We start from the raw sequence: 72,089 nt of genomic DNA on the forward strand, positions 1-72,089 counted from the left end.
TTAGGAGTTTGTGCTCGTGACGAATTGCCACTTCATCCGATCAGACAACAGTCGATGTTCGTCGTGAACACAGGTCCGACGTGGTCGCCAGGACAACATTGGCAAGCTTTCTATATCAAAGACAATCGCGGTGATTTTTCTATAGCTTTGGTCGTCCACCCGAAAGCAACATTGTTAACTTTCTGAATATCAATTTCTGAATATGGCATTAGATGAGTGTACCTGTACAAGCTAAGGAATCTGTCACATGTGATTTGCACAGTGTATATTTTTTAATATTGAGATGTTGTAGTCTTTCTATGCAACACATTATTAGCAAATGTTACTCTAATGATTTGTGGTTAAATGATGTTGTTGTCACCTATGCTGTAACAGATCATTTACTGAAAATAAAAAATATATTTTTAAAACAAATTTCACTTACCATTTTTCCCACACCAGTTTCTTATTCCCATGCAGTTTCCAGGGAGATAAAAAGACGAAATTGGCATTGGTTCTCTGACCTCTCCTGCAAATGGGGAGTGGACTAGAGACATTTTCCTCACTGGAAGTGACTGCTGTTGATGCAAGATGGGGGGGGGGGGGCTTGGTATTCTGTTTGCACACTGTAGGAGCCGGATGCTTTTTTCTGAATGTGATAGACAATTCTCCTGTTTCTCTCCTTGTGTGTGTGTGAGCTAATTGGTTTTTCAAACCTAAATAGTTCTGTAGAACACTTAATTATGCTTTGACTTTTCATCTGGATTGTCATTAGACCATTTTAAAATGGCTCTCATTTCATCATCTAAATTGTACAACTAACACTGCTCTGCTGGTTGTAGAAGTGCAAATGTTTTAGACATATGATTCATTTTCCAATAAGTGAACTCAATAAAAGAACAAGGATACTGCCTAATAATGGGAACAGTGCTCCACGTGCTGTAAAACCAGTTTTCTTCGAGTAGTGAATGGAACGGATTTGTTGCTTAGTGCTCTAATAATTTTTTTTTCTTTCGTAGGCATACGACTTCTGGTGACTGTTTAGTGGAATATTGCCAGATATGATATTTTTTGCAGATTTCATACAGTGTCATGATTTGGCGGAATTTGTAGTGTTTTAGAGCATCATTTGCTTGTTTGTTTGGGAGAGCAATGAGATAAGTATTTGATGAGATAAGCATATCGTTGAGTCGATCAACCATTCTGGTATAAAAACCACATTGGATTCTTCCTCTGGCAAAATTCTTGAGCGAAAATTTAAATAATCCGGTGTTTCCTGCCTAAAGTCTAAAATTAAATATGAGTGGGAATCCTGTGTTGCATCTTTATAAACTTTTACTAATACACCCGACTGTCCTGGAAACACTTGAGCAGCAAGATGAGAAATTTGTAATGAGTCTCGGGGATTTTTAAATGCAATAACATAGTGGCTATTGAGAGAAATTGTCCGAAAATGTTTCCTTGACAGAATAGATTTTGTGTCAGCAGAATGACGCTGAGGCTATGGTTATGTGAATCTTTTATGAAAACAACAGATATTTCCGTGCTGTGCTTAGCCTGGGGAACCAAATCATCGATTATGAGTAAATTTCTCACATTTGGATCAAATTTAGGTAACTTCAAACCATTCACGAATTCCATGCTGGTAATTTTTTTTTTAATTTATCCTGATTTTCACTCTAACAGTATACAATTTGCTCCGGTAGTGGGTTGATTAGATGTTTACAATGTTCTATGAGAGACAACATGAAAGTCGTTTTCCTGACTGAGTAGCTCCTGAAATAATACATGTAAATGGATGTATGAACATAAGTGAAAATGATAACATAATTAAACTGTGATTATTTTATATTATCAGAGATCATGTAAAAATAGATACATAATTCTTCTTTTTTAATACTAGTTAAATCTCATCATCAAGGTTTTTTGTATCACAGTTGTAATTATTCCAAAGTGTACTTTTTTAACTCTAAAAAAAAGAGCTATCGTCGAATAATAGTAACAATATCAGTCATATAAAAATTGCACAAGAGAAGAACGACACTGCATAATATTGTGTGGGAAACACCCATGGATTTTTTTGCCTTCCAGGTAGAATGTTGTTTAGTTTTCTTTGTTTCTCGTTGGTTCTCCCACTACCTCGATTACTTATATTTATAAGAACGACATCGATTGCCAGATCATCTGCCATCAGGAAGCCATGTTTCGATTGAGCGACAGCATAGACTGCATCAAATATCCTTCCAATATTTATTTCAGAGAGCAACATAAATGGTAGATTTATGGTGCTCTCTAAAGTGGAGGCACAGACACCCAACAGAACATGTGAAACATTTCCTAAAGTTGACAAACAATGAATTATCTCATTAAGCATCTCACGAAACATCTAGAAAAATGACATCGGTGGGAGGAAGTTAGAGGTCACGAAATCTAATTTGGTACTCCAATTGACGAGTTTAGTATTTTAAAGAGAATCGTGAGAGACCCACCGAAACTGTATAAAAATGCCTGTAGAGTGAGGCATCAGTAGAAGAGGGGTAGATATTTTCACATCCAGAATGTGGCTGCAAAATTTGTGGGGGTCCCTGCTCCCTCTAGCCACACCAGCGATGCTTACACGCTGACACACTACTGCCTTAGGGATGTACATTCTCTTCTTCCTGTGTTTCTGCGAAATCAACTTGAAGAATTAGGGGAGCATGATTGTATTTAACCCCGTCGGCATCGACATACCGAATTACAGATCATCGCTAATTAAAAAAATAATAATAATAAATTACATTCTAGATTTCGGAGATCTCGTTTGAAAATAAATGTTACTCATCACAAGGTGTTTTTTGCAATATTCTACACTACCTGATCCATTCTCTGACACAATTTTACTATTCTAACCCTTTCCCCCAGTTACCCTAACAAGCAAAAATAAAATGACTTATGGACATTTCAGTTAACAATACAAAACAGTTTGAAATATTTTTATGAACATATTTTTTTTGTTACAAAAAGCACCTTATTACGATATATATTATTAACTAACAGACATTAAAACTAGCTAATGTACCCTATGTTCAAGTTGCTAATATACTCTAATGATTAAGCTTATGAAAACTATTGTGCTTACAATATCATCGAGCAGTGGTTAGTTGAAATTACAAATGTCATATAAAGTAACTGCATTCAACAAATATTACCTGTTTTGGCTGTGTATGATAAAAAAAGCTAAACTGGAATTAATATTTTTCAACTGACCATTGCTATGGTTATTCTAAACATTAACTTACACTCTCTCCAGAATAGCTCATCTTGGAACTAACGAAATTCTGAATGCAAATAGAGATTCCAAGCATTGAAAATAAGAAAAATAAAAATGCTCCTAATCTCCATAACTGTATTTAAAGTAAGAATTACCAACAAATGGATAACAGAAAATTAAGTGACATCCAATAAGCACAGTGCTCACTGGTCACATGAGATCAAGATCCAAAGGTTGGTTCACTTACCCTACTTTCACTAATTCATCCATATACTCGAAAACCAGAACTGATAATAATCTAAATCAGAATGATTATGTCTTTAGTACCACAGCGACACCTAAACATCAAAAGAGGATATGAGTAATGTTTGCATCTTATGACTAATGTTAAAGCACCGTTGACTTTTACTCTATATAAAGATAACACAATAGATAAATTCTAATTCTTTGGAACTTGTAACAGAGGATTTAACATGAAAAGTATACCACTAGATATAATACCAGAGATACTACCATTATAGATGCACAATTTCTTTGATAAAGACTCAACTTTATTTCCTAAAGAAATTTGTATTTCAGATGCCATTATTGAAAAATATACCATGACAAAACCACTTGTATGTTTCATGAATTACCTGAAAAAAGTTCAAAAGCAGAATTCTTGGTTATTTAAATACAATCATCAACTGAAATGTGACATTGGTTCTCTTTCTCTGGACAAACTAAGAGATTGGATAACACAATCAATATGCAAATATCAAATATTGCTCGCGAAAGGTAGAGAAAAATTAAATATATTATCGAAATTATCAGACCTGTTATTCGCATAAACTATATCGGTTTTCCAAAATGTGAAAGATTTAGTATGTACTTACTCATGTTACTGGAAACATAACCAAAGATTTTGCACTTATATCAATGCTCAGAAATACAGGATGTCCCAAAATTCACGCAAGAAGTAATTTTGATAGAAAACACAGGTTTTTAATTAAAAATTGTAATTTCTTATTGATTCATAAAATATACAGTATAGGGTTAGGCATGGAACAGCACATTGGGTAGATGGCCTCCATGGCTTTGCTGGCACATACACACTCTTTTGTCGAAATTTTCCATCACCATTTTACATAAATGTGGCTGAATTTCGTTGATACAGCGCTCAATTTCCTCCTTCAAGGCGTGGGTGGTCGTGGGCTTGTTGGCATAAACCTTAGACTTCAAAAAACCTCAAAGAAAAAAGTCCAATGGCGTTAACTCACATGATCTGGACGGCCAATTCTGATCACCAAAACGGGAAATTACATGACCAGGAAATGACTCATGCAGTAATTGAATTGTTTCTCGGGCTGTATGGCATGTGGCACCGTCTTGTTAAAACCACATGTCGTCAACATCCATATCTTGCAATTTAGGCACTAAAAACTGGATTATCATGTCGCGATAGCGAGCACCATTAACTGTTATTGCCTTACCAGCTGCATTTACGAAGAAGAATGGACCCATGATGCCTCCAGCCCAAAATCTGCACCAAACAGTGACACGTTGTGGATGCATTTGTTTCTCAACAATCACTCGTGGATTTTCTGAACCCCAAATGCGACAATTTTGTAGATTAACGAAGCCATCAAGATGAAAATGAGCCTCATCGCTGAAGATGATTTTGTTCGAAAAATAAGCATCCACTTGTTGTTGTTCCATAATCCATTCAACGAACTCTCTTCGCTGTGTGTGGTCAGTAGGCTTCAGTTCTTGAGTCAATTGAACTTTGTAAGCATAAAGATGCAAATCTTTCGTGAGAATATGCTGTAGAGAGCTTCTCGAAATGCCCAATTCAAGACCACCGTGCCGAATTGATGTTCCTGGACTCTCAGCAACACTCTCACGAATTGCTTCGATGTTTTCTGTTGAATGACTTGTTGAAGGACGGCCAGAGTGTATAAGATCACTGAGTGATCCAGTTTCCCTGAATTTTATAATTAATCTTTTCACAGTTGATGAAGTTAAATCACTATTCCGACCATATTTTGTATACGAAAATTGCGAACTGTAGCTGCCAAACCTTCATTATTTTTAAAATATTGCTCAACAATGAAAATGCGTTGTTCTTTCGTGTAGCGCTCCATTTTTAATAACCCTGAACTGTCAGCTGTCATGCTGTCTATTTTTTTCTCCTTGGCAACACTTTACCGCACAAATGGCGCTAAATTTAAATCTTGCCTGAATTTTGGGACACCCTGTATATGTATTGGTTTAAAGAAATAATAAAAAAAATGTATGCATTAATTTTACTACAGTAAAATTATAGGGTGGGGGACAGAGATGAATAAACTTTGCATAGTGACGTCACCAACTATGATAACATTACTTCAACGTGACTTCCACAAGCTTGAGAAAACAAGCCCATGAGTCATCTGAGAAAATGATACATTTTGAAGGAAACAGGTAAGGTAAACAATCCTATAAGGAATAAGTTGTCTAGTGCATTTTTTCAGTTTACTACTATTGTTCTTGCAGGAGAGATTGTTCATAGTGACCCTATAACAACTACTATCAGCATCTAAGTCCTAGATACTTGAGTGATATTCTAACAAGTTATTTTACAAAGTACAGCAAAGTGATGCATATTATATGATTCATTTTCTACATTAGATTTCAATTTAAAAAAATGTAATTATAATTTTTAATGATTATATATTAGGCATTTACAACACATATTGTTCTAGTTTTTAACAATAACGTTCATACAGATTTTTTGTATAATGAATTAATAATAACCATAGTTGGTAATTTATAGTTGCAGTTGAATAAGGTTACATTTTTGTATGTATATATATATATATATTTATTTATTTATTTATTTCCTCTCCTTAAAATTTTTTTAAGGAGAGAAAATAATAATATATATTTATTATTATATATTTAATATATTTATTTCCTCTCCTTTAATTTCCTCTCCTTAAAAATCGATTTTCTCCAGTCCCACTCTCCTAACAGTGAAATCATCCTCCTAGGTGATTTAATGTCCATAACACCAACTGGCTTTACGTTTTCAGGTTGTACACATCCTACAGGCAGAGAAGCTGAAACATTTGCCATCACTAACGACCTTACACAACTTGTTCATAAGACGACCAGAATACCATATAATCCAAATTACTCCCCAAATACCCTAGATCTCTTCCTTACCAATGACCCTTCCAAATATACAGTGAATGTAGTGAGCCCACTGGGTAATTTTGACCACAACCTAGTGCTTATCTCCTTCCCTATTCAACAATGCGTACACAGTAGCACACACACAATAATAGTTTGGCATTATAACACTGCCAAATGGGACAGCCTCCGAGACTACTATACTTCATTTCCATGGTTGGACTATTGTTTCAACTCTTCCAATCCAAACATACGCACCGAACGCATCACCAAAGTAATCCTCACTGGCATGAAAATATATATTCCCCACACTTTCTGAACTGCCGTCCCCTGTCCAAGCCCAGGTTCTCCAAAAGATGTGCCAATGCTGTACAAATGAAAAATCAGGCATACCACAACTGCCTCATATCAAAAACTCCTTCAGTGCCTATACTGAAGCCCGAAACAGATTCAAGAAAATTATCAGTGTTTCCAAAACAGTCAACAGGCTAAAAGCAAGAAACTTGCAGCCAATCCTAGTGGAAGCCCAACTTTTTGTCTCTTGCCAAAGCAATTAGTCACAACTTTTGCCCTGCACTACTCCACCCCTATCATACCCAGATGGCTCAATTGCAACATCACCCACAGAAAAAGATAATCTCCTGGCTTCACACTTTGCCTCCAATGCAGGCATAACTGACAATGACAAACACCCCCCAGTCATTCCAAATGCCCAACATACAATGCTCTCTGTATCCTTTTGCCAGAAAGAGATCATAAACCTGTTGCATAATTAGACACAAAAAAGTCTCCTGGCCCTGATGGCATTCCTCCAATTGTTCTGAAGGTCTGTGCAGGAGAACTGACTCCTATCCTCTGCCATATATACATACTCTCTTACTCCACTGGTGTATATATCCCAAAGCCTGGAAATTGATCTACATTCAATCCATTCCCAAATAGGGTGACAAATCGTTGCCATCTAACCACTGCCCTATCTTACTTACCTCAGTCCTATCTAAAGTGATGGAGAAAAATCATCATTTCTCAACTCCTACTCTATCTTGAAGGTACCCAGTTATTAAGTGACCACCAGTACGGATTCCATCGATGCTGATCAACAAGTGACATGCTCTCATATATCACTCATCTCTGTACAAATGCCATGGAAAAATTTGGCGAATCCCAAGTAGTTGTACTTGATATCTCTAAAGCCTTTGACCAGGTCTAGCACAAAGGCTTACTAAGCAAACTTCCATCATCTGGACTGTCTCAAAATTTTTGAAGAAGATTTGCCAGCTTTCTGTCTGGATGCACACTATGTGTGATGGTAGATGGTTCCCTATCTTCTCACTATCCAACTAATGCTGGGATCCCACAAGGTTCAGTTCTCTCACCGACCCTCTTTCTTCTGTATATCAATGACCTACTTCAGTTGACCTCCAATCCAATACACAGTTTTCCATATGACAGCACATTGCACTCCTCCTTTTCGTTTGATAAACCTTACTCTACACAACTCACTTCAACTGACAGAATATCAACCAAAACTTCCCTTAACTCAGATCTCCAAGCCATCTTCGAAAAGGGCTTAGATAACCTTGTGTGAAACTTCAATGCTAGTAAAATGTCTTATTTCCCATAAAAAAGAATCATTTTCCCCAGTAATATTTTGATAACACTCAAATTCCCAGACAAGATGAACTTTCTCTTCTTGTAATTACCTTAACATCAGGCTCTCCTGGCATAAACACATCACAACCATTGCATCCTCAGCTTTCAAAAAACTAGGATTTCTCTTTCGCTCAAGACGTTACTTCACCTCAAAACAGCTGTTAATTATACAAATCACAAATCCGTCCTGCTATCGAATACTGTTCTCACATTTGGAGTGGGCTACTAAAAGCTCCCTGAAAATGCTTGACGCTACAGAGTAGAGCAATTAGACTGATAAATGATCCATCTCTTACCAATTCACTCCCCCCACTTTCACATAGACATTTAGTCTCTGCAATTTGTATATTCTACAAATATTTCCATGGAAAATGTTCATCTGAAACAGCATCAATAATTCCTCCACTCTGTACTAAGTCCATTGGAACACATACAGCTGCCACCCAACATCCTTTCATAGTACGGAAACCCACAGAACAAGTTTCCAGGACCTTCAGGACAATTGGAGGAATGCCATCAAGACTATGAGACTTTTCTGTGTCTAATTATGCAAAAGGTTTATGATCCCTGCTACCGAAGTACTGGGGAACAGTCTTCCCCCCTCCTGATGTATTTCCCATGGAATACAGGCTTTTAAATCAAATGTCAACAATTTTCTCCTTGCCCTTTGCACTACCCATATAAAAAATAAAATAAAAAATTAATGTGAGCTTGCATGACCAAGCTTTTCATTTAGCTTATCTGAGGATGACACTGGTTAGTTATTGTTTATTGGTTTGCTTGCTATGTTGGAAGTAGGCTGATAGATCCGATATTCAACACAGTCTAAGGATAAGAAATTCATTCACACACACACACACACACACACACATGATAATTTAGAATTTCATGACATGTCACTGAACTAGAAAGCCGGAACTAATATATTGTTTTTCATTAAGTTTGCAAGGTGTGTAGGGTGCGTATTTCTCGTTCATATTATGTCCTTAGGGCTTTTTCAACCTATTGTAGTTTGTAAGGTTCCTGTAGTTTATCTGGGATGTAGAAGCATCGAGTCGCCTTTTCGTAGTGACTATTATAATTGTCTGTGATATAGTTAGTTGTCTGAGGTCTTTTATATGGTATGTATTTCTGGCTGCCCTGTAATTGGCATCAAAATAATATTTTAACATAGCTGCATAGTAGCTACGCTAAAATATTTTGCTGTGAATATTTTGTGTTTTGACACTGCAGTGTATATAAAGCTGTTATTGTCCCATTGTTCCCAAAAGATCACCTTTATCGTTTTGTGCTGTAGTGATTTTTATCTATTTAGTTTGTAATGTGCACAGAACACACGCATACGTTGTTATAGCGTATCTTAGTATATGTACTTTGTATATTAATGTTTTAGCTTTAGCCGTGTGGGAACTATGTCTTTTAACCTGTAGAGTTTAATAGTTAATTGTTCGGAGTTTGTTTTGTAGATGGATTCTAGTTCATATCTGCAGCGAAGTAAAAATTTCTAGGTGTCGTATTATACCTTAGATTTCAACTTAAGTTTCAACTGAGTGATGTTTCAACCTGAATGATAGTAGTGGTTTTACTATTCTGTGTATTTTTAATGTTGGATAATGGATGTTGATGGTTATATATATATATTTATTATCAGCAATAAACTGGTTGACTCAGTTTATTGCTGAATATAATTAATTTTGTCTTTATCAGAGTTTAGGTGGATGGAATTTTTGGTGAGTCAGTCAGTGAGCAGATTTATGTCGTGTTGCATATTTGCTTGGGCTATGTCTGCATTATTATGGATGGATATTATAGCTGTATCGTCTGCGTATTTGAATATCTTGCCTTTGAGAGATAGCTAGTTAATATCGTGTATATAAATGTTGAATTGAGTTGGGGAAAGAACAGCTCCCTGTAGCACTCCACAGGTTACTGGTAGCTCTCTACTGCGGTTTGACCCGATGCGTGTGATATACTTTCTATTTTGAAGGTAGTTTGTAAACCACCTGTGCAGAGGCCCATCTATTCCAACATGTCTTAGCTTTTCTAATAAGGTTTGATGTGTGCGTCAAATGCTTTAGTCAAATTGATAAAGACTACCATGACAATTTCATAACATATGACAACAAACTAACAAAAAAGAGGGTAAATAAAATAAAATTTAATTTATTAAGTAAATAATACAATAATGATAAATTTGAGGTGGACTTAGAAAACAAAAGGACGTGATATACAGAAAGAAAGTGAAGATACGGCAATAAAATTCCCTAATGTAAAACAATATAATAATCATTAAGCATGGTGATTATATTAGTACAAGAACAATGCTATACAGTTGACATCGGTTAAAAAAATAAGACGCGAGTGTTAGTAATGAGTTTGTAATGATGTAATGATGAATTTGTAATATTCAATTAAAATTTGTAATCAGCAGATTACATACGGAAATTGTATCTCCCATAGTCTCTTACGAGTTGATGAAATTCAAATTAGCATCTAAGGACATCTACAAGCATCCAAAGCATCATTAGTAGGATTTGAACTTATTGATTGGAGAACGACTTCACTTGAAAAACTAGACCGGCGATCATTACATGCTAAAAGCAGTTGAGCTTTTCTACGAGTTATCCTTGATATATCTATACATGAACACTCTTCTCTCTCTCTCTCTCTCTCTCTCTCTCTCGTTCTCTCACCCACCCTCCCACCCAACACACACACACACACACACACACACACACACACACACACACACACACACACAAATTCGCTTGTTTTTCTTATCAATATTGCACTATTGTTCTGTAAAGATTTCCCCGAATGTATCACTGGCTGTTTGAATGTGTAACAGCAAAACGAATTCCGAAATCCTATTCTGTTGTTAAAGGGAATTATTAACTCCGTCCCCCCCTTCCAAAAAAAAAAAAACACGGTCTCAGTGACAAAGGAACAGGCGTTGCCAAAAGTAAGTAGGATATATTATTTCATGTACCATCTTCTCTAGCCTGTATTTTATACCTAAAGACTCGCTTTACGATCAGTGAAAAGACACTATCAATCCAATTTCAGGAAGTCTTCAAAAAATGACTATTATATACATAAGCACAAATAAATCTCTTTCTAGTAGCAGTTTTACTGCCTAGCAGCCTTTGTTCTCGAGAATTTTACAAAACTAAAGCTGTGCATTGTTGTACATATAAAAAGAACTCTTGAATAATAAAACAGTTTTATTTAACTGCACTTCTCGTAATAACATAAAACTGCTGTTATTACCGTGAATGGTTTGGCAAATAATACCGTATATCCCTTAATACTTAACGTTTACTATTCCGTTTAGGTTGTTACTTTCACTCTCCCAGTGATTTAACAAACAGCAGTCTGAAGTCGAAAGTATTTTTCCAGAAACGGAAAAATTCCTGACCAATAATAATCTGCATAATCTGGTTTTAATAAATGTTCTCAAATAAAAGTGATTTTTGCCTATGCTTATTACATTGAAGAAGAAGGTAGATATTCTCTTCACGCATAGTAAAATAATTCTATGAAGCTTTCATCTCATCTTATTTCGTTATTTCACTGTTGCCAGGAGGGTGATATTTAGAAACGACACTTTGGGTAAAGTAGGAAACTATTTTTCTAGAATAGCCAATAAAAATTTTAAAAAGTTTTTAATTTTTGTTTCATTTTATGCGAGAAGGTAGCAGGATTTTTTTCTCCCGGAAACTCGTGTTTTTCATTCCGCATACAGACAAATCGGCCCTTCAGAACACACGCAATTTACAGACAAAACAAAATAATAGTTGTGGTGGTGGTAGTTGTTGTGGGCAATAGATTGCGTTGATGTAGGTGATTGGTAGTAGAGGTTCGTTGTAATAGTGGAGATGGAGTTGTACAGTAGGTGTTCCTCCAGCGATGAGTCTTCAAACTCCTTGGAGGTGTCTCGAATAATAATAATAATAATAATAATAATAATAATAATAATCTGGTTAATTTGGACAAACTGAATACGATTACAAGCTTATAATGCCCTAGCATCCTTCATATCCTTCATTTTTTCAGGAATCAAATGTCCGCAATTAGCATACTAGTTGTGCTTTACATACAGCTATAATAGGAGACGTGCGAATTTAATTACAGTTTTAAAGGTTTTACGCTTATAAATATTTTTATATATCCAGTAAAAATCGGTAATAATACAGTAATTTATGCATCATTACCGTTTCCAAAAAATAGCAAAAAGTTCTATGTCTTATTAAGGTGGACGCCATGACTGTTTGCTTTCCTCACACTATGGTGTCCGTTGACTTCTTTCCAAGAAGTGTATATATAATTATTTTGCTGTGCTTTTATCTGCATGCTAAAAGCATTGTTTTATTTCATAGAAGGAGAGAGAGTGCACGTTTAGTCACTCTAAATATTTATTTTAAATTGAAATCGAATTTCGCATTATATTTCAGTTAAATATAACCGAAATTACCAAATTTTCCTCAAACTCCATTCACCTAACAGTGTTAATATTATACGTGAATCTACAGTGGAGAGATAGTTATGCTTTATGTGTTAAACGTATTTTAAATTATATCACAAAACGTTTAAACAGTTAAATCAAAATCTTTGACATTGATAATAATGCATGATGTAAAAGGCGCTGATAGACAGACCGAGTAATGTATATCTTTTCTCAACTATATTATAAATTCAACGTTGCAAACGAAAGTGGTACTACAGATCTGTATATTATTCATGAACTATATACATTATGCTTTCTAGGAAGCGCATTGGCAAAGCCTCCCATTTCATGAGTCTAATATGTATATAGCGATATTTTTTGGATAAAAAGGACACCAACTCTAATATTTTAATTTTTTTTCTTTCCTTTGAAGGACATAACTGTTGTTCAGTATATCCACGAAAATATCTGTTATTATTATTCTTCTTTCGACTCTGAGCGAAAGAAAAATAACTTCCTTTACGGCAGACTAGTCATCCATTACAAAGAGACAAGACACGATCGATAGGAGGTGGGGGGGATGAAACGTTGTTCAATTCAATAGACCAAAATATTTATATAAATTGAGTATGATCAAGCAGTGCACTGTATTGAAAGGAACGCCAGATTTTTCTCCAATATTTGAGCAACAAACACTTGTAACATAAGAGGAAAGTACTTTGAAAGAGAATGATTAAGAGACACAGGATTTGGTCCCTTCTCTTTGTGCTGTTAGCACATTCGTGTGATAGCCAAAAAGGTAAGTAATGATATATAACAAATGATGGTTAACTGTTGTTTTGAGAATACAGCTACCAGATTAAGGAAAACTCCACAGCAAAAATATTATCTGCGGAATATCATACGAGGGTGTGCTGAAAAGTTGCGATAATCACCATGAAGTAATTGACGTTTCTGATATGTCTTCTTATATACCCTAAAAAAGGGAACACATTATTACAATTTGATGAAACATAAGGATTAAGGGGTTCTGAAATATGTTCTTTCTTGTGATTGTATCAGTTTCTTTAATATAATTTTTGTTCTATGTATTTATCACATCTTTTCAGCTCCTTTCCCCCACTGTATATCGATCGTAGCATGTTAACTGGTCAGCAATTTGCAAATGGCCTTTTCTTAAAACCAAAGTGATAATTATCATAACATAATCTATCATTGTCATGGTTTGGCTTCATGACAGTTTGTTAACATCATCATCATCAAATTCCTGGTATATACCCTCAAAGGGTGTACAGGATATGCTAGTACTACATGAAAACTTTACTTCATTACTAACTTCCTATCTACAATTTTCCTCCAAATCAGTCTGTTACCCATCAAGACTCCAATATTATATTTGTCTTCTAAGGCACTTTTTACTGTATCAATCCACCTATATCTTGGTCTTCCTCTGGATCTTTTTCCTGCCAACCTGGCAAAGCACAATTGTTTTGCTAATCTTTCCTCTTCCATTCTGTTTAAGTGACCATACCACCTGAAATAGCACTGCTAACACATTCCTGGATCCTAACAATGTCGAATTCTTTCTTAATATCCTCGTTTTTAATATGATATTCCATTGATGCCATCTGTTCACGCCTCTAATCTTTCTCAGGACTCTCATATTTGCTATCTCTAGTCTTTGGTGAAGTGTTTTACTTCTGACCCAGCTCTCAGATACATAAGTTAAAACTGGTTTGAACACTGTCTTGTATACAGCTAATTTAGTGTTCCGACTAACTTCTCTTTTATTCCATATAAATTTATTCAGTTGACTTCCTGCTATACCAACTTTGTTGATTCTGTGTCTATTTCCATATTTAATTTACCATCTTCACTAAAAATCGTGCCAAAGTAGCTGAAATGTTTTACTTGTTCCATAAGTTCTCCATTCACAATGCAGTTGATATTTTTAATGTTTCAGCCTATTTTCATTGTCTTTGTCTTTTTAATGATGATCTTCATACCATATCTATTACAAAACCAAAATATCAAATGATGGTACAACAGTTTGTTAACATAGTTCTAAATTTTAAAAAAAACTAGAATTAATTCTCTCTCTCTCTCTCTCTCTCTCTCTCTCTCTCTCTCTCTTTTCTGAAGTTTTTGTAATGAGAGCTTCAAAATAGCAATCGCTATAATGTTGCGATTTTTTCTTCCGATGGAAAAGAAAAATCTGGTTCTTTATAAGTGATCCTTATAAGGACATTTTAAGAGTCTCATAAAAATCCTGGAGAATACTCGAGATTTTGATCGTGTTCACAAGCCAAAGCAGCCGTGGAAAGGATGAAATTAAAGGCCCAATACGCTGGCTTCACAGCTTTAGTTCTTTTGCTCATAATTCTAATTTAGAAATATTATAAAGTAAAACGTTATTATTAAATAGTCTATAAAATAAACGAGAATATTCTGTTTAAAAATATAAATCAATTCAAGTTGACCTGACTTGCTCGTAATTATTGAATAAAGAGAAAATAATCGTTAGTGTTTTACACTTATGTGCAAAACACCAATACAAGCACATTCGTTTTCCATTTGTTCAGTATTTAAAAGTTGAAAATCAAATCATAACAAGCGACACCAAACTGGATAGAATTGTTCGGACTCTCCAGGGACAGACAGAAGTGGAAAGAGTTCATTCGGCCTCATCATCATCCACGTAGATGATGGAAGAGAGAAGAAGACTATTTAAAAATATCAGTAGTATTTCCAGTATTCCAGTAATTTTAATAGTGAAATCATCAGAAATACAATCCGTTGATTATATTTCATTATCATATCTTTGGACATATGTGTGGATTTTTAGATTTTTCCTGCATAATGATAACTAAAAAGTTATTATCCTTAAACTCTTAATTATAACTAGACATATTTTATATATATCTCATGATATACTTGAATGTATTCATATATTTTAAAAGTAAATAATAAAACTGAATAAAATTATATTTTAGATGTTAAAATACCATACATTCCTCGTGCTGCTCTGATTGTTGATATTGTGAAGTTCGCAAGAATGGCACAAGCATTCATTGTGATCTTTCCAGATGTTTGTAAGTACAAATAATACTGTATATTATTCATAAACTTTGAAATGTTATTTTACCGAATCTTAGCTTGAAAATTAGTGGAGTAGAATAGTCAGTGGCCACATTCCTGTTATCTGGAAAAACCTAGGCCCGGTTAGAGTACGGAGTAACTCCTTTTTAGGCTTCCTCGAGCAAACAGCTACATATGGAGTTTTCTGAGAAACATCCCACCTATTTCTTTGACAAATCGAATGTCGATTGAGAAAACCAAGAGTGCCTTTCTTTGCAAATAGTTCATATAACAAATTTGCTGTAATGATAATATCCGTAGATCTATACATTCCCTTTCTCAATCCATATCTCAATACTTAATGCAGAAACATCGAGAAATACATTACTACTAATGGACTGGTCACAAAAATAATATCGTCCACACTTCGTAACACCAGATGTGTCAGGCTAGGACTCTATACTATTCATGAGAGATTTGTAAATGGCCTTTTCTTGAAACCAAAGTGATACTTATCATAACGGTATCACAGATGCTTTATCAAAGTGACAGAGGACTCAAATAACACGGCACTACCAGCTTTGAAGTGCACCACAGTCAATTTTATTATTAATAATACCTTTCATTGTAACCAAAGGAACAATCCCACCAAATGGTAAACATATCAACACCTCCTCTAATGATATGACTGGTGGCAGAACAATTGCTTTCATGGTATTAACTCGTGTCCAAATGTGTCCAAATTTTCGATTGTATAGGAACAAGTTATACACCAGATTCAGTCCTGCTTTCTACTGGCACAATTTTCAATTTGGCTGTTACAAACACTGTTGAAGGTGGAATTTCCCATTTCATTCCCGTTGATATTTAATGTATTAGCATTAAATATCAACGGATGAACCTCCCTCCCCATGTAAATGATGAGTGTACCTATCGAATCAGATTGTAGAGGTGCCGGCCTCACATTCTTTAAATTTCTTAAATTCCAGATTGTTTTAATAAGGACAACAATATCCTTTTGCTGCACTTGCTACGATTCTCAATGCTGATAATAATATTATTATCTTTACTCATGTTCTACTTTCTATATCAGCATATTTGCAATCTCCTATTTCTTCACACACGTCCTCATAAATGAGAAGAATTGAACGAATACTCGTATCTTCGCTACCTGAGAGCTAATCATACCATGCTGAGATTTTTTTTTCATCTCGTTAACTCAGAGTCACACGTAGGACAAGGAACTCATCCAATATCGTTTGAACAAATTTTGATTATTGATCATAGTGGATGAGAGAAGTACTCACGATAAAGATAATTCAAGTACTACATGATATAGAAATATTGTCGAATATTACAATAGTTTGTTCGAAGGAGATCTGACATAAGTATATAAAGCTGTCTATTTATATTTTCAGAATTATTTGATGTACTTAATTAGTAAACATCATACTAATGAAATACGGTCCTAGCAAGAATAACTTTTAGCAATACAAAAATGTTGCGGTAAGTCTTTCAAGAGAAGACGGAAGATTGTGAACTGAATACCTCCTCAGGTAATCTGCGCAATCATACTTATCTATATCTAAATGAGATGCACAGAAAAATTCAGAAAAAATAAATATTTATTAACTTAAAGAAAGAAAATTTAAAGATTTCTTTCGTGATAGGGGTGAGAGTGATAAGAAAAATTCCTGAATTGCGGAGTGAAAATGAAAGTTGGAAGTTAAAAAATAAAAAAGAAGAATGAAAAATTTCCATATCTGGCCTTTAGAGCAGGTTTTTCTGAATTATGTAAAAAATACAAGAAACATATAAATAATTTAAAAAATCCTTAGCTAGACAACCGTGATAACTTACGATGGGTGTACAGCCTTTCTGGGTGAGAGTCATATAATAATAGTAAAAAAAAAAAAAAAGATAGCACTACACGTGAGTGTCGTTTTTTCCCCTTAAAACACTCCCAAAAATAATAATCTTTGATTATTATTCTTTATTTTTGTTTTATTTTACAGATGAAAGTGAAGAAGAATCCCTCATGTCAGACTTGCATACATTTAATCTACCATCAGTTCTTTTTCGTCTTAATAGCCCCGAAGTTTGCGCTGCATTAGAAACGACATTAAGGACGTTTTCACAAAGTAACACACCAACACCTGTTTTCTTTCTCGGAAACGGATCAGTAGTAACCATACTAATCAAGGTAAATGTTTTCATTATTATTTATATATAAACTTCAAATGTATTATCAGGTTAATTTGAATGGATTAATATGAATTCAGAACAAGAGGAAATGTTACCATCGCAGTAAAGTCTATTTATAATTTTATAATTTTTTTCTTGTTGTCTCTGATTTCTATACGCTTCCTTTGTATAAACTGAAGAAGACGAGGCAACTTATAGACATAACAACATAGGCCTGATAATCTTGTTGCTTCTTGAATAACGACCACACACGATCATGATATCCACGAATAAGATGCTCAGTCCTATGCACACAGTGTGTTGTCTGTGTTAAGGTATTGATTTAAGAAAGCAAAAGAAAAAAAGAAAAAAAAAACTCGACCGATGTTAACTGAAATTATTATTACTAAAATCCATTCTAACCGATCTAATTGAAATGAAAATTAAAATGACTCTGTCAGTTTTGATAGAGAGAGAGATCCTAAATACCAGATTTTATGACATTTTGTCCAGTCATAACAGAGTTTTATCATTTCGAAAGTTTTTTTTTTTTCGAGTGCAGCAAACAGTACATTTCAACTTTTAAATAAGCTGCTGATGTGTTATCTGACAGATTTTCCGCTAGTGGAAAACCATGTGATGCTGCACAATTCTTCACCAATTAAAAACTGGGATACACAACCAGCTAATTCTATATAACTAAATGTAGCTGACTAACATTCATTACTAATATTTTAACTAAACTAAACCGATTGAATGTATTTCTATACTTTAATAAAATATCACATGATAGTTATATGATATAATCTGGTTACTAACATTATGTAAGGTTCTGTTGAATAATATTACAGATTCAAAAAACCTTAGAAAATCCTTGTCAATTCAGATGGATTTTATTCGATCGTCCAGAGGAAGCAGATTTGATCACAAAGCAGACGACATTAGCTACATTGAGTTGGCATCTCTTAACAGTGGAAACCAAGGTACCTATAAAAAAATAAAAAATAAAAACTTCTTTATGCACATACTTGACTATAATAAATAAAATAAAGTAAAATAAATAAACTTTTCCAAGCCCTGAAATTTGTATCAGAGATCATTGTGATCAATGTCTTATTTAGCAGTTTTATTTAGACAATGTCTTATTTAGCACTAATACTATTCAGATTTTAAAGAAATCTGAATAGTATTAGAATTTCAAGAAAAACAACATTGTTCCTCACCCTCCTTACTCGGCCGATCTCTCTATCTCTCTCCATGTGACTTTTTTTATTCCCACGGATAAAGAAAACCATGAAAGGGCAGCGATTCGTGGATGTGGACGAAGTGAAAGAAAAATTCTTTACAAGCCATAAACAATATTTCAGTTGAACAGTTCCAGTTCAGTTAGTGTTTCCAGCAGTGGAAAAAAACGTTGGGACAAGTGCATTGCCTCACGCGGAGAGAGTACTTTGAAGAAGACTAGAATATACTCTTTAAACTTTAATAATTTTGTTAAAAAAACAAATACTTGCGGTTATTTTTTTACCTTCGTATATTTCTCGTAAGTACATTACACAAGAAAAAATCCTTAAGCAGTATTAGTATTTTAAAGCTTTGAAACGTCTCCCTGCAGAACTTCATAAAATAATTATGATCTTCAACAAAATATTGCGTTGTCTGATAAAAAGTTGCTGTTCATTCAATGTCAAACCTGTGCTTCAAGTTTTGGTCAAATAAATTTAACTAGAGCCTGTGTAGCTCAGTGGAAGTGGCGTTTGCATATCACGGCGCTTAGCCGCACGAAGGAAGACGGTTTCGAGTCTAGTCGGCGACTAGAGGAAAATTTTTCTAAGCCTTTTTTCGACCGGTTCCCGAGTTAGTCGATCTCTGGCACGGGCAAGCAGGTTTTTCCTCCCGTAAACTCAAGAAAATCGACCGTAGAACCCACATTATTTCAGACATTAAATATATTGTGTTAGGGTTAGGGACCACATGATGGCGGAACATTTGAGCCGTCTCTCTTCACTGTGTACCGCTTAATTAGTGATAGCCTTGGACCATCTATCTCTGATTGGTACCAGTGGAGATTGAACTGCATACTCAGTCTCCAAAAGTTAGACAGTGCTAAATGGCCTCGCCTACTCCCGGTATACGGGAATAAAAAAGGCGTTAGCTGATTTTTTTTTTTTTTTAAATTCAACTATGACCCATTGTTCACTGTGATTATTTTTTTATTCAGCTTCTGAAAGCCACCAGAAGTCACAAACTTTATGGTTTTGCCACTCACTTTTAACTATAAAAACTGCATTTGAAAGAAGAGTCTAATGGTAGGGAAGCAAAAAAAAATCTTCTAATGATCGTGGAACAAGCTTTTTTTGAATGAAGGCATGACTGAGCCAGCTTTGAAGGAGATTAGTTTAGACTAACCCCAAAGGTTCACTCTCAAAGCCGGCTCATTCATGCCTTCATTCAGAAAAAGCTTATTTGACTACCATTCGAAGATTTTTTTTTATTTGGTTTTCTTGTCCGCTGATTGTTTATAAGAAAATTAGAAATTATTTGTAAACAAAACTTGCACAACCGAAGAAAAAACCATATTTTTTGTCATATAATAATAACATATTTTTTCTATAAAAAAATCATATTTTTTCTATAAAAAAATCATATTTTTTCATATCTACGTAATTAAAACATATTTATAATTTAATTTATATATGCATTTCTGATGTAGCTTTCAGTAACAGAAAAATTAGTTTTAAGCTGTTTAGTTATTTGCAATATCATATTATTAATTATATAATTAAATATTATAGTTATATTATAATTATTACGTAATTAAGATGTAGACAAAGCAGAAGTTATAGCATACAATTTGGAGGAGCAATGCAGGCCTTCGTATGAAAATCTAGACTTTGACCACATATATAAGATTTACAGCAAGGTCAAACACTCACTCAAACTTCCTATCACCAACACTGGCCATATTGCGCCTACATCACCTGCTGAGATATATGACATTATTAAAAAATTAAAGAACAAAAAAGCTCCTGGACCGGACAGCATCTCGAATAGGGTGATCAAGCTGTTGCCTCGAAAAGCTGTAGTGCACCTGACCATTATAATATATGCAATCTTAAGACTTCACTATTTTCCTTCCACCTGGAAACTGGCTGATGTAATCCCTATATATAAACCAGGCAAGGACCCACACCTACCGCAAAATTATCGTCCAATCAGTCTCATCTCCAATCTGGGTAAGGTTGCGGAGAAGGTCATCCTCTCACGACTCCAAACCTCAGTAAATGATCTAAGCATCCTCCCCAAAGAACAGTTTGGTTTTCGGCAACACCGTAGTACTACTCAGCAAATCCACAGAATTGTCGAATACATCACCACCAGCTACCACTGGCGCCAGTGTACAGGAGCTGTTTTCCTAGACCTATCCAAAGCATTTCACAAAATCTGGCATTTTGGACTCCTGCACAAACTTATCTCAGCCGGTACTTCACTAAAAATGGTTCATCTAATCCACTCATATCTTCAGAATAGATCAATGCAAGTTAAAATCAACGGTTTTACACCGTCCCAGCGCCATATCTTTGCTGGAGTGCCGCAGGGTTCTCTACTGGCTCCATTGCTGTTTTCTATATACATGTCGGACATCCCGCACAATCCGTTGACTTCCATTTTGGCCGTGTATTCGGACGATACGGCAATACTAACCAGATCTCTCAGACCCCATTTCATTACCAGAAAGCTTCAAGAAAACTTTCTAAAGCTGAAGGGTTTGTTCTCCAAATGGAGATTGGAAGTCAACCCCCAGAAAAGCTCAGCCGTTCTTTTCTCAAAAAGACCAATGTCTCCTTCAGGAGATGTTTTACTATTCAATACTAAAATTCCCTGACAGACAGAAACAAATTACCTGGGTCTAATTCTCGACAAAAAACTATCTTTCAACCAACACATCAAGTCTACGTGCGCAAAGGCATCGTACAAAGTATCGTACTGCTGGAAAACACCAGATTGTGTCTACGGAATTTGCTATGGCAAAACCTCTGAATGAAACCATTTTAGATGAGGTTTATAATGAATACCGCAAATTAGGAAAACTTCTGAGTGATAGTTGGCCGGTAAAAGTTAAACTTTTTGACTCATTGCCACCCTCTGCAGTCACAGAAGATAACTCGGACGATGCAAATGAGGAGCTCATTACTCAGTTGCAGTCTCCCCCAGACTTTGAAGAAGTTCGTGTACGCAAAAAGCGCAAAACCACTGACACAGAACCTCCCATAGATTTTGGTATGGAAGAGGATACTCCCAGTTCCAATTCCTCGACCGCCATGAATAAGAGGGTTCCACCGATAGTCCTCCGGGTAAAGAAAAGATGGACACAATTAAGGTCCACCATGATAAACTCACAGAATTGAGGCTGACCTCCACCACCAGGACCTACCACCTATTAAGATCAGCAGAATGACTAGAGCGGACAAATCCCCTATGCCTCTGCTCTTGGTGGAGATTCATAAAGCCTATAAGAACATCTATGCTTTAACATCTGTTTGTGGACTCCGGATCACCCCAGAGTCACTCCATAAAAAGGCATCTACTGGCCAATGCCATAGATACTAGAAGTTTGACCATGCTCAATGACTCTGCAAGGCAGAGTATAAATGCCTGAAATGTGCTAAGAACCACCCCACTAACACCTGCACCAAGCCAAAAACCACCTCGGCTAAATGTGCCAACGGTGGTGGCCTTCATCCAGCAAACTACAAGGGATGTACTCAGCACCCAAAAAACAGAGGGATGGAGACAGCTAAACCGCCCTCTTCATCTAGTAAAAGATCACCTGAGTCCCATGCTCCACAGCCTGAGACTCGGCAGCAACAGTTGGTGACCTTCAAAGACAGTGGAAGCCAAAGGCTAACAAGAAGTTATGCTGATGTGGCCCGTACTAATAAACCAATATCTGAACAAAATCAGCCAATAGCACCTACTAATCTGACAGCAGTTATTACGGCCTCTTTAGCTAACATTCTACAAGATTTCAGCTTGTCTAACCCTTCAGCAACCACCACTAAAAGATTCCTACAGGAAACACAGGCCATCCTCACAGCAATCATAAATGAATAAAAACAAACTCATTCCTGCCTCTCTTCAGATCATTGCATGGAATGCGAACGGCTTAAGGAACAAAATTCTGGAACTACATGATTTCACTTACAGATACCAACCTGATATTATACTAATCAGTGAAACACACCTTAGACCCTCTGATAGTCCCAAACTACTGGGTTATCTCATGTACAGAAATGACAAATCCAACTACAGAGGTGATGGCACTGCCATCTTCATTAAAAATTACATTAATACCATTCTGTGAACAACCCACCAACCACTTACCTTGAAATTACAGGCGTGGAAGTTTTCACCAGCTCTGCCGGCAGATTGAAAATCTATTCAGCTTACAATCCACCCTTAAAAACTCTGCTGCACACTGATCTAAATGCCATTTTAGGAGTTAGAGTACCCATCATTATTGCTGGGGATTTAAACTCCAAGCACCCTGCCTGGAATAGTAGAACCACCAACAAGAATGGCTGCGTCCTTTCCAACTACATAGGATCAAACTATGCTGTCGTGGCTGGACCTACCGAACCAACTCATCTCAGTACGTTTGTCACTGCTGACATCCTGCAAGACATTAAACTTCAGTACAGCCTTAAATCACTAAACGAGTTGTCAACGGATCATAACCCAATTTATCTACAACTGGGAGAACAAGAATATCTGTCTCCTCCCTCTCACTCATGCATATCGTGGGACAGATTGTCTAAAGCACTTAGGGATCAAATTAGACCTGTCCCTCACATATGCACAAAAGATGATGTGGAATCTGCAGTGACTTGCCTCACCCAACAGATTAAGTCCGCTATAACGGTTGCAACCTTCCACAAACCTCTTCCCAAGCCTGGTCGTTTTCCCGAGGATATTATGGACTTGATCAGAGAGAAAAACAGAGCTAGGAAGAGATTTCGTAACACTCGCGCTCCTCAGAACAAAACAGTTCTTAATAGATTGAACGGGGCAGAGAGAGATGCACTTAAAACTCATAGAAACCAAGTTTGGGATGAAAAGTTAGTTTCCATCTCACCTATTGATCACTCTATTTGGGGGTTATTGAAAAACATCAGAAATAAAAACAGATCCCTCCTCCATAATCTCTAACCAGGGCCTAGTTCACATAGATGTAGATAAGACAGAAGCCATAGTAAAGAATCTAGAGGTGCAGTTCAAACCTTCATATAACAACTTAGATTTCAATCACTTATACAAAATCCACAGACAGGTTGGACACGTATTAAAACTCCCAGATACCAGTGCTGACCATACTGCACCTACATCACCTGTTGAATTATATGATATTATTAAAAAACTAAAGAACAATAAAGCTCCTGGACCGGACGGCATCTCGAATAGGGTGATCAAGCTGTTGCCTCGAAAAGCTGTAGTGCACCTGACCATTATAATAAATGCAATCTTAAGACTTCACTATTTTCCTTCCACCTGGAAACTGGCTAATGTAATCCCTATATATAAACCAGGCAAGGACCCACACCTACCGCAAAATTATCGTCCAATCAGTCTCATCTCCAATCTGGGTAAGGTTGCGGAGAAGGTCATCCTCTCACGACTCCAAACGTCAGTAAATGACCTAAACATCCTCCCTAAAGAACGGTTTGGTTTTCGGCAACACCATAGTACTACCCAGCAAATCCACAGAATTGTCGAATACATCACCACCAGCTATAACTGGCGCCAGTGTACAGGAGCTGTTTTCCTAGACCTATCCAAAGCATTTGACAAAATCTGGCATTTCTGACTCCTACACAAACTTATCTCAGCCGGTATCTCACTAAAAATGGTTCATCTAATCCATTCATATCTTCAGAATAGATCAATACAAGTCAAAATCAACGGTTCTACCCCATCCCAGCGCCATATCTTTGCTGGAGTGCCGCAGGGATCCCTACTAGCTCCATTGCTGTTTTCTATATACATGTCGGACATTCCGCACAGTTCGATGTCTTCCATTATGGTCCTGTAAGCGGACGATACAGCAATGGCAACCAGATCTCTCCGACGCCATTTCATTAAGAAAATCTTCTAAAGCTGGAGGGTTGGTTCTCCAAATGGAGATTGGAAGTCAACCCCCAAAAAAGCTCAGCGATTCTTTTCTCGAAAAGGCCAATATCTCCTGCAGAAGATGTGTTACTATTCAATACTGAAATTCTCTGGCAGACAGAAACAAATTACCTGGGTCTAATTCTCGACAAAAAACTATCTTTCAACCAACACATCAAGTTTACGTGCGCAAAGGCATCTAAAGCCATCGCACAGATCTATCCGCTAATTAATAGAAAGAGCAAGCTCAGCAACAGAATCAAATTGCAGCTATACCAGATGACGATTCGTCCTATAATTACCTATGCCTCTCCAGTCTAGAGCCACACCTCTAATACTAACATTATCAAAATACAACGAGTACAGAACAAGTGCTTGAGAATGATTCTGAACGCTCCATGGTATATTAGAAACAACCAACTTCATAGAGATACAAATATTCACTATATTTTCTCTGTCCTACAATCCTCAGCATCTAAGTTCTTCTAAAGACGTCAATACACCCCAACGATTTGGTTCTGCAAGCTGCAGCATACGAGGCAACAGACATATTCAAACATAAAAGACCAAAAGCTATATTAACCTCTTATAAAATAACTAAGTTTATAAAATTACTTAGTAACCCTAACATACGTTGCACAAGGTAAAAAAAAAAATTATTTACATCTATATCTTCTCCAGAGATTTTTATTAAAAATAATAACACCTTGTTGCAACTTGTATAGGTAAAGTTGATAAGGCTCTGTATTACTAAAACCTTGGTATTTAGGTCTAGCTACTCACTGAGGAGACCTCAAAAAAGGTTGAAACCGGTCTAGGTAATAATCCCACCCATAATGTATTGCAGTATACATCTCTTAGTGAGATGTGCTTTACATGATGGAAAATACTAAGAATAGTGATCAGAGTTGTCCCACCTTTACTATGAGTTGCACCACCTTTAAACTTGAACCACGTTCAGGCGCAAACTTAACTGTTTGCTTACTTGGGATTAGGAGTAAAATAACTAAGTTTATAAAATTACTTACTAGCCCTAATATACATTACCCAAGTAAAAAAAAATAATTTATTTATATATATATATATATATATATATATATATATATATATATATATATATATATATATATATATATACATTACCCAAGGTAAAAAAACTAATTATATATATATATATGTGTGTGTGTGTGTGTGTGTGTGTGTGTGTGTGTGTGTGCTATCGCATTACGTTTAATATTTTAGATCAAAAAGCACACAAAAGCGCAGTATCATATAATACGGAGGGCTGTTCCCGTGAATGTAACCAATCTCCAGCCATGGACATTTGCAAAATGGTCTTCAGAGAGAAGGCTTTACTACAGACGAACATACAATCCTCGAAAGAAAGACTTAAATGGGATTCGTCTGAAGGTGTCCGTAACAAATGTACGTAATGATATATATTGTTCTTATGGACTTGAGAATATAAATTACTTAAAAATAATAATAATAACTGCTTCCCCAAGATCGTTAAATTTAGTTATGTTCTGTGTATTTATACAAAAGGTCCTCTAATATTAAACAAAGTTTAGAGGGGAGTTTTTCTATCTTTTGATACCTTAAAATATTTCCTAAATATAATGTAGATTTCCAAATATTAAATAATTTCTTAAATATGAGCTATAAGACATTGATTAGTTTGCTTAAAATCACTTACAGGAACAACCGTTCTTTGACGGAAAAGATGGAATTGAATACCATTTACTGGAGACACTTGCTCAGTATTCTGGCTTCAGGTGAGATGTATTACTCGCACATATTTAGAGATCTAATACATAATACGTAACCTCAAGAAAGAGAGAGAGAGAGAGAGAGAGAGAGTGTGTGTGTGTGTGTGTGTGTGTGTGTGTGTGTGTGTGTGTGTGTGTGTGTGTGTGTGTGTGTGTGTGTGTGTGTGTGTGTGTGTGTGTGTGTGTGTGTGTGTGTGTGTGTGTGTGTGTGTGTGTGCGTGCGTGCGTGCGTGCGCAGTAAAGACAAGAGCTGAAAGTGGTAACATACAACAAGACCAGAAAAAATTAGAAACATTTCCACACACACACACACACACACACACACACACACACACACACACACACACACACACAGCCGTCTGGGCAAAAGTGTATAAATCTGATTTATCTCATCAGAACGTTTATTCCAAGTTTCGGCATTCCAAGCATATCGTTTTTGAAAAATGTCACAGTCATGTTTTTGTAATCTTCATCATATTCATAAATGAGTTATTTATTAATATGATGTAGCTTGCTTCTCTTCCCCAATATTTCATGTTTCTCTGAGCATGGCCTATTTATTTAAGCCAAATAACTAATGTTTGGCTTAATGAAGTCAGTAATATACAGTATTTGTTTCCTTGCAGTTGCATTAGTTTCCTGGAGGAGGCTTCAGGTGAGATGTATTACGCGCACATATTTAGAGATCTAATACATATAATATGTAACCTCAAAAGAGAGAGAGAGAGAGAGAGAGAGAGAGAGCACTATTCTCTCTCTCTCTCTCTCTCTCTCTCTCTCTCTCTCTCTCTCTCTCTCTTTCCCTATGTGACCGGCTGAGTCACCTTCGTCGCTCTGTGGGAATGTTATAAACGTTCTTCGCGGTCTAGTCGGGATTCTAACTTCAGTTCTTCCAGCCAAAGTACACTGTCATTCTTCCAACTATGCTACAGTGAGACCTAGATGAAAATTATTAGTACTGTTGAATAGCAAAACAAATGATTATCAAAGTATCGAAAGTTGTATGGATATTTTTTCCATGTTGTATATTATTTTCTATAGTTATGCTAACAGTAAGCAAACGTTATATTTATAGAATTTTGTAATGATAGCCATTGACTATTGGCACCAGGAAAAAAAACCATACGGAAGTCATTTATATCATACATTTTGCTATCTGAAAGTTAGGTATTTTTGCTGTTGGTTTTCGTAAAGATTCTTCTAAATGATGTTTAGAAGCATTTCCACAGGAAATATTACGTTTAACGCCTCGAATTTTAAAAAATACCTAACTTTCAGATAGCAAAAAGTATGATATAAATGACTTCCGGAAGGTTTTTTTATACCTTCCGAAAGTCATTTATACGTGCGTGCTGAGATACGTGCATTAATTTGCATGTATCTCAACCTAAATGTGAATCAAACATAATAAAAAAAAATGGAGAATTACATATAACAAATGCTAAATATCACCCAACAGGGTAGATATACGAGAAAGTCAAAAAGAAAAACACTTCTCTTCCAGATGGCAAAATGTGTGTGTAAATGACTTCGGGAAATTTCAGCTAAAAATGTTTTATTTTTTTTTTTTTAAGGTACATTCTTATTAACCGTACAGACAGAAACTGGGGAAACCGACAATCGGATGGTTCGTGGACTGGGTACATTGGATTAGTAGAACAGATGGTAAGTATCAATAGCGGTAAACCAACAAGTTGAATGTGATGGCGATTTCGTATTGGTAATTTTAATTAATTTATATATTTAAGACAGCTTCGTCTTAAAAAAGATCACCATTGTATTTTAAAAGTTATCTTCCTACCTTGATGTTATATTGTAACTGGCAATTAATAAGAGTTAAGGACAAATCCAGTAATTAGTGAAACCAGTTTTGCTTCAGCATTGATAATTCTTAAGGATGGAAATTTTTGAGGTTGGAAAAAGTCAAAAAATCTTTTAACCCACATCCCACGAAACTATATTGAAATAGATATATTTCCCTCCCCTCGTAATGTCCATTTCACAATATCCACAGAACGAAGCTTTTATAACAAACTTTGTTAACTGCCAAAATTTGAACGGTGTTCGTATTCATAACAGTTATGCACAAAGTTTGATATTTATTTCCCATCCCTTAAAAAGTTAAATAATACCATTCTATTACGATACCGTAATATGGGGTTACTTTGCTCCAATTGGCAAAAAGTTTTCAATTGACTCTGGAAACATATTTATTATTTGAAATGATGTAGCAATTTTTTTAAGTATTGTATTAGTATTGGCAACACTGCTGTACTATATTCTCCCTGCTCATGTTAGCTTCGACAGGAGCTCTAATTCTCACACATAGCAGAATTGTGTGTTTGGTTAAGTAGAAAATTTTGCTTGCCTCAGCAATTTATTCTTTTCCTTAATTCCTCTAGTTTTATAATATCTAAGTTATTTTATTAACATTTCTTGACTTTATAGGACATTAATTTACTTTATAGCCAAATTTTAATTTTCTAGGGATACTTTGCTCTACCTATTTTTGAGTTTAAAAGTGGAAAATTACTGTAAAAAACAGCTTGCTTCCAGATCTGATGATGATGAGGAAATAGCAACTTCTTCAACAAAGTTAAAAGAGGTAGAAAAAATAATTTTGTTCCGTCAGTTGGGCAGTATGTTATATTCATGTATGAAGGCGAATATTTTCCGGGGCAAATTTCAGAAATAAATAACGAAGAGGCAAAAATAAGAGCAATGCAGAAATCTGCCAAGTCCTGGAAATGGCCTACACCAAAAGATGAAATATTTTATCCTTTAGAGGGCATAAAACCCCCCAAAATGATAAATCGTAGAGGCATGTTTTCTGTCCCAGAACTGGAAAACATTTGGAATCCCTGAGACCTAAAGTTCTTAATTACAATGATTTTTTTCTTTTTTTGCCACAGTTTATGTACCTGATTTTTAGAACTTACTATATATTAATTTTGCATTAATTTGTACAAGTGGATTCTAAATTTTTCAATTTTTTATATTTTCATTTCCAATTTGTCTTAAAAAAAGCAATTTCAACAATTTTGTATTCTATTTTATGTTATAATAAATAAAGGTTGTGTATTCTTATTTTGTGAATAGTCTTACTTTGCTCCATTTCCATTATTCCATCTAAATAAGTAGTTTTTACTAGTTAGTACAAAGTATCCCCATTCTAGGGTAAACATTGCTCCAACTTTTTGAAAAAATAAAAGAAGGAATAAAACTGTTTTCACAAAACTTTTACATAAGGGCATTCAGTATACTCTGTACATTAAAAAAAAAATATTTCGGAAAATAAAAACCTCTAAAAACAATTTTTGTTTTTCAAATTACTGAAAAAGGTAAGAAAAGTGGAGCAAAGTAACCCCATCTTACGGTAATTCTATTCTTCAGTTTTCTAAGCCGTTTATACTGTATAAATATCACCTGCACATCATTGTCTATGTTTATTAAATTAGCTGATCTATAATGATTTGCAAAATAACTTTTTCTCTAATAACAAACATAACTTAGTGATTGAAACTTGCAAATAAAGGATACCAATGTACGGCAACGTTGGCCTGTGTATGATCTTCAGAAGAGCAAACGGATTTTGAAGATACGTATGGTTAACCGCTGACTCCTATCGATCCATCAATCCATCCATTTCTCGTCAGTCCGAATATGATTGAGTCCCCTAATTCGAGGTTTTAGGTAATTAACAACATTTAATGCTGTTAATGAAAAACATACCATTTATATTTCACTAATCCACCAAAAATTATTCCCTTAAAAATAGCACCAAGTTTAAAATAATTAAGCGACAAGCAAAGTTAAGAGCTTCAAAATGTTCAGCGAAGTACTTTTGAGTATTAATTTACCAGTTATCGCTGCCATTTGAAAATCCACATAAGATATTTGAAACTCTTCATACAAGTTGCAATTGTTTATTACATCTTTATTGTTAATTTACATGTGAGTTTTTTTCATTTTATTTTTACAAGCAGTGTTTTTGTTAAAACATTCCTAATGAATTATTTGGAGGTTAACATAGTTATTATCTGAGAGCAACAAGTTCAAGCACTAAATTAAACCATTATAAAAGGAGAATATCTTCCATTGCACTGGAGATAAAATGATGCTGGCTAACAAAAGGATTGACCAGCTAAGAAGTGGTTTATTATTTTTTATGTGAATCCCATCCACGAAACGTTGTACCCATAGTGTTACTACCTTGGGGATTTTTTTTATATCTGATCTACACACGAAAGGCCACAATACCTATAGCACATCAGTGCCGTGAGTGGGTAAATATTAGATATTATGGTATGCTAATACTAGATAAAATGGAACAGTCTACTCATGGAACGTTTTAAAACTGTTTCAGGCATCCATTGGCAGGGTGGGGTGTCACACCAACTTATGAAATTATCTACTACTTAAAGACATTCACAAACCCCTATGTCCACGGTGGATTCACACCCATTGAAGAATACATATGCACACAGCCAACCTGCCGTATAGTATATGTTAAGGAAAGGAAATTCCAGAGAAATAAGTTAGGAGGTAGAGAAGAATAGACAAGACTATGAGAGAGAGAGAGAGAGAGAGAGAGAGAGAGAGAGAGAGAGAGAGAGAGTGTGTGTCAAGAAGTGGTAAGGAAAACTATCTCCTTTCTCACTTCAGTGTCAATCAACCCGACATTCATTACGACCCTAGTTTCAGATTTGTAATCGACAATACAACTACAAAATCAGTCGTGTTTCTATGCTGATTTATATAATTCTTTCGCATAACTATATAAACTACTCTGTTTCCAAATGTTATTTTCGTGCCATTTCTTTTTCTGATTCCTCTTTCAATTTCTTTCAAAGTAAACATGATAATTTTAATCTTAATTATTATTAATCTTAAAATTATTAATATTAATAATTAACAATTTTTTCATTGTATCTTTATCTCTTTGTGTTACCATACTGGTTTCAAAAGAAGGTGGATTTTGCTGTGGCTACGCTATCAATCACGGATGACAGAATAAAAGCAATTGATTTCACTGTGCCCTATCTGTTCGACAGGCTTGCATTTGTTATTAAAGCTCCGGATTTTAGAGATCCCATCTTTGCCCTTCTGCGACCCTTTTGCAAAGATGTAAGTAACAAAAATTTAATATTTGAACTTAAATTAGTTTTTAGGTTATTAATGTCATTAACGATGTGCACTTATCATGACTTCTAGACATTAGACGCAATTTTATTATTAATCATGAAAGTCTTTAACCTTATAGCTCATTTTTAGTGAGTATAACTGATTAGGTACTCAAAAGCCTTGCTAAGGATTTCTGGTAATGGTTAAATGTGTTCTTATCTAACCTAACATGCTAGTATTTAGATAATCTGTAAATCTTGTTCCAAAGATTTCGGATTAATCTAAATGCTTCCTACAACAAATCATCTATAAATGATTCAACTCATCGACCACTTAAATATTAAATAGAATGTTAATACTATTCCCAGTTCCTTAATTACTAGTTCTGATCGTTCTTTGCCAATGACAATAAATTAAATTCTGTCTCTTTCTTACAAAAAGAACGAAAGAAAAATATATGTTCACATATTCTTATTTTGATAATGCACTTCATACAAGAACAAGTCCATCATCTGAAGACAAATTTAACGATATTAAAGTGATATGAAAGTCTTAAATGATAAAAACCGGATAATGTTGGAATATATTGAATGTGAAAGCTCTTCGGCAAGACATGGAAGTAAGAAAAGACCATCAGATTACTTGGAATGCAATCGTGAGAAAGTGGGAGGTGAAGACGAGCAAACAGTAGGAAACAGAGATGAATAGGGTACGCTCGATTAATATTCCAGAAAGAATAAACACACAGAAAAGTTAGTGAATTTTCGTTTCGTCGAAAGAGTTGATATTAGAGTCGATTGATTGATTAATCTTGAATACTGTTTAGGTTTATTTCCACACATTAACTTTAGTTAAATGATGAAACAATAAATACAGTATTTATCCGTTGAGAACGTTTTACGTAATGATGCATCTTATAAAAAGAGAGAGCGAAAGAGAGAGAGAGAGAGAGAGAGAGAGGATTATTATAATCCCTTAAACACACTTGTTTCTCGTGATTTGCTACTGGATATGTCGGTAACTCCACATAGAGAATTGAGATGAGTCATCCAACTGCAATGGTTTAATTTTAATTTGTTTCATTTTATTTGATTTTTTCAAACATAATTGCTTATTTCAATCAAATTCAATTAAATTTCAATAACCAAAAGCATAGAAGTTGTTGCGCTGGAACAACCACTGTAATGATGGCGCTACAATACGGCTTTGCCTGGTCAGTAATTCCAAACTCACTCGAACTGAATTCATTTGAGAACATGTATAATAAAATGGAATGAATATTTTGCAACATCTACTCCAAAGGTTACCATTCACCTTCATACCTCGTGGACCTTTACCTGATTAGTTTATGATGTTCTGAGAACCATGGGAATTTTGTTGTGTAAATTTGCAATCATATATCGACAATTTTTCTTGCGAAATATCAAAGAATAAATATAATAAGAATCTTACTCATTTATTGCGATTTACATGGCCTGGGTTTCAATTAAATTCCACTTACCTTTTTCAAGTGAATCATTAAAAGTGAATCATTTCAAGATCGCATTAAAGAATCACTAGGCAAGCACATAATATAACTACAATTCTACAGATACATATCAAGATGAGTAGATTCAAATCAGCATGATGAGTCTGGTGTTGCTGTTGCAGTGATTTCCATATGCAATATGTCAATTTGAAAGGGGACTTGTATGTATGACCGCATACGTACATGGGAAAATAAAGCGTGAAGTGATGCTAATTCTAATTACAAAGCACTAATATTTTTTATTCCAAACATTTCCTTTCAGTGTTACCATAGCATCTATGTAAATGGTTCAGTGCTTTTCCATGGTACTCTATGCAGGATGGACGTTGAATTTCCTGGATTTCCTGACTGTGGCGATAAGCCAAATGTCAATTACTGTAATCAGGAGAACAAAGTACATTGGTGTAATATTCTGTTCTATCGATTGAAGAGTACTTAGAATACTCTGCCCCAGTCAAAAAATATTATGCACTGGTGCGCAGAGCATTGAACGACTATATGGAGCAATTAAGCATGCTACGACCTTTTCCCAATCGAATGGGCAAGCATAGTTGTGGTAGATGCGTTTGAAATGCCTGATATCAGCTCGCACCTGTTGTGTGTCTCTTGGAAGGATGGACGCCAATTCATATTGAATAAACAATGCCTCCTACTACATTGAGGCAGTTTTACAAAACAGACTCGTGCGTTTTTGGCATGACAATGAACCACATCATACAATAAATACTGTTTCGACGAGGTGTGAAGCAACGTCACTCGCCTTCACAAAAACCCGATTTTAATTCAGTAAGCAGAAGTTCTGAAATGAACTGGAACTTCGAGTGTGATGGGTTAAACTATTGCATTCAACAGGAATGCATGGAATGGCAAACATACTGAAGGACGAATGATCCAAAATGACTGTTGCAGTTGTTTTGAAGTACGGTAGAAGCAACTAATATTGTGAAGCCAGTGTGTAATATTCTGTTCTCTCGAAAATACTCTCTAATCTCTCTCTCTCTCTCTCTCTCTCTCTCTCTCTCTCTCTCTCTCTCTCTCTCTCTCTCTCTCTCTCTCTCTCTCTCTCTCTCTCTCTCTCTCTCTCTCTCTCTCTCACACACACACACACACACACACACACGCACACAAACACGCCACTTTATTAGAAACACCACTCCCATTTTCCTAAATGGAGAGGTGTTTTTAATAAACTGACCACTCGATATATATAACACATAACCTAATCTGGGGATGTAAAAAACCTTTCCACCCCTGTATGAGATCGATTAACTCACTTTAAGTCGAAAAGCATGAAATGAATTACTGATTACAGATTCGAGAGTATTCCCTGAAGGGTAGAAGAGTGTAACCAGAAGATCCGAAGAACAATCCGAATGCTATTGAGGTGCGTGCAATTTAACTTTCATGGAAATATGATTCTGTCTCAGTAGCCATTTCAACATACTATACATTCTGCACGTACACACACACACACACAACTTCTAGTTTATTTATATAAGACATGACCTATTGAAGATTAAATATGTTTATTAGCCTAGTTAATTTCGGTCTAAATTAGCACTTGACACGAAAACATCTAAGTGCCCTTGGTTTCGTTACAAAACTAGACCAACTCACGTGGGTCAATACCGCGATTATGCTGGGTTGTAACGCTGCCAGACATTCCAAACTGATTTACGTCAAGCTTACAGAGTAGAAGCATGACCATATGGAACAGTTAGTCGATCAGCGAAATTCTTTTTGAAGCAGTTTTGTCAATGTGCGTGATGCTCGTCACGGAACGGAAATTGCAACTTCTCGTCTGACTGCTGAAAACTGGCAAATAGTGAATGAGGCGCGAACTGCGTCGAAGAACGTAAACAGAGAGAGAGAGAGAGTGAGTTGCCAATATTCCGTTTATTGTGTTGAATGGGAATATGCGCAGCCGCGAGTAATGAAGGGACTACAATAGCCACTAATGTCAAACTGCCAACTAACCAGGAAGGCTATATTACGCTTAGTTTTAAATAGAAAAATGTGTCATTTACTGTTATTATTAACTTGTACTGCCCATGGTATTGTAATGTGCTATTTCCTTGTATTACCGTGCTTTATTTTGTCTCATCTTGTATTATGTTGCATTTTGACTGTCAGCCTGGTTGGCAGAAAGGTTAACGTCTCCGCTCTCCAACCAATAACCAATGGGCTCGAATCGCCTATGGGCATTAATGTCTAAAAAGGTATTTAAGTGGGAAAGGGATTTTATCGCTCTCTACCGCACTAGATATATAAAATGAATAAAAAAAAAATTCAAAAAATCCTTAGCCTACTCACGGTAATCATTTACTTTAGATTTACAACCTTTCGTGGGCGGTAGACACACACACACAAAATTATTTTAATTGTACTCTTTGTTAACATCTATTGATAGGTATTTGTCAAAAGAAAAAAAAAACATTAGAGTATCTACCTTCTACTCTCACGAGCTGTCTTGGATCTTTTTACTAAAACGAACTTTTCCGTAAAACCAGTTTTCAGCATAAAACAGGACCTTCTTGTGAACTATCTGTCCTTGATAGTTGATCTTTGAGCAGATCTATCCTTGCGATAATCAAAAGGGACCACAAAAAGAAATAAAAAGCATTAAGAGGAAATTACTGGCTTGTCCGCTGATCCCAGTCATCAATTAATAATATTAACATTGTAGTTACATTTCACTTTGCCTAAAATTCGCATGATTTTATTTATTTATTTATTTATCTATTTTAATTCCTTTACGCTAGGTGTGGATAGGACTTGGCATCAGCAGTGCCATCTCAGCAGCCTTCCTATACTTCATTTCGCGCTGCATGACAGCTAGTAAAGAACCCTACCAAGGTGAGTCATCTCCATAGTGTGCGTCATTAAGGTGATGTAATATAATATAGTGAATAATTTTTGTCACGTCACTTTCTCTTCTCTGATTTGATTAAAATGAAAGAAAACAAAAATATTCGGACAGTGATATGTTAAACGAAATGAGTTCACTGTTGAAAACTGTGGGGGATGAAGTATTGAAAAAGAAGAATGCTCGAAACGACATTCCCTCACAACTGCAAACTACGAATCTATAAAGTTTTGTTTATTTTTATGCCCTGAAGTACCTTATTTCGACATTATTATTATTATTATTATTATTATTATTATTATTATTATTATTATTATTATTATTATTATTATTATTATTATTATTATTATTTAGGATTAAAAATCCAGTAGTAAAGGATCTGAAAGGAGACCACGACAATACCCCAATATACTTGTCTGAATACCTTACGCCACACTATCAGAAAATATTCTACCAAGCAAGGAAAGTAAAAACAGAAAACAATTACCAGTTTATATGGATAAGAGACAGCAAAATATTCCTTAGAAAGACACAAGACGCAAAACCAATCGAAATAAAATCCGTAGATGACCTCAACAGGCTGTCACATTGAAAGGAATATTGACAACTCGTAAAGAAGGACCAGCACCCCAACCAACATTAATGCACACCATCAAGTAGACGTAATCACCCCGGAACATGATAATTGCCACATTTTGAAATCAATAACAGAATGGAAACAACTGACAATCCCCAAAAAAGGACTATCTGTTCTCCACATCAAAAATACTGGCTGACCCTGCAAGCTTATCTGAAGGAAGATATAGGCGAAATAGACATTTTAATACTGACTGAAGTATCTACGACAAACGAAGAGGCATCCTCCTACCAAATGCCACACTTCCAACAACACAAACACTGCAGACAAACAAAACGAGGCGGTGGTATAATAATATTTACCAAACATAAACTAGAAGTAACAGAAATAAACTATAAATTAGAATACGCAGAAAACATATGCATCGAAATTAAAAACATCAAACAAGAAAACTCCCTGATATTAAACGCAATATACAGACCACCCAACTTAAGCACCACAAAATTCCTAGAAGAACTAAACAGATGGCTTTCAGCCACGAAAGTAGGCACCTCAAAATACTTGATAATAATAGGAGACATTAATATAAACATTAGGAACATAAATAACAACACAGAACAATACCTAGACCTATTATTGGCATATAACATAACCCCATCCATACAGTCGTATACACGAGAAGAGATAGTCGGAAACACAACAACCTCAACTTGCACTGATCATATAAATATAAGGGCCCCTCCAAACAGCCACACAGCAGCCGTCATAACATGCAAACTAGCAGACCATTATTTCACAGCATGCAGTTACAGACTGAACCAGAACCCATAAAAATCACTGAGACTACAAAACAGTATCATAGCATTGTAAACGAAGCAATAGTGAACGATGAAATCAGAAAAACAGACTAGATGCAGATAGCATCTTTAGACTCTGCTGAAGCTGTATATAATAATCTTAAACTTGCATTTAACAAAATATATAACAAAGCATTAACAAAAATAAAAATACGTCCCCAAACGAAACAAAATCCATGGATAACAGACAACATACTAACAGACATACAAAGAAAAGATGCCCTATGGAAACAACTTAAGAAGTCGCCGAACAATATCGCTTTAAAAGCTGAATACAAAAGAAAACGGAATCTCCTAACAACCCAGATTAGAACGGCAAAAAGAAACTATTACAGCAACAAATTAACAACAGCTCAGAATGACATAAAGGAAACCTGGCACCTGATTAATGAAATTCTGGACAATATACACAGAACCACTGCCTCAGAAACAATAAAACACAGCTTTTCCTGCGATCCCAATTCCCTCAAACAGTTGGCAAACAACTTTAATCAGCACTTCGTGAACTCTGTCCAACAGCTACAAGAAACAACCTTTCCTCACACAAACGAACATTCTCCACTAGGTCCACGAGCAACCCAGTCGATGTGGTTGTCCCCACAGTAACAAAAGAAGAACTATCACTGGCAATTCAACAAATTAATCCTAACAAAGGACCGGGGATAGACGGAATCAGACCAAAAGACATCAAGAAACACTCAACCGACCTACTTCCAGTTATACAAAAACTGTTAAATAAAATCTTCGAAACGGGACACATATCTGAAACACTCAAGACTGCATTAATCACACCCATACACAAACAGGGAAAAAGAAACATAATAAGTAATGACAGACCTATCGCCACGCTGCCTGTAATCAACCAAATCATGGAGCGCATTGTACATCAGAAACTCTCCACATACGTTGAAAAATTTCAAATCATACCCAAAATACAATATGGCTTTCAAAAAAATAAAGGAACAGCAACACTCCTGGAAGATTTCACAGATCTAATAAACGCTTCATTGGATAAAAACAGAATAACATTAGTGGTATTCATTGACCTAACAAAAGCATTTGACACACTAACACATAAAACCTTGTTAACGAAACTTACCCATATCGGAATTGGAGGTCGTCTACTCCAGTGGTTTAAAGCCTACACGAAAAACAGAAAGCACATCACACGTATAGGATCAGCATACAGCAAAGAGGTACATGTAACCTGTGGAGTACCGCAAGGAGCTGTCCTATCTCCCATTCTATTTAACATATACACACACGACATAAGCCAACTCCCCCTAAAAAGTAAAATCTTCCAGTATGCAGACGACACGGCCATAGTATCCATTCACAACAATGCAAATATCGCTTACAAAAATATGCAACACGACATCAATCAAATCACTAACTGGTTAACCAAAAACGGCATATATATAAACCCTGGAAAAACAAAGCTAATGATATTCAAAAACCACCAAACCCTGCCCATAGAAACTAAATATCTCACTATCAAACATTCATCCTCCTATACACAAAGTGCAGAACCTAAAATCACAATCATCACACAGGTGAAAACAACACGCTATCTTGGACTTCACTTCGATGCTGATCAAAGTTGGAATAGCCATACAAACTACCTACATACCAAGCTTAGGATAATAGCAAGCAAACTATACAGATTAAAAGACATTGCCCAAACCCACATAAAAATACTAATCTATAAAGCATTATGTGAAAACATTTTAAGATATGCAATCACATCATACGCATTCTGTGCAGACTACAGACTTAACAGGCTACAAAGGTTGCAAGATAAAATGATAAAACTGATATTCTGGGAACAACCCACTCTTATGCAGGAAGCACGGACAAAACACAAAATATTTAAGGTGAAACACTTATGCCACTACACAGTCATGTTAAAACACTACTACAGCCCAACATATAGAGTAACCAGAACAACATATCAAATAACAAGACCAAAGTCAACAAACTACATAACATATAAGTACAACAATCACTACGGCAAAGCCACCCGAAACTTCTACGTACCTGACATGATAAACAAACTGCCGTTCGACAACAGAAACCTAGGAACATACAGAGAGCTGAAACAGGCACTATATAAATATTAGAATGAAAATTAGAGCAATTCCTGTTTCTCTCTCCCCCCACCACACATGCACACACACACACAAACCTATGACAACCCCCCTCTCAAAAACTATCACTACAAGAACACAAAGAAACAAACACTCCATGTCTAAATCCAACCCTATTTGCACAAAAAAAAAAAAAAAAGTTAAACTGTAATAGCAGTCGAAGTCTTCCAAGCACGTACCAACAAACAGTAAAATCAACACCTGGCTTGTGACCAGTATAGGAACACAACCATGAAACCACCATCCCCCTGTCATCTATTATCTTCCTCAGATAAGCTTCGAGGAAGAAAACTACTAACTTGCAAGTATCTGTTATACACACTTGTAATGCATTATAAATATTATATATATATAATTACTACAGCAACTATGTATGAAATTCATCTGAGACATAAAAAAAATAATAATAATAATAAATAAATAAATAAAATAAATAAATTATTATTATTATTATTATTATTATTATTATTATTATTATTATTATGTATATTCTAAATTCAAAAATTCTGTATAATCCTTATGTAAATATTGTAAATATTATTATAGTATGTAATTTATACTGAGACATAATAAAATGTTTTAAAAAAAATTAAAAAAAAAATATATATATATATATATATTATTATTATTATTATTATATGATAATATCATTAATATAATATTACTATGTAACAAGAAAAAATAATGTAATAAAACATTATTATTATTAAAAAAATTATGTAAATAATGAGTTATACATTATACGTTTGTGAGAATTAGGAAATATAATATTTTAATTGCATATGTGTAAATGCTGTGTATAATCACATTCTCAAACTTGGAAAAAAAAAAGTAAACTACAACATGTAATATTATTTAACTTGTGTAACTCTGTAACTATATAATTGTAAATTATTACTGTGATTATTTTAAAAAATAGCAAATACTATGTTATCATCAATATTATCGAAATCTCATTATATGTAGCACTCAGTGATGAATCTTGTAAAATAATATACTGAATTTTACTCAAGATGATAATTATACATATGTAAATATTTGAGAGATAAATAAAAAAAATTTAATTAAAAAATAATAATAATAATAATAATAATTATTATTATTATTATTATTATTATTATTATTATTATTATTATTATAACAAATATTTAATAAATATTTCGGAGAGCTTATTCTAGATGACGTAAGTCCTTAATAAATAAGTGAAATAAATTATTTCACATCTCATCTGTTTAGGAAACTAGAAAAAAAATCTACATATTATACAATGACTTTAAATAAGCAGCGCAAAACATACCCCTCGGAAAGACCGTCTCTATATTAGCGTTCGATATCCTCGGCATCTAAATAAAAATCACATGATTTTGATATTTAATTATCTTATTAGCAGATGTTTCTGCTATTGTGCTGATGCTGATATTGCTGTCTTCCCTCTCATCTGTTGTGCATTCACTCTTCACCTCTTCTGACAATGCATTTCACTCTCACCACTCGATGAAAAAAATAATCTACTTATCACCCTCTTACTCACTATAAATGAGGATAAAGTTAACATCGTGTTCACAAACGTTTACTATAATGCTCTTACCAAATATCATATTCTTAATTCTTGTATTTCTTTCATCATATATACCCAATATGGTCAATAAGTCCACTTTTTTTTCTTTTAAAAATGTTTAAGAATACGTACATATTTTTAAACATTTTTAAACATTTAAAAATATGTACGTTTTCTTAAACATTTTAAGATACCATCAATTAACTGCCAAATAGCTGTATTTGAGCAACCAGTTATTTCTAGTCAAATGAAAAATATGAATCCCATTAACACTTTTATGAACTTTTCCTTACTGTTTCTAAGATTCCTCACTTCTGTATAAGCAGAGGGAATTATTCAATTTTAAATATATTTCTGCTTATAACCATGTTTCTATTTTAGAAATGTCCTACCGCTTGTATTTCATGCATAGGTTCCAAGGCCGGTGAAACACTCGCAGCACCTCTCTGCAATGCCTAAGTCGGCATCAATGGCGTCCTTTCATTGGAAAGACCTCAGTATGAATTTTGTTCATAAGGAATTTTATAAGGAAGTTAGTTGGATTCAAATGGAGATGGCAGGATTTTGATTTCGGGAATTTTGGTTTTCACTTCTGAAGACACCAAACCAGCTAGAGAACACATGCAGTTAACAGATATAATACATAATAGACCGACCTCACAGGCAATCGCTATGACCATAATTACACCCAATTCAATAACCTTTATCTCTGCAAGTATCCCTTTCAGAGACTATGCCTTTTCCTTCTATCATAATCGTGTAACGTAGAGTGTAATGTGCCCTCGTTGCACGTTACACTCTACGTAAATATTTGTAAACTTTTTTTTTTTAGTTATCGAATGTTGCAATGGATTCAGGGTGTTAATCCTAATGATTAATTCTCCCTTTCACTAAAAAAAAAGAAATTCCTTAAATATAATATAATCTGTCGTTCATTAGATTAAAAGGTGTTCATCGGTTAGTGTTCCTATTAGGAACAGAACATTAATTCAGCAGTCTTAGATTGAAAGAATCCAAACATTCCAGTGAATCGTAATCTGATCCCAGTAGATGTATTAACGCCCTTTTCGTCATAGAATATTACCAGCTTTTCTTATTAGTAATCTCCGATTACGTCTGACTTGTCACTGAACCCAATACGGATGTCTAAAGGCAACAACTGACTCTAGCTATGCAAACTGTTTTATCGTTTGGCTCCCTCCCTTTTTTTTTCAGTACAGCCACTCTACTACTTAACATTTCATCTTCATCGACTGGGATATTAACTTCTTCAGATTTGCATTTCAAAGTTATATTCTCCTTGCATTTTTCCTCCGTAAAAACAACCTACCTAGCTTCCTTCCTTGACAGTGATTACTTTCCTTATCTATAGTTCAATAGCGTATCCTCACAATTTATTTAGTTTAATTTCGTTTATTCATCTCTATATTCATTTTTACTATTGGTATCTTGTATTGAAAATAAATACATAAATAGACGAGCCTATTAATTTCGTTATAATATTATGCTATGCATTTGACTAAGTTTTCATTTGAACTGGAATTTTCTCTAATTTCCTCCATTTTCTATTCTAATTTAGCATCATGTGCATTTATATATAACGGTATTTTTTTAATTCATCCACATTTATATAAATTACTTAGGCAGTCTCTTATTTTTCTAAGGGTCAGTAGTTTACTGTAAAATGTAGGCTACTATTCTAAAGATTGTCAATATATCTTTGTTACGCAGAAAACGAAAACATGCTCAAAACACGAAACAGTGTCAGGCTCTTCGTTGGATTCTGGTTCCTTTTTATTCAGATTGTACTGTGGTGCTATGGAACAACGTTAATCTCGTTCATGATATTTCCTGGATATAAAAGTACCATTGATACGTTGTCCAAACTAGAAAATGCCTTAAAGAATAAGCAATATACATGTGGAACAGTAGAGGGATCCATTTATCAATATTATTTGGAGGTAAGTTGCATGGTACTTTATATAATTTCTGAATTTGGTAAATTCTTTATTTGATAGTGTAAAAAAAACGAAATTTACCATATAAAAATATAATACAGAAGTTTAAATTTTTTTACTAATAGTAATTAATAATATTAGGAAAATGAATTCTCGATTTCTGATTGTGAAGATAAGTGGATAATATCTCCAGTCTCCTATAAAAGATTCAGGTTTTAAACTTACTGTGATATGTGGACATTTAAGGAAATTGGTGAAAATTTATGAAAGCGGTTAGGCGATTTTAGTTTCCCACTGTGACTGTACAACTACTATTGCTTTTAATGGAGCCTGAAGTGAGCTTAAAGAAAGTTTCATGTTTAGTTAAAAATTGAGGTTTCCAGATTATTTAAACTTTAGTCTACTTACAGTAATACATGTGCTATAATCTACCATATCCATCTATCCATCTGTTCATTGGATATCAATAGATGCTGTATGGTCACTCAGATGCTCGCTGATGTGCCACACCAGGCCTTTGTAGTCCTGTTGCATGCTTTTCTGGAGGTTTCAACTCTCTGAAGATCAGTCACTCCAGACACACCATCTCTCCATCCATCTCATTGACGGTGTACCCTTTCCTCTTTTTCCAAGAACTTTACCTTCTATTAGTGTTCTGAGAAGGCCTTCTCCACCCTTTAAATTCATCCAAAGTATTTCAACTTTCTTCTGTCAATATCCTTAAGTAGACTTAAAGTTCTACTTATCCTTTCTAGCTCCCATCAAGGAAGAACTACAACAAGAATTTCTGTAGTTCTTCAATAAGTTACCATAAATGTGCATAAATGACTAACATAAAAACGGTTCCTGATGCCGTTGTTATTCTTAGTGCAGCTAGTAACAGACATCTGTCAAGTTTTGAGGGAGAGACGCATATGATTTGAGAACAATGATGAATACTTAGTAAAACTACATTCACTAAGAAACAATACAAGTAATATTGTTTCTTAGTGAATTTATTCACTGAAATTTATTCATTGAAGAGTCTCTCTCTCTCTCTCTCTCTCTCTCTCAAGGATTTACATATACTTAGGTATTCCAAAGAAGAAAATCATAAACACTTAAACAATATTGAATCTTCTTCGACAAATTATTTATGGATAAGGAAAATAATATCGACCTTGCCTATAGGACATTTTTCGCAGTGTTTATACTAGCCAGTGCAGATTCTTGGTGTGAATCATATAAGGCGCCTTTCAAAAGAGTTCGAATATGTTGACTGATGGCGTGATATGCAACAGAAAGTAAATGATATTTTGGTGGAGAAATTCAAAATATATTGGCTTTCCGAACACAAAATGCCAATATAACGTTCATTTTTTATCGTGATAAAGGGATTCAATTCGCAATCAGGAATAAAATTACAAAATTAAATCATCTTCACCACATTTAACAACGGATATCACACTTTAGGGTAACAAAGGATATCAACGATTGATATATATGGGTCGTGATTCGTTATCCCCATGTCACGTTTTTCAACAGTTTGCTATCTATACACAGCATACTGTGCATCATGATTTGAAGCCAGTCGTTGCCTTAATTGATATTTGATTTCTAAGCAGCGGTAAGCATAGTAATAGTAGCTATGGAATTCATTAGGTAATGCTCTACTAATTTCTACAACTGAGGACACCTTAAAGAACTCCATTCAAGTCACCTATTCATTCCTGATGCAGTGAATCCATTTATGAACAACGGGAAGAAATTACAATCCTTTTCAATGTGGTTTGGATCTAATTATCAAAAAAATGTGATGGTGAGAAGAACCACAAAACAATTTCTGTCACCATCCTCACATTTCTACCTTTTAATGAGATCATCTTCAGCTGATCATGTATACTCAAACTGAACAGTAATCAGTTTGTGCTATTGTACGGCAATAGCATGACATATCAGCCTATAATACTAACCTCACTAGAAATCGGGTGAGGCTAAATTACGCCCGCTATACATAACTGCAGCCATTTTAGGATTCATCTTCCTTCTCCTTTATACCTTCCGGTGGCACATAGTTTGTTGTTGCTATGCATACTCACGACTATGCCTACCTGATATTCTAAACATGTAGTTGGTCTCTTCTCTTACTTGGTTTAAAATTTTAATATAAACAATACGAAAAAGTTCATTTACGTTTTCTCATTTTCTTCCTAAACCTTTCCTCCTCTTGAGGCCTGGCTGGCCGAGTAGTTAGCATGTCCACCCTTTGACCAATAGATTGCGTGTTCGGATTCCCACCGTGGGCATAGACGTTTATTATTTTCTTTAGGTTGGAGGTGAATTTCATCATCCTGTGTAAGACCACAGTCTCGCTTATTGGAGGTCTGAAGAGGCTTGAAAAAATTCCATATTTGGTCTCTAAAATAGTTTCCGAATTTTTGTAAATTATATATATAAATATATATAATTAACAAAAATATAAAAAATCCTTTTCCCGCCCACAGTACTCGTGGTTGGAATCACATTAAAAAAAGTGTATATATATCATGCCATTCAGATTTTATATATGTGTATACATAATTTAACTTATGCCAGAATTTTAACCACTCCAGAATAGCAAATCAGCCATCTATCCAGCCCTGGGAGAAGAACTGAGAAAACATCCAGAAAATTTGGTTTTTGATATTACTATTGGACTCAGGAGAACAATAGATTCCCGTTATGCATTTATTTACATGACTTTAGCTCTAACCTGGCATACCTCTGCTCTTGGACAGGATCACTTCATTTTATCAAAGGATATCTTTCGCACAGACATTATGGGAATAGCTATGCAAAAGTGTAGTCCTTTTAAAAGGCTGTTCGACCTAGGGTAAGTTTGCAATCTGTTAATAAATATGGTTCATTAATATAAGAAAATGTAGTTATACAGTATAAATGTAGATACTTTTTTGTTTTTCCTTATATGATTTCTCTCTTTCTTATTATATTATTAAATCTGGTAAAAGTATACATTTTAAAAAACTAGAACAATAAAGTATTTACATTTTACAAAATACTTATTAAAAAGGGTTAAAATGTTGGTTTCGGTGGTGGAGATAACAGATCTTCTGTGGATTCCTACGTAAGTTTTTCAAGAGGTGTTTCTCGGACTTGGTGACAGATGGGTGCTGATTTTCACTTGTGTTTTTAAATAAAAGCTGTTGATGACTAACATATCAGCCTATAATAGCACCTCACTAGAAATCGGGTGAGGCTAAATTATGTCCACTATACATACCTGCAGCCATTTTAGTGTGCAGAAAGTTACTTATCCTGTATATTTTCCGGTCTGTGTGGAGTAGATGTAATCTCATGACTGTGTGTCTTGAGGTGCTAGGACAGGTGTCGGTGGCATATGCGTTACTGTTTTTTTCTTTCTTTCCTTATGCAGAACAGGTCAGATATGGGTGCTCCAAGGGTGCATGTTTTAGAGGAGACTACAATCTAATTATCTTAGTTTGAATTTGTGGAAATTGGTTGGTGTGGATAAGGCGTTGTGCCACAACCGCCACTCTACGCCTGAACTGGTTGGGTATGCTTTGTCTTGTAGGGGGGAGATCCTAGTGAAAGCTGGGTAGAAAGAGTATGTCTGTAGATGAAGATGAAGATAGAATTGCGAATGCGTATGCAAAGGATGAGGCTTGATATACCAAAGTGAAGAAGTGATACATTTCTTGAAGTTGGAAGGCCGAAGTGGTAGAGATGATTTAGATGACACAACCCACAAATGTGGGTTGGTGAGAGTTTCCAGCAGTACACTGGATTCTTCGAAGTTTAGTGACACTAGAAAAGACTTATATGATGACAGCTGCTTGTACGTAGTGATATTGCAATTCTGCTTGGGCGATTTCCATCGGTGGGCTTTTCAAGGTTTTCACTTCTGGTTCTGGGCTAGGAATTTTCCTATGATGCTTATTCTTGCCCATTTCCATGTAAAAAAACAGAAAGGGATGTTGGAGTTATCATGTTTGTGTTTGAAGCAGAGGATATGTAAATCTACTGTGCAAACTTCATCCGTAGATTCCCCTAACTATTCTAGATTAAAATTGAAGATTACAGGGAGTGTCTGATTGATATAGATGATTTCCACTATAATGAAATAAAGAAAATAATGTAATAACGCTTTTTATTTTGTCGATGATTCCCTCGAGAAACGTGTCAATAACAGATGAAAGAACGATGATGAAAAGATAATTCACAATGAGATTAAAATACCACAGAAAATACAAAGAAATAATGGGAGAGCACTGTCAAGAGAACTAAAATTTGAATAATCTCTGTAACTTTATGAGATCGGACTTTGGACAGAGCTTCACAGATTATTCAACTATAAATATACACAACTATAAAAAAAATCATATTACACTGCGACAAATTCTGGCACCAAAATTCCTATGCTGTTTATAAGTTCACTAAATTGTAGTATCTCAGTGTTATCAATGACAGTTTATCAGTGAGAGTGTATTTAACCGGACAAACATTATTTAAACAAGGTTTAAGTAATACAGAGCTTATAAATATTTTACCAAAACAAGTTACCATAAGGTGCTTTGATCTTATTAAATAAAAATCTCAGGATGACAGATAGATGTAGAAAGTTTTTTTTTTACCTTATAAGCCAGGCTCCCACTGATGAGACCTCAATAAAGGTCGAAACCGGTCTGGGTAGTGGCCCCTTGCCTTTAATGCATAGCATCATACATCTCCTCTAGGAAATGTGCTTTGCATTAAAGGTAAATACTAAGAATAGTGATCAGAGCTTATTCCATCTTTACCACGAGTTGCCTAAGACTTGCACTACGTATGGAGTCGCCCAGACTTGCACTACTTGCAGGCGCAAACTTGACTCACTTGTCAGTTTGCTTATTTGGGAAATGGATTAAAACCAAGTTTATATTTATATACATATAAAATAGCTTGGTATCGTTAACGTATATTATACCCAAGGTAAGAAAGCTTTCTACATTTTCCTATGTAATATTTCTAATTTTGTTAGGTGGCTGTTTGATGTGTTTGCATAGACTGCTATACTGTATCTGAGCAGGGATTTTCAGATACCGTCATATAGGAGTTTTTTATGTTAGATGGAATCATGTCTTTTACTTGGAAGAGTTTTGCTGCGATGATCCGGAGTTTGGTATGTAGGTATTCTTTATGTTTTGTCCATTTAAGGTGGCAATCTATGTAGAGACCAAGGTATTTTGCATGTGTTACAGGTTTGATTTCGGGACATTGGCAGGTTTTTTGTTGTTAATGCAGCGGTATGTGTGACAGTGTATCAGTAGTGGTGCGGGGCGCATGATTCTTGGGTTGTGCATTATCAACATCTGTGTTTTGGTTCCATTGATTACAATTACGTTTTTGTAGAAGTATGTTGTGATTTCATTTAGGTCTTGTTGTGCTTGGGAGAGAGCCGTGTTGATGTCTGTGTGGATTACTTGTAGTGCGGTGTCATCTGCGTACTTATAATAATAAAATAATAATAATAATAATAATATTTATAATTATGAGCTGAACATTGTTTTAGAGTCAACTCCCACTGCTGATTCAGAAAAATTTCAATTTTCAGAATCGATTAAATATATAACATGGATGATGACAGCTTACTCCTCCCAATTTATGCTGTTTTTGGCGTACAGCATTATAGCAAGAGAACCTTTCTACCTAGCATATTTCCAATTTTGCATACTCTTCCATTTTAATATAGGAAGCCAAATTTTGTTTGGACCTGGCATTTCCATTTCTCCCCTCACTTTATACGGTCTTAGGCTTACATTAAGTTGCTTTTTGGCAGCTGGAGCATACGCGCAATTGCTATTATGTGTCATGCCCATGGTTGCTTGCATCAAAAGATCTATTGCCGTAGAATTTTGTTGCTGCTGTTGTTTACTAGCTTTATCGATTGTTTTTTACTCTGTAAAGGATATCAAGAATGGGATGGAGAGGTGGAGATGTCGCTTACTGTAAGGCAATGTTATATGTCGTTTTCAAAATACAGTTTTAAAAATAAAAATAAAAAAAGGTCTTAATACTGGTTTTGTACAACATTGGAATTAGCAGTGAGACAAAATATTGTAAATAAATTCTGATTTTAAAAAAGAAAAACTTTAGACATGCTTCTTCAATAACACTCAAAACTGAAAACTCGACCTTTCTCTTTCTTTAAAAAATATACTAATTAAATAATTAAGGGATTTAAACAACTGTAGATAACTTACTGCTATATTATAATACAATACCATACAACAATTATGTTAACTTAATTTTTTTTTAAATTCTTACTCAGAATTCGCAGAATGAATGAGGGAGGATTGATCGAAAAATGGATTAACAACGCCTATGAAAGAGCTCGCTCTCAAAGTCCAAATGAAGATAAAACCAATACATACCGTCCACTTTCTTTAGTAGATCTCCAGGGAGCATTTTATTTTCTCTCTCTAGCTCATATTCTCTCAGGAATTGTAATAATGTTAGAAAATGTATATTGGCACATATGGAATGTAAACATAGAATAATCGACAATGGATTTCTGCTAACATTGTAAAGTAGCATGGCATTTTGTTTATTTTCTATAGTGAAAGTAGTGACAGAGTTGTTAACAAATCATTTTTCACAAGTTTCACTGCTTGAAATAAATAAAATAAATGGTGGGGAGAATGTATGAGTACAATCTGCATATATCCACAATTTTAATCACAGAAGTATACTGATTACCGCTTTGTTTCATATGCTCCATTAGCTCTTAATTATCAGGCTGCAAACTTGTGTAAAATGAAAGCCACTATACACACATACTGACGAGCTGTAATTTATGATCATCGTGGAAAAAAATATACAAAAAGAAGACTTCTCTTTTTATTTATTTATTTTTCTTTTGGGAAACTAATATCTCGATATTACTGATGGTGTAATACTGGGAAATGGCTTAGAAATTAGGGGATCTCTGAGAACAGCGGGGATACTTAACAGAGAAACGAGGATAATGAGCTAAATTTCGGAATAAAAATAATACATAAAAGGAAAAAGAAGAAAAACGGAGAACTGAAGTGGCAAGGGAAAGAGAAGGGAGGAACTTCTTCAGTAATCCATAAGAAAGCAGTTGTTCGATGTAGTCATAGTGATCTTCAAAGTGTAGAGAGAATACACCATACTATGGGAGGAGAGTGTTTGTTTTACTTAAGGGTTATGAAATGATCCCACTCAGTTTTAAAATAAGATTGCAAGCGTATTATAGTGAATACTAGGTGAAACGATAGGAAGACTCGTCGAATGTTTATTATCCATCTGGCAGTTCGGTTTCCAAGAACTGCTTAACTTGGTTAGATATTTACAGTATAATATGTAGGAAGACTGTCCCTATAATTTCCGGTAACTTGCGTACCATGAGCAGTCACTTGTTTTATGCGTTTGTGCTATTCTTGTTAGCCGTCTGTAGTTTTCCTTTAATGTGATACAAGTGTTCTGGTGATTGTGTAGTTCCTGAAATGGTTACGTATATTCAGATATATAAACCTCTGATAAGAGCAATGTAATGTTGCTCCCGGCTTAGCAAGTCTATTGATAGATGCAAGATTGGAAATCGAGTAAGAGAGAGAGAGAGAGAGAGGGATGATGTTTTAGTATGCCGTTAAGTTTATTGTTCATTATGAATATAACAGTACAGTCAAAGAATATGTGTTTTTGTTGCACCTATTGCACCTAAAACAAATTTGAAATGTTTAAGACTAATTGTGCCATGTCAAATGTGTATGTAAGTTGATAAAAATGTAATATTTCATTTGATTTTTGCGATATTCGCTGTGTATGTTTTGTATTGAATATAAATACAATAAATATTATAATAATATATATCTGTATTACGAATTTATTTTTCGATGGGGGCCGTTCCATAAATTTGGGAAGGACTTGGCTACCCTATTCCATCAGATTTGTTATACGTGTAAATAAGAAATCAAAACCTACATACATCTTGACGCTAAAATCGCATCCTACTTTAAAAAAAGAAAAAAATAGAAATTGGACAATCTGGAAATAAACTGTATTAGTTATAAAGCAATCTAAAGTTCTGTCGATCCACCAAATAAAAATAGCCGCCATAATTAAAAAAATCTTCCATCTAAAGCAGGGGTGTCTAACTGACGGACCGCGGGCCGCGTGCGGCCCCCAAATCAATTTCGTGCGGCCCCCGACGCCTCAAGGAAAGATTTTAAAAAAAGGATGATTGCTTTTTATAATAAAACAGAAATACCGTATTTACTCGAATATAACTCGCCTTCGCATATGACTCACACCCCTGTACCCTGATTTTACTTTATGAAAAAAGAAATTAAAAAGTTTTGCATGTACTACATCGCGCACGAAAATAAAGTTGAATCAATTTCACGTCGGAACAATAACTCGCTCCCCGCAGTAAACAACATGCCTTCCCGAACTGCAATTAGAGACAACTGGTATAAAATTGGCACTAACTAAAGAATCACATGTCCTCTCCCACATTAACCATGCTGTTTAGGCTTAAGCAAAACCATATGTTTCACCGGCAAACACAGTATCTAACTAAAATCTATGTTTTTAATTAGATGTGTGTGAGTGCCCCACTAACTCAAACACAAAGCTGCAATAAAATTCGTAAACGTGTTAAAACTAAGACATATAGAGTGAATGTTGTTAAGACAGTTTCAGATATTATGGAATTTGGTTGAAGAGAATTAGCGTTTCAGCTCAAAAATGTCGGCTTGACTTTGTGTTTTGGTAACACAATCTTTTGTTAATACTGCACCAATCATATCCACAGCTTCATAGCTGTTCTATCTCTATTGGCCTACCATTGCTGCCTATTTCACGTTCTGCTTTCACTTCTCAGACATTCGTGAAGGATGTTCATTACGTATCTAAAATCTTGTAAATTACTTATAATTTTTACTTGGAATAATGGGAAAGAAGATGACGCTATTTGGATAGATGACTGACAATGCACACAAGGAAAACGCTCTCGAGGCCGGAAGTAGTATAACGAAGTGGAGATTCTTGGTAAGTCATCCCCATTTTCAGTTTTTTTTCTGAAAACTTTAGTTTTTAAAAATCCCTCCATATATCTCACATGATTTTGTAGCTTTAATTTTGGGGAGAAAAAAGTGCGAGTTATATTCGAGTAAATACAGCATCAATTTATTCGTTTTCATGCGACATTTATAGTTACAATATGGATGCAACGACATGCTATAATATAATTGCAGTAATAAAAATTTATATCGCAATTTCAATGTTAGATCCGATCCTAATCAATCGCAAACTATATACTTACAATACGGATGCAACAATCTGCTATAATATAGTTGCAATAATAAAAATTTATGTCGCAGCAATGTTAGATCCGATCCTAATCAGTCGTAAACTATATTTATGCTTTCATGGTTAATTTACAGCACGCTGCTGGTAGCGTACTGAAAAAGTTGAATTCTATTGGCTACCAGCTGTTCACGTGACGCGCAGCAACGCACTCATGGGAATTCAGCTATGAGTTTATAAACTCATAGCTGAATTATAAACTCATAGTCAATCAGTGAACTTTGAAGTCAGTGTGCCGAACACGATTCAACGACAATCTAGCAGTGAAAGAATTCCTTTTATTATTATTTTTTATTTTTATTTGCAATAGTATCGTCCACTGGTCTGCAGTTTTGTGAGGTTTTATTCAGACATTTTTATAAATAAAATTAATATTATATTTATTCACCGAGGCAATGTCGCTTTCCAAGCCAACAAGAAAAAGAAAAATTGCTGATGAGAGGAGAAAATTTCAAGAAAAATGGGAATTAAATTACTTCTGCACTGAAACAAAGGACAAAATTGTGTGCATTATTTGTAACGAAACAATTAGTGTCGCCAAAGAATATAATATAAAAAGACACTACGATAAAATTCACAAAGAACAATATTCACGCTTTGAGGGTAAACGGAGAGAAGAAAAATTAAGAAGTATGAAGAATTCACTTCAAAGTCAATAACAAGTATTTTCAAAAATTATGAAAGATAATGAATCAGCAGTGAGAGCCAGTTATGAAATCAGCTATTTATTGGCGAAACATTCCAAACCTTTTAGTGACGGTTCCTTGGTTAAGGAATATATGATAAAAGCAGCCGAAAACGTATGTCCCAAAAATTTGCAAGTATTTCGCGATATTTCTTTGTCCAAAAATACTGTGATCGAAAGACTAACCCAAACGGCAAATAATCTGCGTGACCAGTTGCAAGAAATATCCGCAAACGTACAGTGCTTTTCAATTGCAATTGACGAAAGTTTCGATATTCACGACGTGGCTCAAGTTGCTTTGTTTCTTCGGGCTTGCGACGACAATATGAATATTACTGAAGAGTTCTTGGAAATGATTCCCATTCGTGGAACCACTACAGGGGAAGACATTTTTGATGCCGTGTGGGGCATTTTTGAAAAATATCAACTTCCTCTGAACAGGCTCGCAGCAGTGAAAACCGATGGTGCTCCAGCAATGACAGGCAAAAATAAAGGTTTTGTGTCAAGACTTGCAGCAAATTTAAAGGAAATGTATCCAGACATTCCAAAACTGCAATCTTTCCACTGCATTATTCATCAGTCCTGTGCTCCAAAATGTTGGAAATGAGCAGCGGACTTAAGCCTGTGACAAATACCGTGAACTTCACCAATCCAGAGACCTCAATTGTGAATTTGAAGGGCTACCTTATTACACAGAGATTCGTTGGTTATCTTGCCATAAGATTCTAAAAAGCTTTTTTTTTTTACTTTTAGAGGAGATCAAATTGTTCCTAGAAATGAAATATCATGATGCTGCATTTCTTAATGATCAGACATGGGTACAAGATCTGGCATTCTTAATTGATATTACAGGACATTTGAATGATTTAAATGTCAAACTTCAGGGGAAAGATCAGTTAATAACACATATGTATGATGCACTGGCAAGTTTTAGATGTAAGTTAGTTTTGTTTCAAAATCATTTAGAAGAGAATATTCTAAATTACTTTCCTATATGTGTGAACAGTTGAACAATAAGAATCAAAGTTTTACCTTTTCTCAATATTGTCTCGAACTAGAAAAGATAAAAGAAGAATTTGATAGGCGATTTAAAGATTTCCAGGAGCAAGAAGAAGTTTTTTCGCTTTTTACGGATCATTTTTCCTTTAATTTCGAAAAAGCTCCTATTTGTATTCAAATGGAATTTATTGATTTCCAAAATGATTCCATTCTAAAAGCGAAATACCAAGAAGTTCGTGTACCAAAAATATACAGTTATTTAGGTCAAAAATATCCAGAAATAAAAAAGTTTGCAGCAAAATATTCTATGTTATTTTGGAAGCACCTATTTATGTGAACAATTATTCTCATGTATGAAAGGTAACAAAACAGCCCACAGATCAAGATTAACCAACGTCAACCTTTCTTCCATAATGAAGGTCGTATGCTTACAATTTTTGAGTCCAAATTTCGACAGGCTGGTTAATAATAAACGTTGTGAAGTGTCGGGAAAAAATAAAATACTGAAATTAAAAAAAAAAAAAAATCACCTAACGCCTTTTTATTCCCATATATACGGGAGTAGGCGAGGCCACTTAGCCCTATCTAACTTTTGGAGACTGAGTGGGCAGTTCAATCTCCACTGGTACCCAATCAGAGACGGATGGCTATCACTAATTAAGCGGTACGCAGTGAAGAGAGACGGCTCAAATGTGCCGCCATCTCGTGGTCCCTAACCTTAACACAATATATTTAATGTCTGAAATAATGTGGGTTCTACGGTCGATTTTCTTGAGTTTACAGGACGAAAAACCCGAGTTTCCGGGAGGAAAAACCTGCTTGCCCATGCCAGAGATCGACTAACTCGGGAACCGGTCGAAAAAAGGCTTAGAAAAATTTCCTCTAGTCGTCGACTAGACTCGAAACCAAGACTTCCTTCGTGCGGCGGTGTGCAAACGCCACATCCACTGAGCTGCACAGGCTCCACTACTGAAATGAAATTATTATAATTATATTATGCAAGTATATATATATATATATATATTTTTTTTTTTTTTTTTTTTTTTTAATCCGAAAATAAAATTTTTCCCCAAAATATTTTCAGTAACATTTAAAAATTCCTTTAAAAATTCAAAATATAGCCCCCTCCGGCCAAAAAAAATATATAAATAGAAGCATTTTATTTCAACACAAACACAAAAAATTTCAAACTAATAGGGCGCTCTGTAAATTTTTGTGATGGTTATTAATGAGAGTTTATACTTTTTTTAGAATGTATAAATATATAAATATTTGATTTATTTAAATAAAATTTAATTTCGTTTTAATTTGGATTAAATGCTATGTGTAGATTAAGAGCCTGTGTAGCTCAGTGGATGTGGCGTTTGCATACCACCGCGCTTGGCCGCACGAAGGAAGTCTTGGTTTCGAGTCTAGTCGGCGACTAGAGGAAATTTTTCTAAGCCTTTTTTCGACCGGTTCCCGAGTAAGTCGATCTCTGGCACGGGCAAGCAGGTTTTTCCTCCCGGAAACTCGGGTTTTTCGTCCTGTAAACTCAAGAAAATCGACCGTAGAACCCACATTATTTCAGACATTAAATATATTGTGTTAGGGTTAGGAACCACGAGATGGCGGCACATTTGAGCCGTCTCTCTTCACTGAGTACCGCTTAATTAGTGATAGCCTTGGGCCATCTGTCTCTGATTGGGTACCAGTTGAGATTGAACTGCCCACTCAGTCTCCAAAAGTTAGATAGGGCTAAATGGCCTCGCCCACTCCCGTATATACGGGAATAAAAAGGCGTTAGCTGATTTTTTTTTAAATGCTATCTATTGTAAATATTAACATAATAAAAATATTCTTTATATTATTTTTTTTTGAGTTATCATAATCATTATACTATTATTTTATGTCTTGTAATGCTTAGAATAAATAAAATTTTTGTTATTCATTTTCCAATTTATTTATACTCATTTTTTCACTTCCCTTCGATTCTAATTAGTGCATGTTTTTTTAGTCGAAAATAGTATTAAAAAAAGTCTCTTCTAGTGTCTTCCTTTTGTGACTGGTCTTCGGCTATACAGTCTAACGCTTTTAAAATTTGAAGGAAAGATTTCAAAATTGCTGCTGTTGCCATAGCATGTGCCTCCCATCTGGTATCAGAGAGGGATATTAAGACATTTTCATTTCCAATACAACCTTTAAGAATTGTCCACCGGCTGGTTGAGGCTGAAAAAAATGTATAGAGCAACCGCACTGTAGAGAAGAAATTAACCTCCTCTTTACAGCAGTCAACAGCACTTCGGCCTACCGAATTTAGTGAATGAGCTGCACAGGGCACATATATAGCAAACTTGTTTGTTTATAAAATTTTTCGCTGCATCCCCTTATAACGCCCAGACATGTTAGCAGCGTTGTCATAAGACTGACCCCTACATTTTGAAAAGTTTAGCCGACAAACTTTACGTAATACTGCAACACCTGATTTGCCATTTCCTCACCGGTATGGCTTTTCATTTCCAGAAAGGTTAAAAAGTTTTCAATAGGCTGTCCATCTTTTAGATACCTAAGTACAACACTTAACTGGTCGATATGTGACAGACCTGGTGTTGAATCAACTGACAAACTAAAATAACCAGAAGATTTTACTTCATCAACAATAAGCATGAGGACCTTTTGAGCCATCAGTTGAATGAGTTCCTCACAGGTGGCTTTGGACAGATAAGAAGGATTTTCTTTGCCATAATTTCCATATTTCGCAATGTGACCTGCTAAAAATGGATCAAACTAACTTATGAGCTCAAGCAGCCCTAAAAAGTTCCCATTTTGCAATGATCTAAATCTTTCCTCTGTTCCTCGAAAAGTCAAGCCACGTTCAGCTAACGTACGAATAACAGCGATGACACGCCTCAGGACATGTTCCCAGTAATCAAACTCTTCCTGAATTTGTTTTTCCAACTGTGGTCCAAACCCTACACTTTGTCTGCAAGTTAAGTATGTTAGCATAGAGTCTCGGTGAGTAGTGCTTTTTTCATGTTGATCAATTACAATAGTATTTCGCCAGTCACTGAACCTTTCTCTTGTAACAAAATGTGAGAAATTTTTAGGAGCAAACAGTTTACAAACAAAACAATAAACTGATCCCGTTGATGGTGAATATAATAATCACTCTCTGTTGTATTCCTAACCATTGGCTTTTGTCCCAACAAAAATGTTCTGCGAATAGTATCTTACTGGTTTGCCACTACTGAAATGTCGGTAAGACTTGTCAAATGGCCCATTGTGGTGTTGACAGTCACTGGGTCCACAAGCAGTCCAATAAGCCACGTCATCAGCAGAGAAATCTTTCATTTTCATTTTCAGCAATTATTTCAACCTCAGTATGTTTTGTAAAGCAACTTCCATCACCATTTGCAGTAGAGATATCAAGAGAATTTACAGACAAAGTGAGGTCAGCCTGCTCGTGACACCTTGATGATTCCAACATCATCATATTTTGATTTTGAAGCGATCAAAGTGGTATTTGTGTCCACTTCTGATGACGGAGATTGGCACTAATCAGGAATTGGTATATAATGTTGGAACTTGTGTGAAGAAATCAGTCAGCTTTGCAGTCTTGGAATCTAATTCCAAAGTCTCCTCTTGTTTCTTTTTTGATAGTTTTCGCTTTTATGCACCACTTAACTGAACACGTTTCATCTTTGTTCTTGGGATCTGTTAAATACAAAAATAAAAAGATCATTTTGTTGAATATTAGGTGGCAATCATCACAGTTACACATGTCACAGGCAAAATCATACAAACAATTTAATTTTCGGCTTACATCTGAATCTTGTGCTTTAATTAACTCTTATTTTACCAGAGTCGCACTTCTGCGACAGCTAGGCCTTTTACCGGAGGCACGTTTCTGAGACAACCATGTGATTTGTTTTATATTTGCTTCTGGAGTATAAGACATAATTTATTAAAACAAGACATAAAACAGACACAAAATAAAAAATAAAATGGTTACGTTAATTATAAAAAAAATTACCTCATTAGACGCAATGGTAGTGCCAGAAAGCGTCATGAGCGATAATACGGTGTAAACGAACCGTCATGCACGTGGTTAGAGTTTTATTAGGCCTTCTACACGTCATTATTTATTGAAACAAAGTAGGTAACAGTAAGAAAAGATAAAAACAATGAAAACTAATTAAAAGTTAATTTAAATTAAATTCGTCATCTAACTAGAGCAGAAATTCTGTGGTGCCTTCCTTTCCATGATGTCCTAAGCATGTGCTTATTTTGCTTATTGATTAATCCAGCCCTGTGTATAGCGATGGAACAAATGTGGTATATGCCGACATTGTATTGTCCATTTTTTCGTTGCTCATGGAGGCAGAAGCGACATCAACCAATATCTACGTAGCCAGAAACATAAGGATGCTCAAAAAACTCTGCTTTCAGTTAAAAAACATCAGCTCGTTTATGGTGAGACGTGATGGTGAGAGTTTAACGATAAAATTGCAGCATGTGAAACTCTTGTTGCTTATAATACTGTGCTTTAGGAACAAGGTTTCCGCGCAAATGACTGCTTGTCGACATTGATAAATAAAATTTATGTACTAAAATTTCTTCTGCACGTGCCAAATCAGAAGAAATAATTAGCAACGTTTTCTCACCAAACATATTGGGCAAAGTAATAGAGAATTTGAATAAAACAAAAAGGCATTACAGTCAGTTTAGATGCATCAAACAAAAAAGACATCAAACTTTTTCCAATCGTTGTGTAGTACTTTTTAAAGTGATACAGCAGAGAAGGTGAAAAGAAGGGTGTTAAAGATAATGAGAGGATCGTGAGATGTTGATTCGTAATCTGGCAAGGGATTTTATTTTCGTTTCGCCAAATTCTAGTGTTCAAGACAAAATTATAGAGCTTATTTCCTTACCTGAATTGCAGGCCCCCCTCTATGTCTACCTAAATTTTTGTATGGGTTCTGTCACTGAAGAATAATAGTAAGCTCAATATTTTTATGTAATAATTTTTTTATCGTCTTACATTTTCATGAATACAGAATATTACTTAATCTCCGTCTTGTTTTTGCCCTAATATCCCGTTTTTCTCTCAATAAAATATGGTCAGCTTAGGAATAGCCTAACCATCGCAGAATACCCCTTCCTGGCAGAAGCATAGACTTCGGACGAAAGTCAAGTTTTGATCTTATCAATGCCCTGTACAAACGAAGCAAAGAACATCTGTCAGCACTCCAACGGGTAGAAGATAGGGTGCATATGATATTCATTGCTTTACAACACTTGCTTCCTAACTGACGTATGTGCTGGAGAAAACTGAGTTTACTGTCAGATATTATTCCCATATAGTCAGAGTTCTCGGTCAGGATGAAGATCACGTTTCCAGCAAGTGCACACAAAATATCTTCTGCTGTGAAAACCTGAACCCATTTTGCATGCGTCCATTTTGAGAGATAATCAATGGCTTGTTGTAGCTACCTTTCTGTGACCTCATAATACATGAATGACAGAAGATGGTGATGTCATCCACATATAGGCATTACTGCTAGAGGAAGTTGTTCTGTTATAGTTTTAAGTGCCAAGTTTAAGCTTGACACTTAAAACTGAGCTCTCCTGCTGGTTATATGGTGTGGAGAAAGTTGTTCCCACTCAGACTTGGAATATTTAGTTAGATAAGACGTTCTTGATATGTATATTTTTATATACATATAAAAATATGTAAAAAAAAAGTAAGGTTTCGTCTAAGACACAATTGTGTAGGTAATTCAGTATTCAAGCCTCTAAACAGTTTCTATATCAAAGAAAACCGATACTAGATGCTCGTGTGTTAGAGGAGGCATCTCTAATGGATGCATTCAGCCAGACCAGGCGATCAATAGTAAATTATTTTCAGAAACCCGATTGTGTTCTGTGAAAAAAGGCTTTCTCTCTAAAAACTATAAAAATCGAGGGTTAGCCACTTTTTCCAGATGCTTCCCAAACAGCTGCTCAGAACAAATGGACGGTAGTTATTTTGCCTTTCTATGAAAGCAGAATTTTTGCTGTCAAAAAAAAAAAACATTCTGTTACAAAGGTGCAGCAGCTGATCTATGAATGACAGACGTTTACCATCTCGTAATGGATATTATTTAGTCCAGCATTTCCCAGATTTTTCCTACGACGGAACACTTCACAAATAATCCTGAATTTCATAGAATACCTTGGTTATTTTGTAATGTATTAATAATTAATCATAGCATTTTTTTTTAATAATCACAAAGAGTATTAGTACACTTACGTATACGGTGTGACATGTTGACAAATATAAAATTACATTTAAATCAGTTATCAATCACCGGACTAATAAAATCTTGTAGAATATTATACAAGGTGTCCCAAAATTCACGCAAGAAGTAATTTTGATAGAAAACACAGGTTTTTAATTAAAAATTGTATTTCTTATTGATTCATAAAGTATACAGTATAGGGTTATGCACGGAATAGCATATCGGGTAAATGGCCTCCACAGCTTTGCTGGCACATACGCACAATTTTCCATGACCATTTTGCATAAATGTGGCTCAATTTCGTTGATACAGCGCTCAACTTCCTCCTTCAAGGCGTGGGTGGCCATGGGCTTGTTGGTATAAACCTTAGACTTCAAAAAACCCCAAAGAAAAAACTCCAACGGCGTTAAGTCACATGATCTGGGCGGCCAATTCTGATCACCAAAACAGGAAATTACACGACCAGGAAATGACTCATGCAGTAATTGAATTGTTTCTCAGGCTGTATGGCATGTGGCACCGTCTTGTTGAAATCACATGTCGTCCACATCCATATCTTGCAATTTAGGCACAAAAAACTGAATTATCATGTCGCGATAGCGAGCACCATTAACTGTTATTGCCTTACCAGCTGCATTTTCGAAGAAGAATGGACCGATGATGCCTCCAGCCCAAAATCCGCACCAAACAGTGACACGTTGTGGATGCATTTGTTTCTTAACAATCACTCGTGGATTTTCTGAACCCCAAATGCGACAATTTTGTCGATTAACGAAGCCATCAAGATGAAAATGAGCCTCATCACTGGATATGATTTTGTTCGAAAAATAAGCATCCACTTGATGTTGTTCCATAATCCATTCAACGAACTCTCTTCGCTGTATGTGGTCAGTAGGCTTCAGTTCTTGAGTCAATTGAACTTTATAAGCATAAAGATGCAAATCTTTCGTGAGAATATGCTGTAGAGAGCTTCTCGAAATGCCCAATTCAAGACCACGGTGCCGAATTGATTCCTGGACTCTCAGCAACACTCTCACGAATTGCTTCGATGTTTTTTGTTGAACGACTTGTTGAAGGACGGCCAGAGTGTATAAGATCACTAATTGATCCAGTTTCCTTGAATTTTTTAATTAATCCTTTCACAGTTGATGAAGTTAAATCACTATTCCGACCATATTTTGTACGAAATTTGCGAACTGTAGCTGCCAAACTTTCATTATTTTTAAAATATTGGTCAACAACGAAAATGCATTGTTCTTTCGTGTAGCGCTCCATTTTTAATAACCCTGAACTGTCAGTAGTCACGCTGTCTTTTTCTTCTCGTTGGCAACACTTTACCGTACAAATGGCGTTAAATTTAAATCTTTGCGTGAATTTTGGGACACCCTGTAGTTTCCTTAGGCCAAGATCACTAAATTAATTTGTGCTCATTTTCATTGACATATCCCATTCTGATCACCAAAAATGTATAATATTATTATAAGTACTTACGAGTGAATGCAGACTTTTTCTCTTGCGTACTGGTAGTTTTCCCCTCCTTTTGTACATCCTAGAGATTGCTTTGTAGGCTGGAGGTGGATGAATCACGATCTGTTGCGTGACAAACAGTGGCGGCCGGTAAAAATTTTAAGTGGGGATGCTGCATACAAAAAAAAAAAACTTTTTTTTTTCCTACTCAGTGACGAATTTATTAATAAATAAACTTACATATTAAAAATTGCTTTATTAAAAATATTTCATCCTCACCACGAACAAACACCAATAATAAAAGTTTCGTATCATTAGCAATGACAAGTGCAAACGCATATCGGCGTTGAAAAAATGAAAAAAACTGAAAAAATATAATTATTTTCATATTTTACAACAGTGACACTCGTCATAATTCAGCATTGTATCAATAATAAATAAATAATTATATGTTATTTTAACAAAATAAAATAAGATTTACAAAAAAAAAAGTTCACCACGAACACGCACCAATAATAAACGTTTCATATCTCACAGAAATAACGAGCGAAGGCATAAGATAATAAGATACACTGCCCAAGCGGCAGTACATCTAATGACGTAACGTGCAACGACAGCAAATGAATATCGGCGTTACATCGCAGTGCATTTGTTTCGTGTAACGATAATTGAAAAATATTCTTTGCATGTTTTCAACAGTGACACTCGCCCTAATTCAGTCTTGTATCTATCTTCTTCTTTTTCTTCTGCAGCTTCTCCCACTTAAGTGGGGTCACTGTTGATGATGAGTCTCCTCCGCATTCTCCTGTCTTGGGCTGTCACCACATCCAAGTTCATCCTCAAGTCCTCTTCTACCAGCTCCCTCCATCTCTTCTTTGGCATCCCATGCTCCCTCCTTCCTTGCAAATCCATCTGCATGACCCTTCTTCCCACATATTCGTCCTCCCTCCTCATCACATAATCAAACCATCTCAACCTTGCCTCCTGTATCTTCGCTCCTAAGTTCGTAACTTTCACTGTTCCCCTTACATAGTCATTTCTCGGACGATCCTTTCTGGTCATACCGCACATCCACCTAAGCATTCTCATCTCTGCTACTTCCATCCTGCTGGTGTCATTTTTCCTCAGGGCAACAATTTCTATAGCATACGCCATAGCTGGCCTCACTACTGTCCTATAGATTTTGCCTTTCAGAATGATCGGCACCCTCTTATCGCATAACACTCCAGCCATCTCCCTCCAGTTTCTCCAACCTGCTTGTATCCTGCATCCCATTTCCTTCTCACCTCCTCCATCTTCTTCCACTGTTGAACCTAAATATCTAAAGTCCCTCACCTTCCTGATGACATTTCCTTCCAGCTTCAGATCTGTTGCCTGGCTGCCGCCCACTGTGCAACACATATACGCTGTCTTACTTCTGCTCAGTCTCATACCTCTCTCTTCCAGTACTTTTCTCCATATTTCCAGTTTAGTTCCCACTTCTTCTCTTGAATCTGCACACAGCAAGATGTCATATGCATACAACATTGTCCAAGGCGCATCTTCTCTCACCTCCTCCGTCACCACCTCCATCACAATGTTAACCAGAAACGGACTTAATGCTGACCCTTGATGCAAGCCAACTGTTACTTGAAAACTTTCTGTCTGTCCCAGACAGGTCCGAACACTTGTCTTCACATTTCTGTACATCTCCCGCACCAACCTGACATATTTCTCTGGAACCTTCTCCAGACTTCTTGCCTTGGCATTCTATCATATGCTTTCTCCATGTCAATAAATGCCAGATATAGCTCCAATTGTTTCTCTCGAAACTTTTCCATCATCTGCCGTAACCCAAAGATAGCATCTGTTGATCTACCAGGCATGAAGCCAAATTGTTCCTTTGCAATCTCCACCTCCTTCCTCAATCTTCCATCAAGAACCCTGTCTAGGATTTTCATTGTGTGGGACATCAGCTTTATTCCTCTGTAATTTTTACAGTCTTTTGCATCCCCTTTACACTTTCGGCGGAATACAATTCGGGAAACCCTGATCTAGTCCAACCAGCAGCTTAACATTTAAGCAAAGCAGCTTTCATTTCTTCTTTAATAAACGACCTGTTCTATTCTTCGGAGCTGTTTGAAGAACACTGGAGTTGTCGTTTTTCTGCTTTGCTCTTTTGAAAAGAACTCTAGGACATAAGATGCTGCTGACGTTTTAGCAAAATCTTCTGCGTGTGCCGGCAAGCGCTATTGGAGCAGTAGCTGTGTAACCATTGTGCTCAAAGATAACAAGCGTGGATGATATATCTGTCCATCATTTTCTGAATTGTGTTCCAGACTTCTTTAGTATTGGTTATTCTCATTACAGAGGATGTATATTAGATCCAGGATTCCTTTTGACTCTGAGGATAAATGTCTTGCTTGAGTACATTTAAAAGTGATAAGGTTGTTTTATGTTGCTCCTACTCCATGAAAGGTTATTTGCAAAACTATAGTGCATTTTGCACCATAGGTGGGCAAAGGAATTTTTTTCTATTTTTATCAATTTTATATATTTGTATTCTTTTATTTATTTTCACATTGTCTGGAAACCCTACTCTAGAGACCAAATATGGAACTTTTTCAAGCCACTTCAGGCCTACAATAAGTGGCGAGGCATTCTCACACCAGATTATGAAATTCTCCTATCATCTAAAGACAATCACAAACAGCCATATCCACAGGGGGATTTGAACCCGCAGCCTGTTGGAGAGCAGGTATGCTAACCACAGGCTGGAAAAATACCCCAAACTGTCTTCTGAGCTTCTTTTGCTGTTATGCAATCATAATTCCACCATGGCTTAGGAAAACGTGGAAACAGACTAGACATTTAAGGGGTTGCATTAGTGGCAGCTGTTATAATATGCTATCACGAGTCACAGCATCACTGATGGAAGAGCTGCCTCTAGAATCAAAATCAATCACCATTTCATCTTTGATGAGGTGAGCCAGTCAGCTTGCCCAATTTTCAATTGTGATATCCTGGAAAGTGAATATCATGAGAAAGTGATCCCTCTCAAATAAATCCTTCCCCTGTCGGCTTATAAAAAGGTAATATTTGTAATGTTGGATCATGTCTCAGTTTGAATGTTTCCTGCAGGCAGCAAAGTGGTTTATGCTTCTGCAAGAGGCCTTAATTCTATTCGTGTTTTGATGGAATCCAAAACAATTCCATTGTAGGAATATCATCATTTCTTTTTGGTGGTATCATCTGGCTTCCTATGTTGAGTAGTTCTGCTTTCATTTTCTTTTTCAGAACTGAAGATAGCCAGTATCCATTATCTCTTCATCAGGAAAAACATCCAATACATCATATTCTACTTCTAGGGCACTTGGTACATGAATTCTTTCATCTTCTCAGTGGAAACAGAAGTATGAATACAATTTAAAGATGGTCCATCTAATAGGGAGTCTGGAGGAATGACTTTGGTAATCTGTGGTGCACACTCCAATATCTTTATTATTAGTGGATTTTCGTGTGACAGGACTATTTTTTGGCATGTCATCAGGAGTGAGTCTATTCTGATTGGTCTCCTCCATTCACTCAAAGTAGATGGAAAGCAGATCATATCGTTCAGGGATGTTATAATTGTTCGAAGGCAGTATTAACATACGGGTTTGGATCCCTGTTGACACTTTTTTACAGCTGTCTTCTCATGTAAGAGGGTCCACCAGACAAATCTTGCTGCTACGTTTGTGGTATATTGCCTCTTTGCCTCTTGAGAGGTGATGCATGGCTGTTTTTTATATCTCATTTTTATCCTCCCACCTTTCGCATACTCAAGGATAAGCTAGATGGTCTTCATGGTCTTTACTGCCAAATCGGACATTTTGAGCAGTTTGAGAACGACCATATTTCTAGCATTTGAAGTATTTCAAAGGGTTCAGGATGTTGAGCCTTATTGGGCAGTTGTGATAACCTCTTTTGACAGAGCTTGGTAGTTTTACAGTGTGCTAAATGTAAGGATATTCCTGGTGGGAACCAGGTGACCAACCCCACATATAAGTATTCTCCTCATGGCTGTCACTGCCTGATCTTTCATTTTGGAGCAGATCTCCTTGTCTGGTATGTCAAGGAGGTCCCACTGTGATATTATCCTCTGGAAGAATTTAAACTTTTGTAGGGGTGACAAAAATTATTCCCTAATTAGATGTTGCATGAAGTAACTTTTCTGATTGTTTCTTAGTTGATGCTTTGATAAATGTATCTCCTGAACACAGCTTCTTTACAGACTTTAAAGATCCTACAATCCCTCCTGGATGAAGAATAGTGACATTTTTCCAAGAGGACATTCTCCTGTTAATTTCTATTGATTTTCAGTTGGTATTTTATGTGGTTTCATGACTTGGTTGGGTCTTGCTGAGGACCCTGATAAACAAGAGGATGAAGTACTCATTCTCAGGAAATCAGTAAGGCACCAGCACTCCCAACCCATCCTCTGGTAGTGACTGCACTCGAGTGCAGTCACTGTTTCTGGAGTCACCATAGCTACCCTGGATACTATATGGCCACCACAGCAAGCCTTGAACAATGTCCCCAGCTATAGAAAAGATTCACTGCAAACGCCCTTGACCTTTGCAGGAAAGCCCACAGTCTGAATGATACTGGCAAGGCCATCCTGGACCACTTAACTTGCCGAAGCAGAAGTCAAAGCAGTGCAAGATTACTGGGGTCATCCCCTCTTCTGGATGTGTACATGGGCCGTATTGCATTGCAAGCACAGCCGCAAGGTGAACCACTAATGGTGGTCTGGAAGTCAGTATAAAGACTCAGAATTAGAGCGAAGAATACAGGAAGATAAGCATACACAAAGAATAAGAATGAAAAGGGAGGTACCATTACTAGGAAGTCCCTATACCTCAAACAGGTGCCTCAAATTGAGGGAAACATATTGAGGGTTTGACATTTTAACACCCAGAATATGCATCTTTTAACTTGGTCATTATATCATGCTAATTCATTTGATTTATTTGAAATCTCAGCACAGTATCCACCTTAAATCCATATATATATATATATATACATATACACACATTGCTGAGATTTGAAGCCACAGTATTGTTGGGCACGATCTCGTGTGCGTCAAAGTTGGTGTACACAGGTCATGCCCAACAACACTATGGCATCCAGAACAGCTTCACTCGTTTAAGTTAAGGTATAGCTGCCTCTTTTAGTGTATATTTCTTGTATTTCTTTTTTCATGTTTTTCATGTTATGCACCCGATGAAGTCTTCTAAGAGGATGAAATAGTACTTTTTTTTGGTATCTCTCAGCTTGTACGCATTAAATTTTTTATATTAATTATGTTTGTTTTTCTTTGTGTTATATTTTCTTTTCAGACTATGATTAGTGAATGAGATTTGTTTTAGATTTTAGAGGAAACTTATTCTTTTAAGATAAATTTAGATACTAGGGGGGAAAATTGCTTGTTGTACAAACCTTTTAAGTGCAGTAAAGAAAATATAAATTTATATAAACATATTTTATTTTAAAACACTTTCTTCTTTTTCTGAAGTGCCTCTTTAATTTCCTAATTCCACCATGAAATTCTGGTTCTTCTGTCCTTGTGGATAGCTTCACCGCAAGTGTCTCTTTTTCCAAATCAATCAATGCTTTCTTTAGAGTCTGCCACTGTCTCTAAAGTCTGATTCTTGTTTTCACTTTTTCATTTCTCTTGAATAATATTTAAATGTCAGTCTGCAGTTCACCTTCAGAGGCAGCTTGACTGATTCTTAATAAAAATTTTATTTTTAAAACGAAATACATTTTTATCCTGCTCAAATGGTAGTTAAGTTTCTAATGCAAATGTCCTGTATATAATCTTGCATTCTGAACCAGCAGGAAGAAATCACAATCAACAATAACATGGTCAATGTGTGAATAGAAATAGGAATATTGGAAATCCGTCCTTATTTAATAGATGAATTTGTAGAAACATAGAAAGTTTCTTAAAATAGAACAGAAAAGCTTATAAGAATGAACCTTTAGCAGTGAAGTTGCCTTGGATTTGCACTATTTAAAAGACAAGAACTCTGCCCAGGAACCTGCATATTTGCCTTAACTTTTAGATCTCACTAGCTCGACAGTTATTTCAAACTGTTCTCATCAGAAACTAGTCAGAAACCTTAAGAAAGCAAGATCCTCCTCTATTTAATATCATAGCAATTACATGCCAGAGTTGTAGTTTTAAGTGAACTCTCAGTTGGTGAGTAACTGTAATTATTGAAAAAAGAGAGCTTAAAAATCAGCTGTTCTCTACAATAACTCAAAAAAACTACTTCCTCAGTAAAATGTTAAAATGTTCTGGGATATCATGGGCACAACTTCTCATAAACATTCTAGTACATTTTTCAAAACTTTCTAAGGTTTCTATACATTCAGCTATGAAATAAAGATGTATTTATAATATCACCTATGGCTATTAATTCACTGAAATAAAGCCTTAAGTTCTCTTTACAGTCAATGAGACTGTCCTTATTTTTCCATGCAAATTTGCACATATTAATATAAAGATGGTTATGTTAGGTGTCTAATTACATAGTACTAGTAATGACTAGTCTATATCCTGAACAAAAATTCAGTAAGTACTCACCATTATCATTAACTATGCTCTTTTCTCCCTATTTTCTCAAAACATTTCTGTATGTGTGTATTCATTTCCTACTCTTCTGTTTAGATCTCCAACAAGAATTATCATTTCCATTTTCTTTATGTCAGTTGCCCTCTCCAAAAAAAAAAAAAAATTTCTAGTAAAACTTTCTGGGATACAATAGGCTGAAATAAGTCTCGTCACCCAGTTTCCTATTCTGAAATTTGCCCACATTACTTAAAATTTCTTACCATTCAAGAGGTTTATCTTCATGATTACTACAGTAACTCATTCTTGTTCCTCATCATTATTATTGCAGAATATACCATCTGATAGTTTTTAGCAGTATTCCACCTATTTTAGTTCCTCTGAGTATCAGTAACACCAATTATGTCGACATAGTACTTCTCTAATTCCTCTGCCAGTTACACTTCATTTCCACTGATATTTTAAAATATTTTAAAACTGATGTGCCTATCTTTAATTCTGTTGAGTCTGGCTTGGTTCAAGTAACCACCCTGAGTTTCAGATTTAAAAAAAAAAAGCAGGAGGGTTAATCTGGGTTAATCTTGTTACCGTCATTCTCTTTTGGTTTAGAGCAGGGGTCGCAAACTAGCAGCTCGCAACCTTAATGATTTCTTTTCTAAAAATCAATGTTTCTAACATCCTACGGGGATTAAAACAGAAAAAATTCAAACTTCTAAATGTTTTATGACAGCTTTAAACAAAAGTAAAACTTATTACTACAATTCTTTGTACCGTATTTCTATCATCAAATGTTGGCAACACTGAATGGAAGTTACTTGTCACTCAGTTTTTTAAGCCACGTGATACAATGTCAATAAGTTACAGGTTACCAGTGGAATATGATAGTGTGCTAATAAAAAGTTACCTCAATAACTCATATTATTTTTGCCCATAACAATGTCTGAATTTAAAGTTAAAAAAAGAAAAATAGATCAAGAAGGCAGAACTTTTCAAGAAAAATGAGAGAAGGCATATTTCTTTGTGGAAGTAAAAAATACATTCCAACATGTTTGATGTGTAGACAAAGTGTCACTATGGCGAAAGAATATAACATAAAACGTAATTATGAAACAAACCATAAGAACTGTGATAATATACAGAAAACATGCGTGATGACAAACTTAAAGTTTTAAAAAATGAACTGTAGTTTCAAATGAACTGATATTTTCGAATGTTATCACAACAAGTGATGCTGCTGTTAAATATAGTTATGTCATAAGTGAAATAACTGCTCAGGCTTCAAAACCTTTTACTGAGAGAGAATTTATTAAAAATCGTATTTTAAGTGCAGTCGAAATCATATGTCAGGAAAAAAAGCAAGCATTTCGAAGTATAAGCCTATCGGGAAATACAGTTGGGTATTGATATTTTCGAATGTTATCACAACAAGTGATGCTGCTGTTAAATGTAGTTACGTCATAAGTGAAATAATTGCTCAGGCTTCAATACCTTTTACTGAGAGAGAATTTATTAAAAATTGTATTTTAAGTGCAGTCGAAATCATATGTCAGGAAAAAAAAGCAAGCATTTCGAAGTATAAGCCTATCAGGAAATACAGTTGGGAGCGTGTTGAAAATATATCAGAGAACTTCCAAGATATATTGCGTGAAAAAATAAAGTTTTGTAGCATTTTCCATTGCAGTTGAGGAATGTACAGACATTATTAATACTTCCCAGTTAGCAATATTTATTCGTGGCGTTGATGACGATGTGAATGTGACTGAAGAAATATTGGATATAGTGCCTATGTCAGGAAATGACTTATATTTGTGTATTGAGAAAAGTCTTGAAAATGCTTACGTGGACTGGTTAAAATTAGTAAGTGTGACAACAGATAGGGCTCCTACTATGGTTGGTGTTAACGTCAGACTTGTTACAAAACTTCAAATGAAAAAGGAAATGTTGTGCAAGGACAAACTTAAATCGTTTCATTGCATAATACACCAGGAGTCACTTTATGCTAAAAAACTAAAGATGGAACACATCATGAGTGTAGTAATTAAAACAGTAAACTGGATATGCTCTCACACCTTGAATCATCGACAATTCAATGCTTCATTGGATGAATTGGATTCACAATACAGCAATTTACTATATTATAAGGAGGTTAGGTGGCTTAGTCATGGTGTCATTTTAAAAAGATTTGTTGAATTCTTAAAAGAAATTGACGTTTACTTCATCCAAAGGAAAATTGATTCCTCAGCTCACCGATGAAGATTGGTACAAAGACTTGGCATTTTTAGTTGACATAACAAGCTCACTTAAACTTTAAATACTGCTCTGCAAGGATGTGAACAGTAGATATGTCATATGTATGATTCTATTAAGTCATTTCTGGCAAAACTCTATCTTTGGCAAACCCAGTTGGCAAAGAATAATTTAGCCCACTTTCCTACACTTAAATCGATTTCTTGAAATAATAATGATGCTGAAAAGCATTCCTCAAACTGAAGAATTGAAAATTGAATTTGAAAAAAGATTTTCTGATTTCAACCAGTTTGAAAATGAATTATTATTATTCAGTTCACCTTTTTTAATTAATATTGAAAATGTTGACAAAGAATTAAAAATGGAAGTAATTGAACTCAGGTGCAATACTGAACTAAAAAATAAATATAACGAAGTTGGCATACCAAATTTTTATAAATATCTCAGTAGTAAATATCCCCAACATATAAAATTTATTGTGCAAAAATGTTGTCAATCTTTGGAAGCACCTATGTATGTGAGCAATTGTTTTCAATTATGAAACTTAAAAGTCAAAGTTCCGCTCACAGATAAAAGATTCTAGATTAAATGCAATACTTCATATTGCAACACAAAACAAAAAACCAAATATTGACATGTTAGTACAGAGGAAAAGATGTCAGGTTTCAGGATCAAAATCAAATTAAAAAAAGGACTCGTAGATAAAAATCTTTATTTTTGTAAGTCAAAATTATGTATTTAAATAATTTTCTTAAAGTATGAATAAAATGTAATTGAACTTATATTTTCTAAACTTGTTATATTTTTAAAATTTAAAAATAAAAATGGTTATAATTTTAAAATTTAAATAGTGGTGTGACTGTTTACGTAAGTCGTAAAGGCCCGGCAACAAAACAGCCTTTTTTAGAGCCTTTCTTTTTTTTAGTTTATGTTTTGCTTCACAGAATAATATTGAATACAGCCTGCATCTGATATACATCTAATTGACTGGCCCTTTACTGCACTTGAGTTTGAGACCCCTGATTTAGAGCAATATGGAATACAATTTGGTTGGCTAAATCCAAATTATCAGCTCATTCCCATTTGTTCAGTACCCAGGTGGATTTCTATTAATGAATTGCACCTCAAAAAGGTGAAAACTTGACATTAGTTCAGAAGCTCCAAAC

General features: G+C 35.3%; 1 protein-coding gene across 1 annotated transcript; it reads left to right on the plus strand.

Annotated features, from left to right (window-relative positions):
* The first annotated feature begins 21,772 nt into the window (after positions 1–21,772).
* On the plus strand, positions 21,773–49,834 carry LOC150108678 (ionotropic receptor 93a-like). Its single transcript, XM_090390504.1, has 7 exons — positions 21,773–22,102; positions 26,613–26,689; positions 28,258–28,348; positions 36,098–36,191; positions 43,072–43,301; positions 45,890–46,149; positions 49,606–49,834. Exons 1-7 carry the CDS (start codon positions 21,773–21,775, stop codon positions 49,832–49,834), a joined length of 1,311 nt encoding a protein of 436 aa, XP_090246630.1.
* The last annotated feature ends 22,255 nt before the right edge of the window (positions 49,835–72,089 follow it).

Source organism: Typopeltis vanoorti, chromosome 3 (assembly GCF_054136105.1).
Source record: "Typopeltis vanoorti isolate ZY-2024b chromosome 3, IOZ_Tvanoo_1.0, whole genome shotgun sequence".
In the NCBI taxonomy this organism is placed as follows: domain Eukaryota; kingdom Metazoa; phylum Arthropoda; class Arachnida; order Uropygi; family Thelyphonidae; genus Typopeltis; species Typopeltis vanoorti.

Coding starts and splice junctions, on each gene's coding strand:
- LOC150108678 (XM_090390504.1), top strand. CDS start 21,773: ATGGCAAAACCTCTGAATGAAACCATTTTAGATGAGGTTTATAATGAA. Junction 28,349..36,097: donor TTGGATTAGTAGAACAGATG/GTAAGTATCAAT, acceptor CCTTTACGCTAG/GTGTGGATAGGACTTGGCAT. Junction 46,150..49,605: donor AAAAGGCTGTTCGACCTAGG/GTAAGTTTGCAA, acceptor ATTCTTACTCAG/AATTCGCAGAATGAATGAGG.